Below are 72,089 nucleotides of genomic sequence, written 5' to 3'. Positions count from 1 at the left end.
AACATATGCTTCTGTCCTGTCTATGCCTGTTACAATGCACAGGAAAATAAATGCCACCTGAAACTTCTTGCACAAGTCACAATGTCCATTGTGCATAAGATGAGAAAAACATGCTTGGTCCATAATTTACCTTTATATATGTGTGTATGTGCACACATGCATATTTACAAGTGTGCATGTATATATTTATATATACAATTATTGTTTACAGTATGACTGGTTGCACCTGTCCAGCTGCCTATAAATTTATTATAGGCAATTATGTATGCAATTGAATTCTAAAATGCCCTATAAATCGCGACCATCTGATATATATATAATAAATAAAAAGTGTGTAAGGACTGCATACACTTCAGATTTAAACACAAAATACCCCACTTTCCACCAGGATCAAAGGCAAGTGTTTAAAGAGGGCACAGGGGAAAGCTGAACTGCACCTCAGATTTTAAGTCCCTTTGGCCCAAAAGTTTATCTTTTCTCTTTTTTTATTATTTTTTTTTTTTTTAAGAAGAGATAGGTTGCTGGGAGGAAGCCCTGCCTGTCACTTGGAGCTTGACACGGCATCTCTGGGGCAGGACTGTGGCTGAGCTGTTGAATCCTCAGCTTTTCCCCATCTCTAAAATGGGCACAGGGATAGCAGTGAGCTCCTGAGTGACAATCTGGGGGCCCTGGAGGTGTCCCAAGCCCCTTTTCTGCCACCCCTGCCTGGGAGGGCACAGGCTGGTGCAGTGGGGAGGGTGGCTGGACATGCTCCTGCACCCCAGCATGACCATCTCCATGAGGAGCATCAGCCACAACAATAAACACAAGCAGCTGCAGCGGCTGCGATAGAGGATGCCGCCAAAACCAGCAAGAATCCAACTTGCTCAGCCAACTCTTGTTTTCTCAGCAGAAAGAGATGGAATGGGGAAAGGCCAGGCTTGAGCCAGGACTGCTGATCGCGGGCTCGGGGGATGAGAGACGATGGGAGAGGGGTCCCAGCCACGGACTCCGGGGCAGCTTTGCATCTCTCCAGCCACAGCCTCCAGCTCCCCATCCCTCCCTCCCTCCACCCCCCGGCTCCAGCCCCTCTCCCCTTCGCCACTTTTGCTTTATTTACGAATATGTCGCTGGAATTCAAATGAGTTATCTATTCTGTGGCCGCCTCACTTTCCCACAGAGGGCCAGTGCCTGCCTGACGCAGGGTCCGGCCGAAACAGCGCCAGAAGAAAAGGAAAGAGCAAAAGAATTCTTTTCAGCTTTTTTTTTTTTTTTTTTTTTTTTTTTTTTTTTTTTTTCTTATCCCTCTCCCCACCCCAGCCCCGGCCCCCACCTTATTTTATTTTGTGTGTGTGTGCGTGTGTGCCACTGGCCGTGCCCCCCTCGCTCGCCTCCTCCCCGCTTTCATCCCCTTGGCCCTGCTTTAGCCCCCTTTATGTTACACGATAGCTCCAATGGAAGCCCAGGAGGGTCCTATAGGGAATGCATAGGATCCCTGGGAGAAAGAAAGCCCCCAACAAGCTATACACCAGATGTATAACGTTATATGGTCAAACTGGCAAACACAAAAGCGGAAAAACAAAAGAGGTGAATTAGGGAGAAGCATTCAAAGGCGTGTTTTGAAAACAGCCCAGCCAAGAGGCTGGATTCCCCCTCCTGAGACTAAATGTCTGAAAGAAAAGGTGCTGAAGAAAGAAAGGGAAGAGGGGGAGCAGGACAGAGTGGGGGAAGAAACCCATTTTTTCTAATTAGCTGAAGTCTAACAGGCCCTGAATTTTGCAACTAGTTTTGGTTTTGTTTTGGTTTTTTTCCTCCCTCTTTTTTTTTCTCCCTTGAAATCAAGCATGGGGGAGATGAGGTTCTGTAGCTTGTCAGAGTGAGGGGGGGCTTGTCAGAGGGGTGTTGTGCCAAAACCTGTGCTGGACCTCTCCCTTATCAAGGCTGCAATTAGTCCTTGGGCCTCCCCTCCCTCAGTGTTTCCAGCAGGCTCTGCCTTCCTTTATATCAGCCACTCTTTTCTACCTTCTCCCCCACACACAGATCCTTAAACTGGGAATATACTGGCCAGGAGCAATGAGAATGGAGGAATCTGCCCTTTTTAAAATCGGTTTTGTTTTGGTATTTTTCCTTTCCATTAGCCTTCACTGGACACCCAGCATGCCTGACCTTGCTGAGCAGCTCTGACCATTTGTCCCAGTCTGAGGTGAAAATTCATTCAAAGAAGAAAAAAAAAAGAAGAAAAGCGAAAAAGCATGGATTGGAGTTGCAGAGATTGCAGGATTCCAGAAGCAGAGTAAATGATTCCTGCTTCTACCACTTGATGCCCCAGTGCCAGGCAGGTGTCTGTGCTCAGAGCTTCTCTCCTGATCTATTTCTGCAAAGGAATCTCAGGAGAAACAAGGACTGAGTCTCTTTTCCTATTGGCTTCAAAGTTCAAGCAGCAGCATTTGCACCATGGCAAAGAGGGCATGGAGGGCACCCAGGAAAATTCCTCCCCTCCTGGCAGAGGCTGAGCATCACTATGGGCCAGACTTTCCTGCTTTAATTTCTTGACAGGGTGGGATGGCAGCAGCCTTGCAATTCTACCAATGAAGGCTGCCAGACAGTTCTCCCTATTTCTCTGCCCTCTCCCCTCCTCTTCCAGTGGCAAATGTAGGAGCACAATAAACTATTAAGATACCCAATATATAACATGGGCCTGGCAGAATTACCATACTGAAAATGTATGTTCGCAGTAGAACAATTCATATTTTAGCTCCTTCACCTGGTGATACATTTTTTTTAATATACTTGTGGCAATGGATAAAACAGATTCATTAGCTTTGATTAACCTTATTTAACTAGAGTTAAAAACCTGCTGCAGACAGCCCTGCTTCCAATGCAGCCTTTAGGATGCTTTATCATGTTTAAGACCCAATTACTGTTGTACCAAATAAGAATAAACCATCACAATAAAATGTGGCACACACAGCCCTGTTAAAGCTCATGGCAAATAATCATTAATTTATAACATCAACTTCCCCATTTCTATAGTTTTATTGATGGCTACAGTTAATTCAAGTTGAAAACAATGTAACTTGACACTGATCAGACCAACTAGTTTTCTGGTTTTATTGACTTTTGCCTTTTCTTTTCCTTTTTTTTTTTCTTTTTTTTGCTTTGTGTTTGGAGTCTCAAATGGCTACTTCTTAATAAACCCTCATAAAAACCAGGCAGAGAACAGCAAGGCATAGATGAAAAGGCTTTGGGGGAGATTTTCAAAGGCACAAAAGGTGCCTAACTCCCATTGACTTTCAATTACTGATTCATTTTTATTACGAATTTTGAGGAATTAGGAGGGAAAGTTGAGTTTTATGCAGTTATTTGTTTGTGCCAGCCATGAACTAGCAGTTTTAAAGAAAAATGATGCTTTAAATCAGTAATTGCTTAGAAACTTTTTTTTTGTTCGTTCATCTGCAACCTATTTGCTTTTCTGCCTTTCAGAGAGCTCTTTGATCTTACTAAAAGTCCAGAAGGAATACAGAACATAAATACACTTGTTACTGCAGCTTTTTCATTTTCGCCTCGGACCTGATCCTGCACTCACTTTAAACAGATGATTAACTTCATAAATGTTCGGTTGGGCTTACTCATCAGGCTAAAACTGCCTATCTGCTTAATTTCTTTTGCAGGATCAAATTCTGTGCTAATTGAAAGAGCTTCCATGTGTTTATTTTACATTTCCTTGCATTTTGGCATCACTGGATCTGGAAAGCAGCTGCAGAACGCAACGTGTTAATTTTGGACAGGGTTTGACTGAAGTGGGAATAATAAACAGTGAGATGCTGCAGCTTTCAGGCAAAGCAGAGTAACAACAATTAAAAAAAAAAAAAAAGAGGGGGAGAATGATGCTAAGGAGACAAATCTCCAGTCAGTTAGCTAACAAGTGTGGTTTAACATTTGGCATAGCTGAAGCCAGGCCACCAGGACTGAGAGCTGCTGTTCAGGAGTGGAAAATGTTTGTGTGTGCAGGGCAGCCTCTCTGGTCTGCCTTTTCAACTTCGTTTTATCTTTTGAGTTACACAGCCCTCTTTCTATAACAAGCTAAAGATGGGACTCTGGTCAAGCTATAGATTTGTTCAGAAAATGAAGTGCAAATTGTCAGCAATGCAAAACAACAAGGAAATAAACCAAATCCCTATGGTTACTAATTTGGAAAGTTTGGGTAAGAGGCATGATCTAAATCCACTCAACCCTTTGCTAGAATGTCATGCCCAATGAAATTTGCTGCTGACACAAGTCAAGATTATTCTTTCCAGGCTGATCTTCTGGCATTCTGCTCAGTGGATTTTACTCCACATCAGGGTCGATGCCAGGTCTTCAGGGCTGATTCTATGGACCAACTCATTTTTTTTTTTTCAGCACTTCTTTTTGTTTTGTTTTGTTTCTTTTCTCATAGTTCCCATGGTTCATGGCAGTGGCAGAACTCCTTCCAACTTTATATACTGTTTTTTTCCATAGGATTGGGCTCTCCAATTGTGTGACCTGAAATAAAGCAGTTGAATTAAACAAAACTCTCTTAGCTCTGTTCCTGGTGCAAACTGGCGTACCTTCAGGATTAAGTGAAAACTTAAATAAAAATCTTTGTATTTTTACACTGGAAACCCAGGCAAGAAATTCCAGTGTTTGCAGTGGAACTATTCCCTCATGGGTTAAATGCCTCTGTGGGTTTGTAGAATAGAACTCAAATCTTTTGAGAAGAACTGAGAGATGCAGAAGAGGGTATGTGCTGAATACATGCAAGAGCTAGGTCCTGCTCTCATGGAGTAGAAGAGAGCTTTGCTACCTCTTTTCCTGGAGCAACTGCAGAACAGATATTATCTATATGTTATGCTTAGGGCTGGAAATGCTTGCAAAGAATGCCAGATACTAGGCTGCAGCTAAAACATCTTCAAAAGAACCCAGATTTAATATTTCATCAGAAGAACAGAGAGGGAGATTTGCTAAACATCAAACATATATTAATACAAATGCCTCCTGAAAGGAAGTCAGTTATGAAAATCAGTGAATACAAATGTTCCAATTGACATTACTGGTGCATGTTTGTGGGTTTTTTGTTTACACTGCCACATCATGAAAAATAAAATACACCCAAACTGTGCATATTGATAAGGATGCGCTTTCATCTCTGAGTCGGGTGACATGTGAAAACTGTTTCAGCTTCATTCTTGTACCTGATACTTGCACCAAGAAACCCTGAAGAAAAATGCTGCTTCTGTACCAGTTGGGTGCATTTTCCTTTAGTCTGGTACATGCATGGAGGAAACAGCTTTAGGGGAGTGACTGTGTCTGATCCTGCCTTAGACTAGAGCTTGCTTCCACACATTGTGGGGAAAGGGATGAAGAAAAAGGATGGCTCAGAATTAAAACTGTTAAACTGAAAGTTAATTCTTTGAGCTGCCATTTGCTTCCTTGTAACCCTGCTAAGGTCATCTGAGCTCAAAGGGATCAGTGGAAGTTAGTTACAATCGAGTAGCTTAAAGTCCTTGGCTGCATGAATAGGTATTTTGAGGGTTTTTCCCAGACTGCATGGATGATGACATTTCTGTCTCTTTGGACAGTGGATGTTAAAGTTTGTTTGAAGAAGCAGCCCTGCAGGAGCAGTGGGATCCTTCTCTCTCAGATCATGTCTCTCTGAAATGGTGATGGTCATCCACAAGGGCAGCTTTGGCTCAGCTTGTGACCGGCTTGCATCATATGGATGTGAATCAAACCTGAGTGAGCCACTGATTTACCTGTCTTTCTATTTCTACAGAATTTAATTATGTTTTTTAGAAGGGAAAGGAGGAACATATCATTCCTACTGTCCATTTATCATTATTAATAATAATACTTCTATTTTCCCTGCTCCAGTGGAAGTTGTCCCTGCCCATGGCAGAGGAATTGGAGCGAGGCAATCTTTAAGGGCCCTTCCAACCCAAACCATTCTGTTTCTGTGATTATGTTATAAAAAGGAATGAAATACCACTGTTATGCCATCAGCCAGTATTTTGAGCCATACTATCAGAAGCCAAACTGCTGAGTTTCATTAGAATCTGAAGGAGTCAAACTGACATTCGAACCTACTAGATGTGGACTCATCAAGCTCTTTTCACAGAAATGTCATTATGACCATGATGGTCAACAATAAGAATAAAGTCTGTATGTCCAGTATTGGTCCAAATGTGGTACCCTTGCAATGAGCCAAATTGTATATTTTTTTGATCAGGAAAGAGCTGCATTTATTATTTGGGAGTTTGAACTGAAAATGTGGATTTATCCTTTATGGTATCAGTGGGAAACTGTTCTGTGGGATCCATGCTGGAGGGAGTTTGAGTTGTTGCCCTATTACTTAAGTCATACTTCAAATGAATTGGAAAGGACAAAAAGAAAAAGAAAAGACAAAAATGTAAGACAATGCTCCCCCCAGAAAAAAAAAAAAAAAAAAAAAGAAAGAAAAAGAAAAAGAAATTGAAACCTTTGGAGCTGTGTAAGAATAATAGGAAATTTATACTCAATTAAGCCACTCAAGCAGAGCTGTTAATTAACCTTATCAGAAAGGACATTCCATTTTTATAGACCTGAGGCTATCATCAAGCACTGGACTTTTTAAGTGGATGAAAAAAGGTGCAATACATTGATTTTAATGTGCAAAAGCATATTAAAAAAAAAAAAAAACCCAGACAACTTAGTACAGATCCAATCCAGCTTGTAAGAAATTCCAGTATTAAAAGGAAAGAAATAGTAGGAAAAAATGTGATGAGCGGAAACAGTTTTTCTACAGCTGCTAAAAAATGTCATGGATCTGAAAAAAACCCCAAATGGTGTTGCCATGACCTGGAAGAAATCTATGACTGCATTTTGAAGGTCAAAATTCTGTTGGAGATTCAGCTGGACTAAATAATATGTAAATATTATATTATACATGCAGAAAGAAAAAAAAAATTGTGAAGTCTGCTACGTCCTGTCCCCTAACATGAGAAATAAAGGTTGAAAATATGAACAAGAAAATGGGAAAATTTACTAGTAATTAATACAGAAATGTGATCATCCTAAAAGGGCAGCAAAAATGCCACCTGCTAAACTAGAAACTATTGAGACATAAGAAAGAAGAAAAACCCCCGACACCATAAATCACATGAAACACATCAAAACATTGAAGCATTATAAGGGGGTGATAATGACCTCTTCTAATACGAATTATGAAGGACCAGTGAAAGTAGAACACATAAAATACCGAGAGAATTGGTGGCTCTACTCTCCTGGAAGCCAGCTGAGCTCCCAGGGATGTACACCTGCAGAAATGAGAGCACAGTCCTGGGGTTTATTAATCTGCAAAACAGGTTAATTCTATCTTACAATCACTATTTTATCAGCTGGTATTTGTCCTTATACTTCACTATATATATATATATATGTGTGTGTGTGTGTGCATACATGTATATATATATATACATACATATATACACACACACACACATACATATTTATATATATGCATCCCCATTAAAACACACATAGAAACTTAAATTGTAATGGGAATTAGGAGGATTTTTTTTTTAATGAGAAATTTCTCATTATGAGATTCCTCTAATGTTCAAGGAATATATTCATTCTTGGAAAATGAAGAAGATACTTAAGTTGAAGTGTTTAAGTGTTTTGCTTAAATGTCTAGCAATGGTTCTTCTGAAAATTTTATGCCCTTAAATTACACAGTTCAGTCAGACTTTCTTGCATAGTAGTGGACTAACTCAAACTCATTTTATTCAGGGCAATATTTCCCAAACAGAGCAGTATTGGAGATAATCTTCCTTTAAGGCAATTTGTGATGAAAAGAGGAGCTCCCATTCCACATCAGAGTGAAATGGAGATTGTTGGAGAAGCTCGTGGATGGACTCAGCAGGACCAGAGCACTGGTCAGAGCTGGGATGTGACAGAGCCTATTCCTGCCTAACAAACATTGCAGGGAAAGGAATGGCTGCTGCATCATGTAGGATAAACCAAATTTGCTTAAGAACTTCCTCTGGCAATGCCATCATGGGAAGTTTTTTAGGCTAAGTTACACTTTTTTTATATTTCAACAGAAAATTCAATGAATTTTCCTGGCTGAAGTTCATCAACTTAAGTATGCTGGAAATCAGAAATAAAACTGCTGGTCCATCCCATATTGACAGAATAGACTGATCCTTACCCTGTATTTTACCAATGAGTTGGCCATTTTAGTGTTGAATAAAATTTTCCAGTGGGGAAATCCATCCTATCAACTTTCATTTCTGGAAACATTTGCCTATTCCTCACTCTCCGCTATCCTTTTTATCAGTCTTTGTTCATTTAATATTAAAATAATTAGTTTAAATGCACATTTTCCTAAAGCTAAGAAAAAAGAAAAGGGCAGAAAACATATTGTTCAAATTCAAATTTTGCACTGGGGTGTATTACATTGATAGGTAACATGCAGCACTTGATTCCAGCAGTTTCTAACAATGCCACTAACTCTGTTTTGTCACCTGAACAGATCCACCAGATACAATGTGCAGATATATGCAGATTTACAATATGCAGATATAATAAACGATAGTGCCTGGGGAAAGGTGAATTTCCTTTACATTAAAGTACAGTGGGGACTTTCAGAGTTTTATAGTAGGTGATTAAGTCACACCTTTACCTCTAGATCTTCTACTTTCTATGAGCCATTAACAGCTGGAAATGAAAAATACAGAACAAACTTGTAGGGAAAATATTGCAATCCCTATATAAGCTTGTAAATACTGGTATTGCAGACTGCAGGTGGGTATGTGTGTTTTATAATTCCAGAAAGAGACAGGTAGGGGAGCTCTTATAAATATGTTATTAAGCAGTAAAGCACACTAAATGTAGAAAAAATATGTTTCGTTCCATGAAGAGAACAAAAATTAATTTCAGAATCCTTCCTTTTCTGTGGAAGTAGGCTTGAATTATCCAGTGTACATCAAGTGGGGCAAGGAGTTTTCAGTGCATGGCTAATTAAGGTCCAGGGACCCTGATGCTAGAAGCAAGTTCAGGGCATATTTCATAAATTATTTTGGCTGAGAAAAACTGGGAGAGAGGGAATTAAGAATGTCAAAGTAGTTTTGTATATCTAGAGTTGGCATATTTAAATCTCTGTCCATTTTTCCCATGCTTATGGGGAAAAAGGCCATGCATATGTATGTGTGGGGAGACAGATGAGGAAAAAAGCTGAGAAAGTTTATCTAAGTCCTTTTCCATCTACTCTCCTTTCTGCTCTCCCTTCCTAAAATGCTTCTGATCAATGATTCAGGTTTATCTGAATAACGTTTTCCTGTTTTTCTGAGCCAGAATGGAATTTGCCTGGAATTTTCAGGTTTTCCACCCAGTGAAAAGACATGTAATTCACATACACATATGTTCCTCATGCAAGACTATTTTGCTTGCTGTTTCTTTGAATACAAAGGAATGACAATTATGGGACATGAAGCTCTGGCCATAACCCTGGGTATCTTCAGATTGGCTTGCTGGCTTTGCACAACCAAGGAAAGACCTCACCTCTTGCAGGGCAGGTGAAGGATCGTGGTGCCCTGTTTCCCTCTCCCAGAAATCACCACAAAGGTACCACTGTGCACAGAACATTCTCCTCTGATCCCAGTTAATCCAGGGACAGCACCACAAACCAGCCAGCAGCACAACTTCCATCAGCTTGCTGCCCCAGCAGCCTCTTCTACCTCTGTCACTAATTTATCCCAAAAAAGCTGCACGGAAGGGAACATCTTTTTGTGGTTTTGCACACTGATATGAAGAGAGAGAGGGGCATCAATTTAGATCAGAACAGTTTACTGCTTTTCCATAACGCAAATCAATCCTAAAGGATGGAGGCCTTAAATAGCCTGTACCAAACCTTCTACGAGTAATTCAGATAACTTTTTAAACAAATCCATTCTACATTCTTTTGTGAACAAAACAGAACTACTGTGCTAACCTCATCCCATAATTTCTAAGCCCCAGAAGCCCTCCAAAAAAAAATGTATCAGCAATTAGTTTTGAATTAAACAGAAAGTGATGGAACAAATGCACAAGTATTCACCTTTGTAACACGGCCACATTGCAGAGATATAAGAGCACAGCTGTTCTCGCCTAAAAAGGAGAATTCCAGAAAAAGAGAGGCTGGGAAAGAAGTCAACAATGGGCCCTGGAACTGAACATCATGCTCAGATTAATTTAGAAACCACTAAACATTTTGCCAAAAGAAAAAAAGACAAAAAGTAAAAGAAAAAAAAAAATTAGGCAATAATATGTGTGACTTAAATCCAGCACTGGAAGCAGAAGTTCAGGCTTCCACTCCTGACACACCTTAGCTCAGGCCAGTTGTACAAGCAGAAATAAGGCTGGTATATTATTTAGTGGAAAATGAAGCTGATCCAGAAAAATAAATACTCCAGGGGTAGGTTTTGGATTCCAGATTTGCCTAATAGCACAATATCTAAAAATAATAGGAATCCAGGAGGTTTGAGGGGAGAGAACAGGGCTGGCTAGAAAGGAAAGAATCCAGAGTGAAAGGAAGGAATTCATCTGCTTCATATTAATTTGTATTAATTTACATTTAATAGCATAACCACCTGTATTGAAAGAATGAATGTGAAATACTTTCAGTGATTGCCCCGTGTAACTTAATACTGCAGGATATGGAATTGGACATGGTGTAGGGCTTGAAGAGAGCTGGGAGTGGAAGGGTGAGGAGCAAAACCACCCAGGTGATGTCCACTGACACCGTGAGTCTGCTGTGCCCAGGGCATTCCTGCTGCCTTGGCTGTCAGGAGGTAAAGCCTCATTCACATCAGGCTGAGGAGCCAGCCCTGCCTTTGGTATTTAAATGGCAATCCTGGGGCTGGCCAACTGTAAAAACAAACCAAGCAGTGGCATTCAATTTGGGCTCCAATAATAATTTGGCAATGTCAACCTTTTCAGAGGTCTCCCAGCTTGTATTTTTTTGCTGTTATTGTAAGAGATGCTTGGTTTTACTCACTGAAAAAAAAAAAAAAAACCAACCAAAAACCAAAAAAAAAAAAAACCTCCCAAAAAGCAAAAAAGCCAGCTCATTTACCCTTCCAGTTTGCTACACCAGGTTCTAACACCTGTGTGTGTGTGAGGCAGCAGCTTCAGAAGAGACCCACATGTCTGGTGTGGGGAAACACCAGGTTTGGGAAGCTGCTGCATGTCACGGGGTTTCGTTTAACGCCTTCCCGGTCTAGGACTCTTCATCCAAAAATCATACTAGGAGGTGCTGGGCAGCTCCTGCAAGGAGCTGAGCAGTTTTCTGCTTACCATGAATTTGTTGAATCAAAGTCCTGTGGCAGCCTCAAGTGCCTTGGTGAGCGCAGAATTAGTAAAGTGCTCTGACCAGTTGGTCGTGGAGCTGCAAGGCCACTGCACAGTCAAACCAGCGCTCTCTGAGCCATAACTGGCCTGGCAACGAGTCACTGGTGTGTCCCTGTGATTTTTCACGTCTCCAGTTACCTGGTGCAGTGCATTATTAGCGGGTTCCCAACAGATGGTGCTAATGAGACTATTAAGTAGCCTAACCCAGTATGCAAATGAGGCTGCGAAAAGGGCTGCTGGGACCTGTCCTTTCCTTCTTCCTAGACTGCATGAAAAGGGAACTTTATTAAAAATTATTGCCACAAACAGCTTCCACAGGCTGAGAGATTCATACAGGTTTTAAACCACAATTAAGGAAAGCAATTTGTACCCGAAATTGAGGCGGGCTGGCAACAGAGGGGTCTGGGCGTGGGGAATTAACTAATACAGGTGGGCCAATCTTGAATCCCTGCTAGTGGTATTTAACAAAGCTGTGTCCAAAAGCCCTTTCAAAGGCTGCAAGAAAGTCGTCTTTGTGTGGCTGATTGAATGCAACCTCCTTTCACACACCGCGGTTTCATGTAACACACCAAATACAATGTTTAAGTAAAGTTCTGTTATGTTATACAGTCCAACAAATAAAAGGATGTTTAAAGTTAAGGCTGACATTCCATCCTTAACTTTTTGTACCTTTGTGTTACATCACACCTCAAACATAACATTGATTTAGGGCCCCTGCCCTGGCTCTATCAAGACATGGGGAGATTAATTACGTTAAATACATTATTCTGACCTTTGCGTTAACTACCCATTCCTTTGTCGGTTTAATAATTTCAACCTTTAGGTAATGTCAGCTCTTAGCATGCTCTGTTAGTCTTTTTTTTTTTCTTTTTCTATAAGTAGGAACATCCCCAAACATTAGAAACAGCTGATTTTCCATACGCTCAAGGTCATATTTTGCTTTTATTTTTTTTCTAAATTAGGCATTACAGATCAGCTTTTCCTGACTAGGCATACACACAAACACATCACACATCACAAATGTGCAGATTTAACTTAGAATATAACTTCTGAATGAGTTTTTTCTTATATTTCTGGGATAGTGAAAGGTACCCATAACTGCATACACAAAACCAGGCCTTCCATTGTGCTTACCCAGGAATGCATGGCCCTATTCTCTCTCAGCTAGATAACATTATTGAATAACAGTGCATTTGAGTTATTATTATCATTATTGATTTAAGCACTTTTATTTCCGAATTCAGAAAGCTCTGATAGAGCACTTTCACCCAGTGCACAATATAGAGCCAAAGCATGTGTTACTGGAGAGAAAGTGAGAAAAGGAAAAAAAAAAATCCCCAAAAGGTTTTATTTACTTGGCACCACAACTAACCCAGAATATCTTCCATTGCATTTGGTTTTTTCCTAGATGAATTTTCCAAAATTGTGCAACTTTAGAGCATAAACAAGGCCACTTCTTCTCCATAGAATTCCTGATAGTCTAAGAGCTCCACCACTAAGAGCATGTGTCCACTATCTTGTGTCAGATAGTGATAGCTAGAAACTACAAAAATGCCTAAATTCACCTGTAAAAACAGGTTATCATGTCATTAGTTACTTTTAGGCTTTTTTTTAGGACTGCGCCTTTTCCTGAGGTGAATCATCAGCCTGATCTATGCAGCCATTTCAGTATTAGTTACTATTGGCTGTAAACTTGGGCTCGGAGCAGGGCATTGGTGGAGCTTGGAGTAGGTAGAAACTGGAATAAGAAAAAGCAAAATAAATGCTTTCCTTCTATCAGCATCTCACATATGCCTGGCCAGATTTGTGAAGGTGGCTTCTTCCTGAGGGCAGACTCAGCCTTTTCCCAGATGACCTTCATATTTCTTAAGATAAAGCAGAGCCAATTTTTTCCTTCTTGTTGGAACAGCTGTTGTGGCTGCTTTTGAAGGGACACAGAATCAGCTTCACCTATGATGAATAGAAGTGCTGGGCCCTTTAATGTAGAAAATTTAATTTGAGAGGTTGGACACTTGATCAAGGAACTACGACAGGAGGCTCTTGTAAGACCTAAAGGACTTAAATACTTTAGGAATAGTCCATATCAGATCTAGTATTGACCTCCTCAGTGGCTGTGAACCTGTCACAGGTTTGCACTGTGTGTGAAAGGGGCAAACTGCACTTACTGGTCTCCAAGGGCAAGTGGTGAGGTCTTGAAGACTTTAGAGCTTGCCCTGAAACTTGTTTTGCTGCTGACAGTGGGGTGTACATCTTCCTGGTGAGGAAAACCGAGCTGTGGTTGTTGCAAATATTTCAGCAGTTGACTCCTTATATTTACAGAATGTATTGGTGGTTTTTTTTTGACACTGCATATCTTTTTAAAATATATTCCCTTTGGCTTTCCACTCTTTTCTCCCTAAAATCAGCAGGATGACTTCACTGACATGGGAGCCAAATATAGTTCCCTGTGATGGTATCTTGTAGCAGTCATTGGTGTGAATGATGGTGAATCAGGCAACAAGAGCAGCTTCAACTACGTGCACAGTTCCTTCTTCCTGCCCTTCTTTGGAGGTCTCTGTTTTTGAAGGGGGATTTCTACTCTCAGAATCAATTCCTGGTTGAGCCATTTCATCTCAACACAAGCTGAATGCCAGACATTTCCAGCACTTATTTTAGGTCCTGATCCTCTGCTGAGGGAACCCAGTTAAGCTCACAGCATAACATGACTCTGTGAATGGTTCTTGCTACATAAAGTAAAAAGGACGATTCATAAATTACTTTGCACGTGACAAATCTCATTGGGACTTGACACTGCGCAGTATAAAAGGTGTCAAATGCGTTTGGATTGCATCAGTCTGCTCACCACAGACCAGAATTTGCACTGCAAATGCACTGTGCTGCCATATACTGCAACGCTGAAGGAAGGATAAAAATAAGCGACAGAATAAAGGGACACATGATTTCCACTGCTGGCAAGGTGACATCTGCCATCCTGGCTGACACACCAGTGATTAAACTCCAGACTTCCAGAACTGCTGTTGCTGTAGCTTGAACTGGAGTCAAGCCCACATAGCTGGGCTGTAACCGTCATGGTCTTAATGTATTGGACATGCCTCGTGACCCCTGATGCACAGACACGCACGCGGGGCTGGGATTGTCCCCAGATGCCTGTTAGGACTCCCCAGCCTGGAATTACAGATGCTGAAAGGTAGCTATTAAGTCCAAAGGATGTAAAATAAATTTCAAATTAGCACGTAGTTTGGCTATTGGTTTAAACATCACAACGCTGCTTCCCTGAAAGCAACAGTTTGAGGAAATGTCATGGGCAAGCAGGACCAAGAGTTTCACATTTCCAGTTTTTCTTGGGAAGCAACAGAGCTATTCTCTCCAGTAGCAAGCAAATGTTCTAATACGCTTTCTTATATATTTTTACATTTGTATTGACTATAGATTGGGTTAGGTCGAGATTATATGAAAATATATATTACTTGCAGAGGAAAGTTACTTTTTTTCAAAACAGCACAGTTTCCAGTGATTTTGGGGAGAAAGATTTGATTTATTGAAGCCTACACCAAATCCATCTGTGCTGATATGTCCTCTACATAAAGTCCCAAGCTCACTGGTCCATTTTTCCCTATAACAAAGAAGCCAGCATCACAAATTTGGTCAACTTTTATTTGTGTCACTTCAACCCTTTTCTTGGAGGCAAGACAACAGGAAGCCACAAGAGGATCAAGGTAATCATCTCCCTGATGAAATATAAAGCACAGAGGTACAAAAGCAAGCCAGGTTTCTGGAATCCAGCACAGGGCTTAGCTGTGACTCCCAAGCCTGAGCCCATCAGGCCAGGAAGGGGAGTGAAACTCTTTACAAGAATCAAAAACTGGAAACAAATCTTACTGTATCTGCCTTCAGTGCCCTGTTAATGGGAAATGGGCAGTGGGGAAGAAACTGCTCCCCATTCTCCAGCAGTTCAACATGCATGCTCCAAGTGCAACTGTCTGAAAGAAGAGAGCAAAATATCTTTGCTGATGCCAGGACAGAAACAACAGGGGAAACGCTGGAACCGGCAGCTCTGTCAGGGCTTAGCTGTACACAGGAGAGGAGCTGCAGTGGCTGCTGGAAAAGGGAAGGGGGGGCATGGGCAGGGGAAGGGATCAGGACTACAACTTCAAGTCCCTCTGGGGATTTCCTTAGTGGATTGCACAGTCGTTTGTAAAAAATCAACTGTGACTGTTACACTCTCACTTTCTTCTTATTGCTTTATTCCACATGCAGCCCAACAGGTTTTTCCACTGATACACAGATTTTGAGCTGTTTTGTTTGGACTTTCCAGTGGAGGGGCTTCAGTTGACACAAAGGGCTTATCAATAACATTGAACCCCTTTTGACAGCTGTTTTTGCTTCCCGTGTCTCCTGTTAGGGAGGAAAAGGGGCTGCAGGCTTGAATAGCTTGAATAGCAGCCAGTACCTTCCATGGGTAGCACACTTCAGGCAAATCTAGAATTACCTCCCTCCTGGCTTCAATTCCCCCATGGGCTGAGGCCCCCTCACTCAGCACCAACAGAATAAGCCTTCAGTTGATTGCTTTGGTAAATCCATCATTTTTGCATCCTAATAATTAGCCCAACAGATGTTGCAAAGCTGGAAACATGAATGTTTCCCTTTCAGTGAAAGGATCACTTCTCTAAATGAGTAATGTCCATTTTAACTCTCCCCTGATATGCATAAATACACACGCAGCCAGTGTGACTTTAGGCATGAAAAATCAGTAATGGTATATGATTCTCAAATCTAGTAGAACTGATAAAAATCAAGGTTGCCGTCAGCCGAGTAAATTGAGAGCTCCAAGTGAATTTGGTGGTTGGTCTGGGAAAAGGGGGTTTTTGTGCTGGTGAGTTGCTCCCTCTCGTGGAAAACCAGCATCCCAAAGCCATCCAGCACGGCAGAAAGCGGTGCCGTTTCTTGGATGACTCTGCTTGAGGCACAGTGTGAAACCCAGAGACTCTCTCACACACACACACTCACAAGCCCGACCCTGCAAGCACAGAAAGCATTCCTGCTCTCTGGGTTTTGTGCCAGGAACCTTGGCTTGCTGAGCAGAAATCTTTAGGAGTGAAAAGCGCCTGCCCTCCCAGAGCCTCACCATTATTGCCTGATGTAGCCTCATTAGTTTGTTTATTTCAAAATCCTTGTACAGCACTGATCTGGGGGTCTTGGAAAGGCAGAGACATCTGAAGCTCAGAAACAGGACTGGCTCCCTTTTTTCCTGCCTACTTTTGCTTTGTTGTGTCCTTTGGCTTTCTCCAGGACAAAATTAAGCCTGCTTTGGGAATGCCTGATTATTGAGGAATTATTACTATGCTATTAACAGAGTAGCTATTATTACTAAACTATTGAATGAATAGCTTTCCTCTTCCCTCTTTCAATTTTAAGGTTCTCCCTATTTCTGCAGCTCAGATAATCCAAACCCTTATCCATTCTCCCAGCTGCAAGAATAAGCCAACTTCCCTGTCATCCCATGGGTATGATTCCCCTTCACCCCCCCAGGATAATCACATGTTCTGGACTAGTATTTTTTTATTGCTTTTATCGAGAGATTTTATTACAAAGGAAAATACGTCCTGTATTTCTTAGACTGGAAGGATATAGACTTGGCAGTTAGAAACCACCATAGCAATTTTTAGCACACTGGTGTGGTTTACATGGATTAATCTGCAGTAACTCTTTGGAACGCTCTTCAACTGCTCCAAAGCTGCCTCAGTCCAAACAGTTTATAAGCTAAATAACGAAAGTCTTGTAAATATTTATTTAACGAGACATATTTTGAATAACTGACATGTATAGAGCCTTCCTAGAGAGTGTGTTATCACCATCAATTTTCATGGTCTGATACAATAACAACTACCAGTGTAAACCGTGGCAGGGAAGATATTGACAGTCCGAGGCCGCTGTTAGCAGCAGAGTAATAACGGGGCAAAGAGACTGCACCGAGCTGCAAAAGCAGGATTCAAATTGGGTTTGCTTCCACTTGGCAAATCACTGGGAGGAAAAACCTATGTGAGTTATCTGTTATTAGAGATTGACTGTAAATATGCTGTAGTTACCATGCTATTGCAGTGCAATTATCCAGAGGTTATTCCTTTTTAATAACTACCTACCAGGCAGAGAAAGAAACACGATTTATTGAGCTTCATTTCCTTCTTTGGCCTTCTAAATTCTGAACAGTGTTTTCATGCCGCAGTGATGGGTGCTGTTTTGCCACCTGTATAGACTAAATTAATCTGTGGAAACAGCAGGTTAATTGCCTAAACATATTGCTTATATTTAACCCTATTGTTTCATATTAAATATGTGTATTTTTAGTAGCCAGATAAAGTTATTTATGCTGCAAATGGCTCTCAGTTACGAGTTCATGAACCCTCTGATTAATATGAATTAGAAATGATAACATAGTAAATGTGTAAATGGTCTTGAAAGAGAAACCCTGTTTGTTACTCTCATAATTATTATACACAGTTTCAAGCCTTTAATTCAGCTCTTTTATACCAAAAAATGGCATCTCATCCACTGGTATCAAAACCAGCTCGGATTCTGGGCATATTTCACAATCATTTTTCCCCTCTATGTGTCTATAGTGATGATGGATGGCGTGGACTGACTGTCCTTAGAAGTGAATGTATTTATTTGTCCACAGGATACGGATAGCACACGAAATTGCAGTGGTAGTGCAAAACCTCCCCCACACATCACCCTCTGTCAGTGTGGCTCAGCTTTGACAAAAAGGGACACAGCGAGCCATGGGGAAATTGTGTTTAATTCCAAAGTCACACAGAGAGTCAGTGGCAGGCTGACAATGAGGACTTCCAGCCCCTCATCGACATTCCTGCGCCGTAAACACGGGGCACCAGCCCCACTCTGATGGCACAGGGGGAGCTGGGCTCAGCTCAGGAGATGCTCTGCAAAAAAAAAAAAAGGCCTCCCTTGCATTCAGCTAAAATGCTGCTAGTGGGATGTGATTAATCTAACTTCAGACCCTAGAATAGCTACTATTAAACCCAGGGGATGTCTTTATTGAAAAAATAAATAAATCTGGATTTAAGGGGTGGGGGGTTGAAAACAAGAAACACATGTGGGATGATTTTAGGCCTAGTTTCTTTAAAAAAAAAAGGGCGTTTTGTGCTGTTGCTGCCATGGCATAAGGAGTCAGGTTTGTAACCAGCCCTGAGCATCCCACTTTGTTGTGCCCACTCAGGCCAAATGTCCCTTCAGCACAAGGGTCATCACCATCCCTGACAACTGACTGTGCATTTTGATCAGTCTCTGCTCAGTAGCTGGGTGGTTTGAATGCTGCTCCTGGCCTCTCAGATCAAAGAGAGCTTGGCATGAGCACTTCTGCCATGCTGAGGAGTCCCTGGAATCCTGTGGATATTGCAGGATGGCTGTTGGAGATGGGTGGATGTTGGCTGGTTACGGTTCTGCACATTGCCTAAAATGAGAAACTTATAAGGAAAGTGTTTGCTGGGGTTACCCTTCAGGTAACCTCTAGCAGCATAATAGTGTCACAGGATACAGTGATTTGCCACTTTCTGGAATCCCAGTCCTGGATCTAAAACAAGTTATTATTTTGAGACTAAAAAACCTTGCGTTTTACTGGTGCATGTAAATACTTTATCGATCAAGCTGGCAAAAGGCATGTACACTAAGATTTGATTTATCTGAGACAGCTTTTCCCAGCTAGATACAGGTATTAGGTAAGCCAGCCTCCATCTCTTAAAACTGTCATCAATACAACAATACAATTTTTCTGGTTCTGGTGTGATCAATACAATTGTTCCTGATTCCAATGTTGTCATAAATCCCCAATAAACACACTGTGCCTTTGAATAAAGTTTGGTACTGTTATAGTTCCAGGACAGCTGAGTTATAATTAGACTTTTTCTTCCTATTTTTATCTTACAGACCTTTCATAGAATTGTAGGCAGATTTGGGTTGGAAGGAGCCTTAAAGATCATCTAATTTCAACCCCCATGCCATGGGCAGAGACACTTTCCACTTTGATTACTTCATCACTGAAAGCTCATACCTTTATGCATTTCTTGTAGTGTCCTTGCTGATTTGAATAGAGAAGCTGCCAAAATATAGTTTTTCAAGTTCTTCTACAGAGGTGTGATTTCCTCAGTCAGATTCACGCGATATCCTATCCTAAACAAATAAAATAATATCACACATATGATTACACTGCAGTGCATGCAGTGGGGAAGTAATGCATTTTTTTTTCATACCTTATGTGTGATGAGGATATTTAGTGCACAGGCTGCAGAGAAGGATTTCTATAATTGCTCCACAACCCACTGACTCACCAGTCCTGTGACCCTGAGCAAATCCCTCAGTCTCTCTGGCTCTGACCTTCTTCTCCTGTAAGTTTTATCTCCTTCAGAGAAGCTTTGTCAAGATAATTTATGTTTCAAAGCATGTGGAAATCCTTGGCCAGGATATACTATTAGAGTGCACGCAGACAATAATGGACATGAGTGTCCCAGGCTATGACTCTCTGGGTTGTCACTTCATGTCTGGTCACTTCCTTGTGCTGGCTTGTGAGGCCTCACTCTCTGGGTGCATCCCTGCAGAAATATCTTAATTCTGCTTAAGAACACTGCCCAAGGAAGTTGAAACCAGCTGTGGGTGTAATGCTGCTGGAGAACACTGGTATTCACACAGAAATTGTATCTACACTGACCTGTCACAGGATTCAAGGTGAGGTTTTTTCAAACCAGATCCTGACATCTACTCTCTGACACGGCCAGATTTGGTGAACTTTTCGAAGTTTTCAGTGCACCCCTACCTTGGCTTCCCACATCTTCAGCATAGGCAAGTGCCCCAAAGGCTCAGCAGGTTTGTGCAGGAAATGGAGGCCTGCAGTGTTTGTGTTTATGAGCTGTAATTTTGTTTAAGAAATTCCATTTATTGTCCAGACTGAGAGAACTGAAGAACAAGCCAGGTGATGTGCCCACTCATTTCTGGAAAATGACAAGAATATAGGTAATTTGGATAGGTATTGGTCAGTTTTTAAGCTCCTGAATTCACCTCTCTGCACACACAATCTTCAGAGGCTTCACCATCACAGGCTTAGACGAGGGCCTCAAAGCTTTTGAACTTTGTTTATTCTTGGCCAAATCTTGGGTCTCTTTGAGAAAGGCAGAGAGTCTTAGCTTTAGGAACACTCAAGGACATCTTGGAGGAACAGAGCTATTCTTGTGTTTAGGTGCAGCAGGGTTTGCTTGCATTTAGGCAGGTGAACCCTGTAAAGTTTGGTGTTGGCCACTGTGCCCTGTGTGGTTGGAAAATGTGCCAGCTACAGATGCAGGTGGCCCAAAGAGGGAAAAGGAGAACATGAACACTAAGTGATTGATCTGTGACTCAGCATCTCTTTCTCCTTCCCACTAGATCCACACTTTTACCCTGGGACCCTTGGGGAGAGCATGAATAGTGAGATAAAGTGGGGATACACTTTGAAATGAGGCACTCAAGCAAGCTGCTCCATCCTTGTAACCTAAATTGATGTGGTTTAGGTATGGATGAGTATAGTAGAGATCTGTGCATGTTAGAAAGGCTGTGCTGGAAACAATGTAAGTGCTTGGGGATTATGCACCTTCCCCAGAAGTTCTTCATTAAATGAAAGGATTCCTGGAGTATCTTGACATTAATACAAGAATACTCAGGACTGGCTTCCCAAAATGAATTTTCTTCTCTTGCACTCCCCATCATAAGCGACCAAGGCAGGTGACATGGGAATTAAGAGGGATCTTCCACCTTATGGGAAAAGCAATTGACAAACCTGCCTGAAAAAAACAACAAATCATAGATTAAATTATCATTTGTAAAGGAAAGGAAAGGAAGGGAACCTGCAGTCTTGAAGCATCCCAGAAATCTAAACAGAGGCCGCCTCACCATCCAGACTCATTCCATTTTAGTGTGCTATTTCCCAAGTTGTTGCGTGAATGATCCCAGTGTCTTTGCCTTTACAACCTTGCCTGATAGGCCATTCCACACATTTATTATCCTCGATGTGAAAAAGTGCTTCCTAACGTCTGTTCTAAATCTGTTTTAATTTCCATTTATGCTCCATTGTCCTATAATCTGTTTGGAGCTGAAAATAGAACCAAGGTATGATCTTCTTACAACCCCTGGCAATAAATTTTATTAGTATTTTTTTCCAAATTTCACAACCTTGCAGTAAATAAGAAAGCTTTATGGGGAAAAATAACCTCTATCCTCCTCCACTCTCCTCTCCATCCACAAACCCCATGACCTTTCTAAACTTTGACCAGTATCATTGTTTTCTTTCACCCCTCCCTTTTGACTTAATATTGCATTGGTTACAGGAGTAAACCAATTATAAGAGTATTAAAAATAGAAGCGGTTTGCTTGCTGGCAATGTATATCTTTTACCAATGGCTGATGAAAAAAAAAATTCTCCCAGCTGCTCTGTAAAGCTCTCTCAATGCAGCTTGGAACATCTGGTTTGTTTTGTGTGCAGTCTTTTACACGAGGCATTTGCAATTCTTTAGTCAAATTGGATTTTTAGTTCACTTTCCGGTAGAAAGGTTGATATGTTTGTCATTAATAAGCAAGGTAAAAGTAATATGTATGTAATTAGAATTCAGTCATCAGAACCAGGATGACAGGGTCCCCTAAAAGACATTTTCATTCACTTCAATCTGCAATCAGGGGATGAAGTTTCCTCAATGAGTTAATGCCATTTGGTCCTGGTGGACTATAACATTGCTCCAGCAAGGCATATTTATTTGCATGATTGGCAATTAGAATTTATTGATTTCAAAAAAGGAAATCCTTCCCTGGGTACTTGTGTTTCACTCCCTTGGCTGACATTGGACAGGAAAAGCTGTCAAGATATGGATACCACATCTGGGTTGGAGGAGGAGAACATAATTATTTCTATTTCTCAACAGTAATTTCTCAGGATCAAGGGCACTGATGGACTCTGGAGAGGGTTCACGCCAATATTCCTTGGCAGGAAATGAGATGGTTGATGACTATAATAACGAGACCTTTTTGATAATCTCAGTGGAGGATGCAATGTAGGCTCACACCCAAACTAGTCTCTACTAGATCTGTCTGGTCTTACTTGGGTTTAGGTTTCAGCTGGAATTTTATATGAAATCAGAAATCAGCCTGAAAGTGGACTGGCTCCTAGAGTGGCCCTTAGCATGCAATTTCATTGCCACAGATAGTTTAGAAGGCGTTTGTCATTGTTGCCTAAATCCAAAACCAGAATAAGAAAAATGCCTCCTCTCAAATCATGGCAAGGACCAGATAAGCTCCTTCCACAGGAATTCCAAAGGTGGAAAGCTTAGAAATTATAGAATTAATAAGAAAAAAATATAGTGAAGTTATAAATAAAAGGTGAAAATGGAGAGGCCAAAGGAGGTACAACTTTTGAAATATTAATTTCCACTCTTCCCCTTTTCCGTTGGATGCAGTATATTGCAGATAATAGTCAAGAATAGATGTAAGCTCTTGTCTGATACTTCTAAGGAAAATGACAGCCCACAGAGAGTTGAAATATGCTTCATTCTCCACCCTCAACTTGACCAAGAGCCTGAAAGGACTTACAGCTCTGCCCTTTTTACCCATGCCCCCATTTTCCCTCAATATTGTTGCCAAATATGCAGTTGAAATTAATAGCACTGCTTCACCTGCCACATGTCAAATTTAATTTTACTTTAAATCAGTCTTAATTATTCTAGCGAAGTTTATAGTTTTAATGGAAAGACATTGCTTGCTTAAACTATAACATATATTATAAAGGGCCAAGAGAGATTTAAAGTCACATTGTCTTTCCAAAGTGGACATTTTTAACTAGATAATAAACTAGATAATATCACATCTCATGCCTTCTAAGAAGGTTAAGAAGGTCAACTTTAGGAACAACAGCTGTTCAAGACACACTCAATGACCAAAAAAAAAACAAAAAAAAAACAAACAATCCCATACAAACTAAAGACAAAGCCCAATGTCCAGTGTGGATTTCTCCATTTGCACCAGTGTGGTACAGGCTGATCTTTGCCGTGAAATATTTTCGGGGAATGAAGAGAGAAGGGTAATTCCAGGAACGTGGTTCCCATTTGATAGGCTGACAAATCAGGTCAATGGCTAATACTGATCACTACGAAACGCTTCAGCTCTGAGGAAGATTTAATGGTGCTCACAGCGCTGTGGTTGCCTCCATCTCCCATTGGTGCCACTCACTTATGTGCAGGTGAAACATAAAACCAGGGGCTATTAAAGAGCCCACACTTTTTCCAGGAAGGAGGGTGTTAGGTCTGCATTAGATCCTGGCACTAATCCAGGGCCTGTAATCACACCTTGCCAACTGTACCGAAAATTTCCCCTATGAGTTCCTTTGGCAACACCCCATTTTACAGAGCTGAGTCTGTGCAGAGTGACAGCAGCCTTTCAGTCCAGCTGCATTTCAGTCATAGGAAAATCACCCCCTGGGCACAATTTATTAAGCACTTTGGAACATCTCTGGCAGTTTTGTTTAGTGGTTAGAACATGAGAAAGAGCGACAGTATTCAATATCTGATTGTTTGATGATTACAATTAAGTATTTAATTTTTTGTGTAATTTGCTTTACCTGCCTGTGAAATAAGTAAAATAGTAATGCTAAAAGTATATATAGTTTATAGCTATCATTTATGATTTGCATAAATATCCTTAAATTCTCTCCAATACCCTCTAAAGAAGGTTTATAGCTGAAGGTTTATACATGCATTGTTTCTTCTTTTTTCCTTTCTTTCTTTCTTTCTTCCTTCTGTGGGCTTCCACTCAGAAAACAGATGGTCTCTTCTCACTGACATTTTCTTACAGTTTTTAAATGATGCTGCAGTAGGGGAGAGCTGAAATGTTCAATCTAGAGCTGTTCAGTCTCAATCTAGGTTCATAATTACCAGTAGCTAAGTGAAGTTTAATAAGGGCAGCCCACCAACTTCTCTTTTTTTCCTGGCGCTTTCACAGCCAGGCCATAATGAATGTGCAGTTCATGGAGTTTCCCCTGACCGTGACTCCCTGGAATATTTAGTGTTTACCTTTTGTGATAATTAAAGGAAGGGAAATGAACCCTAAAGGAAGACGGAGCGACATCTAATATTCCTTAATATTCTCTTGTTTCTTTAAGTGATGGCTTTTGCCAAAGGAGGGCCTCCCTCTCTTATCATCAGCCAGGTCCTGACCCTGGGCCAGGGATCCTGGCTGTAACTTGACCCTGGGTCCAGGTGTGTGCCTGCAGGTCACAAGGCTGACAAAAAAATATCAGCCCATGCTGCAAACAACCATTCCTGAGCGCATTATTGCCTTTAACTCTTTCAGGATGTCTTGAGGCACAAGCACTGCAGTGACTGCCCTGTGCTGTGGGACCTGCTGCCGGCTCATCCCATAGCTCTGCAAACTTGTGGCATGCCAGGAAAACTGGGGTAACCGTACATGTGTTTAGGTGTGAGCCTACACAAACTGAACCGTTCATTTGTGTTTTATCTGGTTGAAAAAGGAGAGGGTTTGTGACCTGCAGAGCCATTTGCTTCCTTCCTCTGCTTTCACAAAGCTGTGGCTAAATCTCAGGGATTTTACAGGGATCGACTCTGGGATGGGTGAGCTGCTCCAGGTTTTTGCAGCAGGTCAGGCTCTGGAGAGTTTCAAGCACCATCTCAGGTGTGCCTTGGGAGAGGATTCAGCTTTAATGACCTCACTCAGTGCAGTGACTGCAGTGCTGGACAATTGGATGTGCAGTGTAAGTGGCCCTGAGGAAACTCCCAGATGCCCCTTACAGGATGGCAGGGCTGTTCTAAGCCTGGCCCAAAGTGTCTGCAGTCTAAGCATTTGGCTGCCCTAAATCCTCGATGATTTTGAGTATGGATCACTCACAGGTACTCCTTTCTCCAGCAAAAACCCCACAATAAATGTAATATATTCTTTTTATTTGCCTGCTGATTTTCCTTTCTCTTTTTTCCCCAGCCTTCAGCATGTCCCCAGGTCATCCCTGCAAGCCTTTGTCCTCAGCTGAAATGTCTGGAGACTTTTATGGGGGGTTCCTGTCATCACATGCATCCTGGTGCATGGGCTTTTAGGCAGACTCCTCAAACTATGAATTAAAAAGCACAGGAACTGACAGCCCTGTGAACTACCTGTGAAAAATCATACCTGGGTTTATGAAGCTATTATGTCTTCAAGGACATTCGGCTGCAATTCTCGAGGAGACAGTGTTACAGGAGGGGGGAAAAAAAGGCTTTTTCTACATCAGTATCTACTCTAGTCCTACAAAATGAATGCTACTAAGTAATAAGTAGTCTTCATTGTTATGAGCATAGAGAGTGATCCAAAATCTATTAAATATGAGAATTTCCAGTGATATCAGTGGTCTGTGGTTGGGGTCTTCAGATAGAAAATCTCACTGGTATCCCATTTGCATTGTAACAGTCTCATAACAATTTGTGCAGTAAAATCATTACCAAAAGCCATTAATAATATGAATACACCAGCAGTTCAGCTCTTTCCAAAGGGGCTTAGCCCCCCTTCGCTTCTAGAGTCATGCACAGTTAAAGAAATCAAACCTTTCCCTTTCCTTTTACTGATCATAGAAGTAAAAAAAATGAAAAAAAAAAAAAAAGAGAGCCAGGATTAAATGTTTTCTGTCTTCCTTCTCCCTTTTCCTTTTTGCTGCTGAAAAATAAAAATAAAAAATGGCCAAATCCATTTTAATGACACTTTATATAAACCATTTTTCCAGACTGAGATTGTGGACATCACTATGTTCCACCCCATCACAAACTTTTATGGCTGACTTATAAAGTCCCAGAGAAGGAGATGTATAAAATTCATGCAGACCATGGATACCAGAAAACATATTTGGGAGCTTAGGCAGGGGTTTCTGGGAGACTGCTAATATGTAATTGAGCAGTTACCCTCCAGTGTAGGAATATCAAAAGAAAGCAGATACCTGGTTGCCCAGGTAGAGCCCATTTCAAAAGTTAATTTTAAACAGATGGAATTTGGTGCGGTCGATTTATGGCCGCATTCTCTCACCAGCACAATCAACAAAACATATTTAACCAGAAAGATGCTTGAGAGTCATGGAGATTCAAGACATAAAGCCAGTTTATCTCCCATCTGCCTTGTGATATCTTCCTTCAAATTAAAATGATCATCCACACAACACACATTTGGAGTTTGCAAATCTAAATGTACTTTCACGACCACATGTACCCCCCTGCAAACTCAGAACACACCAATCAGTTGCACTTCCCAGCTGTAGTTCTTAGCAATGAACAAAAACACTACATAAGTCCATTAAAGTGTTAATATCAGTACTCTTTGTGCCAGTGCATCCTACTTTCTATGATTTAAATTGGTACAAGACCCTCATGGATTGGAAACACTGTATTATCCTTTTCATCCCATTTATCTCACAAAGTGAATTTATTAATTCTCTCCATACCAGGAAAATTCTCTATTTTTCACCTTTTTTTTTAACCACTATTGATTTCTTTCAGGAGTGTTAGGGATGATGCATTGGAAAGACTGGAAGACCAAAAGCTTTCATCTGCTACTCAGAACATCAGATAAACAAAGTCTCCAAGTTTGGAACAAAGATGATTGACTGGGAAATGATTTAATAATAACTTCTCCATGTGGAATTCTCTTTTAAAATGTATTGTATTCTGTGCATGCCTACAGGTGTGTGAGTATATAAAAATAATAGATCTGGCTGAAAACTTCTCTGCTTTGGCAGTTTTCAATCATTCTGGGTTTGTTTCCCAATAGAAAGGCATTCTTTTCACTGAAAACATGAACAGCAATGAATTTGTTTACATGTCAATGAAGCAAAAATCCTTCATGTGTTTTTTCTTCTCTCCTGCTTTACTCTTTTATTACCATGATTATTAGCTTAACCATTTGACATAGTGCCAGATCTTTAGCCCCTCACAGCACACCAAGGCAGGCCTTATCTGTACCATAAACCTCGTCAGCTGAAGTCATGGAGGACTTGGTCCTGGCCATGTGTGCTCTGATGGTTGTGTTTACATCAACATGGCAATGCCCCAGTCCTGTTTTGTGAAAGCAAATGAAGGATATTTATCCTAACAGCTCTTGTTAATACTGAGCTTGCAGACAGTGGTGGGCTGAGGTTCCCTTGCAGGTCTTTGGGTTGGGGACGATGGCACTGCTTGTCTGGGGATGCTCTATTGGTGGGAGAAGGCTCAGTGACTCCAGTGGTCCTTGGTCCAGCACTGCCTGACCTTTCCTCAGGCAGATCACCCACACAGAGCAGCACACGTGTATGGATGGGCTGCGGAACATCTGCTAGAAACGGAGCAGCAGCCTGATGAGCGAGGAGCTCTTCAGCAAGATGTGTTCCTTGCTCCTCTGGAGGTACCGAGGTGGGGCTGTGAAATTTGGCGATGTGTTGAGAGTCTTTTTTGTGCACTGTCACGCATGGTGTTTCCAACCAGCCTGCGAGCGCCAGGAACCGCTGAGAGCAGCCAACCTCTCCGCCCTTCTGCGCAGCTCAGTAACTGCAGGCTTCCTCTTGGCAGGCGTCTTCTGCACCCAAAATAATAAATAAATAAAAATAAAACCACTCTATAAGAGTCTGCCTGTCTCCCTCCCCTTTTATGAGAAAACAGAGTGGGGGGAAGAAAATGTTGCAGGTGGAGTAAGAAGAAAAGCAAAGAAAAATCTGCTCAGACAGAGAGACAAAACAAGCAACTGCTTAAGGGATTTGGCAGCAAATGAAACTGCCCCCTTCCCCCTCCCCGTTTGGAGCCTGGTTCAGCATGTACTGGTGGTGGATCACAGTACCAGCCACACTGAGATACAGGCAGACACTTCTGTCTCACCAGCTGCTCTGACAATCCATTTTCATAAAGGAATGGGAGGGGAAGCAAATCTGCAAGATGGAGCTCCCGGTCACCGTGTGAAAGCTTCTCCCCGCACCGCCCCGTGCTTCAGGTGTCGAGGCTGTCAGAGGAGTTTGACAAGAGCAGAGAGTGGCTTTCCCTGAACATAGAGCAACTGCAGCCAGGATGCCTTCTGAGGCTGCACGCATACGCTGCACACGATGCAATTTTGGAGATCCCTAATGAAAACCTGAAGTGTTGCATTATGATTGATGACTGGAACAGGCGCTCTTCCCACTGGGCAGTTAATGAGACAATCGCTCCATGTTTGCTTAGGACAACACCATCTTAAGAAAATCAGCTCTGGCTACTTTAGGCATTAATAACATGCTGTATATATATATTTTTTTTGTCTTTTCCCATGAGGTGTTAACCCTTTAAACTGGCCCTGGCTAAGGAAAAATCTGGACAGTTAAGTTCTGTCAACTTGTCTGCCTACTTATATAACAAACTATTGCGTGACACAATGCATTTTTATGCAATTGAAGTGATTCATCCAGCAAAGATACATTTCAATGGACAGGAATAAAAGATTCTTTACATTTCGTTTGTGTAAGTACCAAAGCTTGTGAGGCACTTTGGAGTCCATCTGGCTGAAATGTGCTATATATAAATGTAAGATTGTTATCACCAAAAACACATTCAGTATGGTGTTTCTCTCACATATTTTTTTGTTAATTTCAGTGAACCAGTTCTTTATAATGAATAATTTCCATTGGAAAGCTTTGTTTTCCCTGTAACATAAAGCTTTTTTGGTTTCAATCCCTTGTCTGGTTTTCATTAGCTTTGCAATGAATTAGCCAAGAGGGCTTTTCCTCTCAGTTAGGTTGGGAAAGTACCACTGGCATATGTCTGATTTTGTGGGAAAGTACCTTTCCCCCCTTTATTATTTAAATTATTAATTTTGTTTGTATTCCACTACAGATTCCTGCAATCCCAACAAACCACACTCCTACGTTTTCCGATGTGTTTCCCTTTGCTCCTGCATATCCCCTACATGCTAATCACCATGGGATTCTTATCTCTCTGAATGTAGTGTTTTATATGTTGTAACTATATAAATGTGTGTGTTTGGAGCTCTTAGAAAGCAAACAGTCATAAAGAGATTGGTTTGGAGCTTGTACCATAGGAAATGACCTGATTCCTAAATCCCAAGCAGGCTTTTAGGAGGAAAGCACCAAATATTCCCGTCAAGTTTTATGCCCTTGCTCAAGAAGTAACCAAATCCTTTCCCTTGTAATGTCAACTTCTTGCAAGGTCAGTTTTACTGGGTTTCACCAATAGAGTGAGGACATTTGGGTTGAATTTTTACCCCTTAATAGATTTGGACTCTCTTTTCACTGACATAGTCCACAGTGTTGGATCAGCAGAAACATATGAACAGTGTTACTCAACATCCTGTAATGGTCTGTGGCCCTGCAGGTGTATTTAGGAATGTGGTTTTATGGCTCTAAGGTGATCTCCATACTGATTCACCAAACTCTGCTTTATCTGCAGAACTGGAGCTTGTGTTAATCATAGAATGCCTGTCCCTACACACACCAGCAAAGCCAGATGAACACTTGCCTATCATTGTGTTTCCCAAAGAACTACATGTTTAAACAGGTCTCATCTTAGAGGGGAATCCCTTTAATCAAAAGACCTGGTAAAGAAATAAAAAAAAACTTATACAAATAAAATTACATAATGCGTTGTGCCACATTTTACTTGCATATGAAATGTTTTTATAAAACCCTTTATGACCTCCCCACTTGCGACTTCTGGGTCTTATTATTATTGACTTAATGGAGGATAGATCTTACTCTATCCCAGATGCAGCTGCTTATGAATTTGCCCTTTCATAAACTAAATACTTAATGTATATATGGGTGTGTGCTTTTTCTCCTTTTTTTTTTTTGCAGTAGGCAGAAATCACACACAATATGATGCAGTTACATCACTCCTCTGGGCACCTTGCTTTGCACATCATTGCTTCCAAAACTAGACACAACCCTCCCAGACAGCAGTGGCAAGTTATCAGACTTGGGAATAAAAATTTTCTGTGTGGAAAACACTGCTGGTGTAGAGCTGGAGCTGGACCCTGGCTAGAAAACGGGCTGTGTTCCTGCTTCAAACACTCCTACAGCTCTTAAACAGCCAGTGTCATAAAACCCAACGTGAATTATTGCCTTCCAGCCAGCTTAGTATTTTCATCTGCAAACTTTTATTACATTGTTCAGCACAGACACGAAATAGTGGGGAGATCACCCAGCTGCGCAATGCAACCCTCTTGTCCCCATCTCCACCAAAGCTGACCACACACTGACAGTGACCCCTGAGCATTCTGCCACTCCAAAGCCACAGGAATGCCACAGGTGGTGCATTGATGACAATGGACAGCTGCTTCCAGGGGGCTGTCAGAGCAATGTTTACCTGGACTTGCATCTATATTTATATTCTCAAGGACCTGGGGGCAAAGTGAGGGCACTGGGAGCACTACCATGATGTAATTGGTCTCTCAGTGCCTAGTTTGGAGATTTGCACCTGTATTTAACAACAGGTAAAGGAAATATTTTCTAGTACTTGCAAGCCTGGTGATGTCTTTGTACAAGACCAGATTTCAAATCAAAAGCATTGCTACAAATTAAGATACAGAAATTACCTTGAAGACAGTTTTCTGTGGCCTGTGTAGGAAAGCAGCAATAAAGACCTGAACAGAAGAAAAGATGTACATAGAAAGAATCACAAAGGAACAACAAAAATTAAAAAATTACCTGTGTTGGTTCAGAAAGATTTAACTTGAATTTTAAGCTTATCTGAGCCTATCATGTCTTTTTTCCTCCATCTCAGCCAAGGCCTGACACTGTGCAATATGCAGCACTCAGCTGAAAACTGAAGAGGATCTAGACCTATGAATTAGAGTTAAATTTAGCCAAAGCAAATATACAGGGTCCTCTTCCAGGTCTATCCTGGAGCCATTTTGCAGGGTCTGTTCTAATTACAGTTCTAATATGAAGCTGCAACTGGTTATTATATTAAATGAGGTATCTGAATTTCATAAAATTAAAGACCAGTTTTTTATTTTCATGTCGATGCATTGAAAGGCTAAATCAGAGAATCATAGAATGGTTTGGGTTAGAAAGGACTTTAAAGACCATCTTGTTCCAAGCCCTGCCATGGGCAGAGAGTCTTTCCACTACATAATTCCAAGCCCTGTCCAACCTGGCCTTGAACATTTCCAGGGATGGGGAATCCACAGTTTGTCTGGGCAGCCTGTGCCAGGCCCTCACCACCCTCACAGTAAAGAATTTCCCCCTTATATACAATCTAAATCTACCCTATTTCAGTTTCAAATATTTCAGGCCTTCACAACATTTCAAATGTATCTGATGTTCACGCACATTATCTGGCTACTTTCTCAATGTTTCAGTGAGAAGGGAATTAATGGATGAAATCTATTTTGCCATGTGTGGTAGTCCCTTTGGGCAACCATTTGTACGTTTCAATGTTGGTAAATGATGGAAAGTTCAGCATCCATGGGAAGGTCATTTGAAAGTCCCAGAAAACAATTTTATATGCAAGAAACAAAAACATGATCCATTTCCCATTTCAATGGGTATCTTTTCACTACTACAATGACCCATGAGTTTGGGGTTTGTAAAGCTTATTCTCTGCCATACAAAGGCCATTTTTAGTGCAGTTTGAAGGCTACAGGAAGGGTTAACCTCTCAGCTGCCCTCCCACGCTGTGTTTTGATCGGTGCCTCAAGCTACAGGACAGATATCTCTTTGTTTTTCGTCTTTAATATCCAATTCCCAATTCACTTGTGTAGATGATGGGACTCTACAAAACTCCCTTTGTCTGAAGTAAGAGATGCAGCACTTACTCCACAACTGACTTTTAATACTTGACTTTTTTCTTTCTACTTCAGAAAGCACCTGCTTGAGTAGCTTGATGACTAAAGAGCCTTTCAACCTCCCTGCCACCATTTTAAGATCTGATCTACTTCATAAGAGACTGAACACCATTGTGGCTGCTATTAGAGTTGCATACGTGAAAAGAAGTGGATGGTGTTGATGCAATTGTTAGTGGGTAAGTGGATGCCAGGAACCACTGCAATAGTTGACACAGCTATTGGGAAGTCTGAAACTTGAGGCTGAGACCATGGAGCATTATCCAAAGCCAGGCAAAGGTGGAATGTTCGTTCTTATAATTAATGGGCTCTGTATGGCATCGTGGAAGAGCCCAGAGATAGATTATCTTATCCTTATGTGTGTTTAATTTTAAAATTTATTTTTCCTTTCATGCCAGAGATAGTCCACAGGGGTTAAACGATGGCACAAAAGAAGACTGAACAGGCTGGAGACAAGGTTGCACCAGCTTTACAAAAACTGATGGTGAAGACACTGATTTAAAGCTATACCAAACATCATCAAAGAGAGGCATCAAATCAGCCTGGATGCTGTGGCATCCAAAGAGACTGAAATTTCCACTTATCTGAGGCTGCATTGAACATTGGACACACCTGAGGTGTTGCTATTCTCTCTTTTTATGACTCATATTCAGGAAAGACACAAACGGTGTCAATTCCAGACACTGCAGTTCAGACATTTGATGAAACAGAAACCAAGCATAGGGAATCGAACATTAATTTATAAGTTCAGAAGTGAAAATAAGGTCTTTGTTCTTCCTTCTTGTTCACAACATCTAAAACCTTGAAGAATAAACACTTCCATAGACAACTTGTTTATAACCTTAGGGTAGATTATGTTTATTCGTTGCATGTGTAAATCTCATGGTTATAGCAAGAAATAAAAAAGAAAAAAGAAATCAGAGTTGATTACAGCCAGTGGTGATGTGACTGTGAAACAATAGATGTATTGTGAGGGAAATCTCACAGCAGCCCAGAAACACACAGGAAGGAAAATTTTTTTAAAAGGGGGGAAAAAAGTAAGGAAAAAAAAAGGGAAAAGACAGACAAAGAGTCAGAGGGAATGAGCGATTTCTTATGCAAACATATTAACCATGTTGCCTGAAGTCTGCATTGCGTAACTGAGGAAAGAAATTTCTCAGTGCAAAATGCTCCGTGGTCATTTGGCCTTTTTTTGTTGGGTGGATGTTCTTTAGCAGGGAAAAAATGCATAAAGCAGTTCTTCCAGTAACCTCTGACTCTTTCTTGCCATGTCTCTCTCTTGCTTTCACTCTTGTTCTGTTTTTATTTATTCCCTGCAAATACAATGAAGAATAAAAATGTGGTAGGACCTGCTGGCGGCAACTATGGCCTCCGGATCCAAGCTGACAAAAATGTCAAGAAACTGACAGTAAAATATGCGAATAAAATCCCTGTGAACGAGAACAAAACTCAGGCTCACACCACCACTCTCTACATTGTGGCTTTTGAGAGCATTTCCATCAGTAGCTATGACTTTCTCTTTAAAAAATCCCGCACATATAATATACATTTATGGTACGTATTGTCTTCTAAAGTCTTTCATCAAAACCTCACAGGAGGGAAGCAGCGCACGGGAAGACGGGAAGCAAGAGACATGCAGGGCAGGGAGCTCAGGGAAGAGCTGGCATTCCATGGAGAGACAGAACTGCACGCTGAGCACCAGACATATGGATCCTGTATGAAGCTGCAAGACAGACAGACTTGTGCTGCTCCCTTCTGTGATCATAAGACGAGGGAAATGCAAAAGCAGTGTCTAGGAAAGGCAGCTCCAAGGAGCACTCAACCATCCACAAGCCTGTGTTCTTTATCCTACCTGATGGGGAACAGCTCTTTTCTTTGAGGACACGATCACCTTTGAGTGGGTCTTGGAGCAAGAATGGATTTAAAGGACTGGGATGGTTCAGTCTAGAGAAGAAGTGACCTAAATATGGCCTGAACATGGTCTTCCAATAGATAAGAACAATTGGAGAGAGACAAGCAATAAAGGGCTTATTTTTTTTTCACTAGACTTTGAAAAAGAAATAATAGGCTTGAATTGCTCTATCGAGGATTCAGGCTGGGGAAAAATGTTTGTTATCATTAAGATATTTCAAACACTAGAGCTAATTGCTGTGCAGATTCTAAGCTTTTTGGAAGAATCTGCACAAATACTTTTCTGGAGGATACAGGCCTAGTTATTCCTGGTTGACACAGGGTTAGACATCTTTTCAGTTCTCCTTTCTATGCTCTTGCTACGGAGAATCCAATAACTGGGCAGAAGGATTTTATATTTCTAATCATGGATGAAAGGAAGCTCTGGCCATGAAGAGCTGGAGAACTGGAAGGCCTGACTCCCACAAACTATCCCCATGACTTTTGAGGAGCTGACTCACCTTCTCCACACACAGACACACACACACATAAATGCGTGGGGACTGGCTCTTCTTGAGGAATGAGGGAGCTCAGGATGGAAACTCTCTCCTGTGCAGAGCACTGACATGAAATGTGTATGACACTTATGTTGTACTTAGAGCTGTTTTGAGACCTAAGGCAAAGTGAAGTGGTGTTAAGTCTTTAGCTGGAAATTTTCTTCAGGAGAAAATTTCACACTGCTATCTTGGAGATGTGCAAATATTCACTGAGGGGGTGTCACAGAAAGGTCTATAAATAATCAAATATGAGCCCCCACATGAATTATGCATGGGATACGTAGAGAAAACGTGAATGTCTTGCACTAGAAGAAATCAGATCAGTGCCACTGAAATCACATTGCTATTTCTATGAGGTATTAACTGAAAGCTAGAAGACCTCGTTTTTAAAACTGGCTACAACAGGTGCTTGCAGGTCTGTTCAGACAAAAATCATGGCTTTGTGGAGGAAAATATTAAGAAGTCTCAAAAATGTGTTAATTTATTATGAATAGAAAGCAGTTCAATGTTACTTTTTAAGAAAAACAGTCACAATACAACATTCATTAGCCCTGAAGTGAGGCAGGGGCTTGTCAGTCAATTAGATTTTTGACCCTAAACCATGTAGGCTCTTCTGTAAATTCTGTATCCTGCACCTGGAGGTGAGAGGTACAATATCAGCACACTGTTTTACTTATTATTCATTATATCGAACTGCATTGCTATTAGCAGTAATGATGCATTTGCTCTCGTGAAGAAAGAGCAAAAAGAACAGTTTTATTATAGAACATTTCACAAATAGACTTATCTGAGCAGAGTCCTATTTTGAAACAAAAATAATTAATTTATGAAAGTCCTTAAGTTGCACTTTATTTTCAGTTTGGTTCAAAGATGTCTTGTGAAGGCAAGACTTCTCTAAAAGTCTTTCCAAACAGCTGTTCCCTTCTCTAGTGATGGTACTTTTACATCTGATGTTAAATATTCCACTGCATAGTTATGCCTGCAGATTACATTTACTCTCTTCTCTGACTGCAAATTGTCAGAATGACTTATCCCACTGACCAGCAGGTAAATAGTCCAAAAGATGAAAATTCTTACTGATAAAATTAAGGACAATATTATTCCACTCTTCTCATCCCTGTTCAAAAATAAGACCTTTACTACAAATTCTTGGAGAAGGGTTAAAAGGTGAAAATGGTCAAATATATGGAGTGCCATGTTTACCATATTTCAATATCAACTAATCAGGACTAGTTATCACTCACTGACACCAGGGAAAATGTAGAATAATTCCATCAATGTCAATCCTATTACAACATCATAAAGTTGGCATAAGTTGGGAAAAAAACAGGGCCTACTGCACTGAGGTTCTTTCATCTCCTCTGCATGTTCCCTAATTTGTCATTACTAGAATAGTTGCTATAACTATCCTGGTGAAAATATAAAAGAGAGACTTGCATGACCCATAAACTCAATGAACCATTAAATAGGTGACAATAATCTTGATAGAAGTTTGGAATATTTAATTAGCACAAAAATGCACTTAGTGAGTGAGTTCAATTGCCATCATGGGTACTCCTCAAAATAATAGCCAAAGATTTTATGTGTCCATGAAATGCCTTAGAAGACATTTAAGAAAAGAAACAGACAATATTTCATGTATTAATTGAGGATCAGATACATCTGTAAGTGTCCAGTAATAAACATTTCCAAGGAAAGTTAACCTAGGTCTCCTGGAATCCCAAAGGTGACTTCATTACACATGAAGTCAAATAATTCATTGGCAAGTTTTCAGTAGCAGGAGCTTATAAAAACACAATTGAAGAGCAAATATTTTACCTTTTCAACAAGCCACAGTCTGCCTAATAGCATAAGATTTTGAGAAGAATAAAAGAAAAAAATTCATTGGTGATTATGCAGTACTTCCCATTTTAGGAATCTTCTTCCCACTTGAAACTGCCTAACAGAAGGTCTCTGTTCATACAAACTCAGTACTCCTTATAATTTTCAGTAGCAGGGAGCTGTTTATATACATATTTTCTTCCCATGTGGCATTGCCTCCTTCATTGGTTATGATTGTAAAGACTCATGTACCTCTAGATTAAGGAGTATAGAGTAGAAGCGTGTTTATAATAGCTCTCTCTTTGGCACTTGTGCCGCCACTCCTGAAATATCGCATCCAGATTTTGGCATCCACAGCTGAGGTTGTGTCTGCATTAAGAACTAGTTCACAGCAATCAGAGAGGATCTGTGCAGGATCTGTACAGTGAATAATGAATGCAGAGCACCCGATGTCCCCTCAACAGTTGGGGCTCTTTGGGGTTGGAGCACTGTTTTTTTTTTTATCCAAAAAGATACTTCCATTTGGGGACACCCAAGATAGCTGACAGTGAAAACCAAAGCACTATGAGTGAGGATAATCATGAAGTTTCCTTTGAAAATACTCTCCTGATCAGAACAAAACCAGGAGCATAGATGCACCCTGAAAGTGCTGAAAAAAATGAGGGGTGATGGTGGATTAGAAAATGGCCCATGAATAAACAGAGGATTGAAAAACATTTTTGAGACAGAGCCTCTGAAGGAGCTGCTGGAGACAAGATAAAGCATTGACTTGATCTCAGTCAAAAGTGAGTGGGTGTAAGTACTTTGTCAAGTACTGAATACTGCTACTTTGGCTGGAGAGTGAAGATAGACGAATTTAGACCAGAAACACGATACATGTATGTGTGTATATATATACACACACGTATATGGTATGAAAGTATATATGTCTATAGGCTTTTGCAATGAAGTTAAAATTTAAAGTGGAATAATCACTTTTATTCTGGTTATAGCTTTCATTGCCTATTACTAAATGAGGTTTTCAGATTAAAATAATCTCTCCCCCATTCCCCTTCCATGTTAACCCTAACTTATCCTCAGCTATTGGACTTGAAGCAAGGAAAGAATTCAAGGAAATTTTATGACCTCTGGCATGCAGGCTAGCAGAGGAGAGAACTGCAAAGGTCTTTTTGCTGTTAACTTCCATGAATCTGTCATTCAGAGGCTGCAGGCTGAAAGCTGATACCCCATACATTGCAGTGACCGTTCTAGGGCATCTCTACTAACAGATGTTTCTATTCTTGTCCAAACACCTTCCTTCGAAGTTCTGTTCTTGCTGTGACCTTCATTCCAGGACTTGTTATCTTTCTGGCAATGTTTCCAGAGGAGTTTCATGGACCAAAGCTGCTATAATAATTTGGATATAGGTCAGATAAAATATTCATAGATGTTTGCCTGCTTGTCAGTGCTAGAACACGGTTGAACTTCTTGATGATTTGTCACCTCTATTGTTGCAACAGATAAAACATCTGGGCAAAAATTTCTTACTTCCTCCATGTCCTTAAAACTGTCTGTATTGTAGAAACTCAAAGTAATTTCTGTCAAAGACATCCTTGCAAAGAGAGGCTTCTCACTGATCATTTACCTCAACTTATCATTTTAACGTGTTTTCTTGTTTCCTTTGGGCTGCCTATTGAGTGCTTTTTCTCTCCTTTTTGTCCTGTGCTTCCTGTCAGTGTGCAACAGTCATCCTGCAGCTTTGCCTGACATTTGGTGGTCCAGATGCTCATGTCACTGCCTGACCTGTAGGTGTTCTTATCTTTGGAAATAAATTAGATACCATGCTAATGCATACGTCATCTTCCCCATGGAGTTAGGGAAGTCTCTTCTCGTTGTGTCACAGTGAGCAGGAAAGGTCTGTGTCATGGGGCATCTCTTGTGTGACACAATGAGGTCCCCACCATGACCAGTGGGTAGCAAAGTGGCTTTCAAAGTGATTTCCATTTATTTATTTGACTCTGTTGAGGTTTGGACTACCGAGCATTCATGCTGATTCTTTTTGCTAGGGTATTCTCAAATTTTCATGAGTATTTGGATAAACTAGAAGAAGGATGAGAAAAAAATATTACTTGAACTTAGACCAATAAAATATTGCTAAGAGAAACAGCAGTTTCTTTTATTTAAGCCAGTGGCAGTCACATTGATGATCTATTCATCAGAACTTACTTTGGTTCAAGAGAATAGAAAATTCCTGACTGTATTGCCAAGAGGGCACAGCATAGCAGACCCAATGGTAGCTTTTCATCATAACTGTAACATTTTGGGGCTAAGTTCAGTTTCTTACAGTCGTGCTCTTCCACAAACCTTCAGAAGACATCTACACATCATGGATAAGCATTTTAGGAAAGAGGGGTTGAATGGGTAACCCTGAAGTGATCTTGAACTTCTATTAATGGCCATGGGATCTGGGGAAAAAAACTGCCACACTTTATTTTCAAACCAGGAACTGCAGCTGTGGGAACAAACAGCATGTAATAAACACTTGAATCAAAGTTTGTGGGAGTTTTGTTATTGACTTTGAAGTAAGCAAGTCTGAGGCCTTTACTATGGAAGCTGTGATTCTGTTTGTGGTTTTTTAATGGCTAAAATATCCCACGGTCAGCTTGAGACTAAGGATTTCATTTTTGGTCTTAAAAAGAAAGGCATGAAGAAGAATTCTATATTGTTTTTCCGTCTGGCTTTTATTTTGAAGGGCATTTCTTTAAAAAAAAAATAGTGCAACTTGTGTGAAGAGTGTTGTGTTTAGGAAAAAAAAAGTTCAAAAAATACCACGCATGATTGATCTCAAGGCTGCTTGCCGATCCAAAGACAACACAGCGCGGCAGTCAAATATACATTTTATGGGCTTTTGTCTGTTTTGCAATAACAGTGGAAAGCATTCTTTAATTAAAATTTAAAACCGTAACTGATTAATTTTCTGTGTAAACAATCCCTGTAAACATGGAAAGTCAGCATTTTAAGGGCAGAGCAGTATAAATTTTGCTTCCTCTCCCGGGTGCTCAAGGGGGAGATGGCAAGAAGGGAGGGGGAGCGCAGGAAGAGACCCAGGAGGGGGAAAAAGTTCAAGGCCTTGGTGTTCTGTACTCAGCGTACACCAGCTGCAGGATCTCGCCTGCTGCCCGTTTCTCTGCGCAGGAATGTTGGCATGGGCTCCCTGCTCTCGCTGGGCTATGATTTATTCTCCCTCAGATGCTCGAGGCTGATTTCCAGAGCACCCATTCCCCCCACGACATGACGCTGCAGAGCTGAGTCGTGCAGAGGGATGCCTGGCTCCTGGAAAATGCTCTTAGCAGATTGTCTGCAGATATTTCCACTTCTAATGGCATCAGCGGTCAAAAAAGTTTACTTGTAGCTCCTTTCTTGCCTCTCTTGGCTTTCACTGGAATTTTGTTATTATCTTCTGTTGGGCATTCATGGAAAGCTTGACAAATGTTCAAGTCTAGGTCCTCAGAATGTCTTTTTTTTGGGATTCAGGTAGCCACAACATAAGAACTTTGTTTAAGTTTCTAAAGTCCTGTGGGCAAATTCAACCTTATTGATCTCTGGGTGAGGAAAGCAGCAGTGGACAGCTGAAGTCTGGGTTCTTCCATTGGGACTGCAGGATAATGTGTTTATCCTTAGGGAAAAAATCTTGACACACAGCATGAGTGGAAAGGCTTCCATCAACAAAAGAAGTGCTAGATCTGACACTCAGGATCCACTTTACCACCCTCACAAAGTAAGATAATCCTTCATGCAGGCAGATTTTAGCCATATCTGTGTCCAGTGGCTTCAATGGGTCTCCTTTGGAGAAAGATACCACTCCAGGGTAAAAACTGGAGTAGTGAGACTATGTCAGTGTTTCAGCTTTTCCTTCATTACTTTTTACTTTAGAAAATAAAAAAAAGCCCCATAGCATAGGTGTCAATATTTGACCTGTTCTTTTCCTCAGCTGCTGTTAAATGGGAGAACTTTTGAAGCCGTGGTTCAAAAGGATCAAGTAAAAGCTCTGTGGGTGAAAAGAGTGGCAGCCCCTCTGTCTTTAGCAAAAGTGTCTTCACATCTATTGTAATACAAATGCCTAAAGAAATTAATATTGAGCTATCATAAATGCTCCTCCTGCTGCTACTCCTTTGCCTTTGGACTTGGAGGAATTTTATTGATGATTTTAGATTGTGTTGTTCTCGGAATAAAATTTTTAAAAAAAATTGAGATTCAAACCAAACACAGCTCTGATCTGAGTGGAAGGCTTTGATGGCACATGAGAGTTATTTCTTGTAATATGAGCCTTTGCCACCTTGGCCATCCCAGCTGCCTTGCCTTAGCTGAACATGCAACTGATTTTTCCTCACGCTTTCTTTAGTCTTTTTTGCTTTGCAAGAACCAAAATGCAATATTTCTCCCCAATAACACTCTTTCCTGCTTCTTCCCAAACAAGCATCCCCAAGAGACAAATTCCTCCGGAGGTCCGGCGCTGTGAAACATTCACAAGGATGTCTCCCACTGCTACAATCTTGGAGAGAATCCTGCCATCTCACACAGCCCCTGCAGCTATTTGGTGAAACGGATCCAGCTAAAGTTAATGGTAAAACATCTGCTGGAGTTTTACCCAGCAACTTTAATGGAGCCAGGATGTCAGCCACTGAATTTTGGCACTCTGCAGCAGACAAATATTGTGATCTGAGATTCTCAAGACAGCTGGCCTCCAACCTTCCTGTCTGCACACTAGAAACAATTTCAGAGTTTATCAGTTCTGTATCATAATCAGTTCACTCAGCCATAAAACCTGTTGGTCTCCTTACTTAACTATTTACCTACCTGCTTACCCACTAAAATGGCCATTAACTCTTATTCCAGCCAGTTATATTCTTACCAATATGTGTCTGGGCTTAAAGGAAGGACACTTCATGACCTCAAGTATTTTCCTCCAAATAATTTGTCCCTAGCATTTCTAAATCTTTTTTCCTTTACCACTGTTGAAAAAGGACCAAGTGAAGCTCAGGAGACATATGTAGAAATTACTTTTGTTAGCAGGGAATGTAGATTATACTGGAAGTGTTCTAACAGTTTAGCTAAGTGTGGACACTGATGTGTCAGAGTGCTCTACTGACAGCTTCTTTTCCTCATCTTCACACTCCTGGCACTCAGAAAAAAAAAAAAAAAAAAAAAAAAAAAAAAAGAAAGAAGAGCACACAGTCCAGCACAGTTTGGAAAATTTTGGAAAATCCAAGGCAGAAATGGTGTAGCTCCCAAGATTTGGCTCCTCCAGGCATTTACTGTAGCTGTTGCACAGGCTGTTTGTTGAGGAGGAGATGATTAAACAGGACACTCTATTCAGAGCTTGTGGTCACTTAGAAGATCTTGGAAGCATTCCTGGAGAAGGACACAGCCAACTGAAGCCCAAGCCTCGCCTTGCAAAGCCATCCCCATCGCACACAAAAGCGTAAGGAGCTGTTCCCATTCCATATTCAATTCAGCATAAGTACTCTTTTAAATGTTAGTGAAAGGGAATATCAGCCAGCCACAAAAAAGGACAATTACCTTATAGTTTTGAACTAAAGAGCCAATCTTTCTGCATTGAAATGAAACCTGAAAGGCACAAGCAAGGGGCTAAGGGGAGGAGGGACTGGGAAAAAGTGGGGGGACACAGGCGAGGGACGGGACTGAGATGAGAAAAAGACTTCAGAAGCTCCAGCGTTTGCTCAAGAGCCCTTATGCCTTTGAATGGTGCTATTTCTCTCATGCTACAGAGCCACAAAGTTGTTTCCACCCCCACCCCTCCTTCCCCTGGCAATGCGAACAAGATCATAAACGTCAGATGCAGTCTTGTCGCTTTAATGGTCTCATGGCTATGAATAAAAATGGCGCGGTAACAGATTTGTTAATTGACTTTATGTGCAACTGGCATACATTAGGCAGCTCCGTTAGCACCGCTCACAAAGCTGGATGTGTTGCTGCTCGCTCCCACCGCCATCGAATTAAACTTTTAACAGTTGAGAGACCAGAGGGTTAAGCCTAGGAGGCTGGAGTGATATTTTCACTGCCTTTGATGACACACTAAAATACAGAACGTCTCATTTTGCAGCAGAACATTGAGTCTGCGAAGCCGATGTACATGTGGTTACTATTTGCAGAATTTGGCATTTTCTATGAATAGCATAAAACAGGCAGTGGATCAGCTGTCATGTTTTGACAGGGTTGTCCTTTTTTTCCGAATGCCATTCTTTCTTTTTTTTTTTCTTTCTTTCTTTTTCCCTTCATTTTTTTTCCTCCCTTTTATGCCATAAATCCACATTTATTCCTTTTTTCCACAGTGGTCTATAAGCTGGTGAATATTACATTAAAAAGACAGTCTGACCATGCATCCAAAGGTACAAGAAACCTTCTATCATGACAGATTGTGAACTCCCGGATGAGAAGAGAAGGGAATAACATTTGTACATATGGACCAGTATATGGGATTTGATCAGACATCAAGATTTTAAATGCAGATTGCACAAATATCCATCAGGACTCGTGTACACCTGAAAATCATCATGCCATGAGGCAGGTTTGAGATGTGCCCTTGGGATTTGTGCTTGAATCCTGGCTCTTTGATCTTCATAGGGCAAATGGACTCAATTTTTCCTTTCCTCAAGATCAAGAATGCAAGACTAATTTTGAGACACTTATATCTGTCATGTCTTATAGCAAATATTTGAATATCCTGGTTTTGATGCATGATTTTCAAAATGATGAGATATTTTATCCCATGGTGCTATGGTATCTGTTAAGAGGAAAAACAAAAACCACCACAAATTTTTATCTCGAAAAGAAATTGATTTTGACACATTTATCCAGTGCCAAAAGTCTCAAGCTGACCCTTCTGACCCATGGATCCATGAAGGCATAGACAGAGAATTTAAATTTCTTAGCTTAGCGTATTTTGGAAGAGCGGACATGAAGAATGCATCGCTCAGGAAGAAGCTCACAGACCACAGCTCATCTCCTTGCTCCATGTAGGGGTGGCCAGGTCATGGTCTGTGCTCAGGCTTGGAGAGATCTTCACTTTCCAGCACTTTTTGTGTGCTGCCCATCCACAGAAGAGTGGGCAGGCTTTGCCAGCAGCCATGACATTTCAGGGGACAGGCCAGCCGGCGCTTCCGTGCGAGCAAGGGCTCCAGGAGAGCCAGGAAAGAAGTGGATCTAAACAACAGAGCTATTGCTCAGACTCTAAGCTCTCTCTCTCTCCCATCTGTTCACCCTCACCTCCTAGGCATCTCCTTCACCTTCACGCACCACAGAGGTTGGCTTGGCTCATTCTCTCCTGAACACGTTCATATTTTGGGATGCCAGACTCAGGCATTTAATACCGTTATTGGCACTCCACATCACATCCAGAGATGAAGATCCCTGTCTACTGATATTTCCTTCTTTCTTTATCACGTTCTTTAATTAGATTAAATTTTAGATTAAATTTCCCAGCATTCAGAAGCGAATAGGAAAATTACTCTTCTGTTTTGTTAGTCACTTAGCATACCAGTTTTTTTTTTTTCATGGATGAGGTGGTTAATATTCTACAAACAATGGATTGACCAGAATCGTCTGCCCTCAGCTCTGCTGCTTCTCTTAAAAATTTCTGCTAATAGTCTCTCACAGTGGTTCTAAGAAGCAAAATTATTAAAAGAGGTAGAAACGCCAAAATAAATAGTTTAATATGAAATCATATTTCTTTGTGGTAAATTTGAAAGCAAGATCCTTCCATACCAAGGCCAGAGGCACCTTTATTCTTGAAAACCATTGTGTGAAATGTCTGAAATTGGGAGGACTGTGCCTGTTAGAGGGGTTTCATTCAAACCCACCCTTTTGCCCACAGATTTTTGATGGTTCCTGGACACATTTTTTTCTCTTTTAAATTTTCTACATAGCCTTTCTTGACAAAAGCATATTTCAGGTCAGACATAGGCTGATCATGGAAGCTTTTAAACTCTCTTGCTGACCTGGAATTAGTAGATTCATGCAACTTTCCACCAAACCCAGTACACCATAAAATAAGTGTTTTACGCTACAGTGGTATTGCTGGCAATGCATAAAATAAATGTCCTGCATGTGCAACATCATAACTTCAGTCTAAAACACTATCTACAGATTTAATAGATGGATAGATATTGCTTTGGTTGTGAAGGGCCTAACACTGCAAGTTGTGTCTTTGGTTTTTTTAAATGCATTATTTGGCTGAACACATTTAATGACAGTTAACAGACAAGAGATCTACACAAATACACAAGCAAAATTCCACAGCCCCATGACATCCCACAGCTTTGTAACAGCAGAGGTCATAGAACTTACTTTTTATCACCCACTCATTCATTCATTCATTCATTCATCCGCCAAATCTCTCTTTAATTAATTTTTTGTCTCAGTATCTTGATCTTTGTGTCTTAACATTTTAATAATGAAAATTATTTTGTTTAAGCAACAAAAGGCAATGGGCCCTTGGCAATGGACAAGTGGAATATATAAGGAAATTGTATTCATTTCAGGTGAGCTGTACCAAAATGTTGTTTAGGGAAGCAGAGAAAATAAATTATTCACTAGGGAATAAAACTGGTGTAAGCCAAAGGGGACATACATGCTTTGATTCTGAGCATAACATTGCTTCTGGTTGAGGTATTACACCTGCAGAAATTAGTTTTATGAAAAAATTCAGCTGTTCACTGTTCTTTGTCAATGCACATACCTGAAGGTAGGATGTATGCACAAGCAGCAGGCAACTCAGCTGTCACACTTTCAATCATCACCCTCCTAGAGCAAGTTTCCCCCTTTCCAAGTCTGGCCAGCCCTTGCAGATACTCTATTTTACATAGCCACAAATTTATCAGCATAATTCCTTTCCAAGTGGAGCATTCAATATGTTACCAGGCCAAAATGTGTATCAGTGTTGACTCAGTAACACAACCTACAGTGGATCAAGGTAGTAAATTGAATAAATCTTTTATAACTCTCTCTTACTCAGCAGTTACACCAGTGCTCTGTGGGTCCATTGACCAGGAAACACAAATCACTGCATGGGGATGGTTTCCTTCCTTCTTTCCTCAATAGATGGAAAAAAATATTTGGGTAATTGTAATTTTGTAATTGGAATTGAGTACCTTTGGAAGAGGAAATGGTTCTTATTTCATTAAGCCTAAGTGTTGTGATGTTCTTTCCAGAATGAAATATTTGGAAGTTAGTGGCTTCTTTGAAAGTGTCATTGTTTTTTAAAATTTTCTCTTGCATTTTATAACATAATTTTGAGTGTACAGTTTTCAAATCTGAGAAGATAATACAATCTTTTCATTTTCTCAATAGCTTTCACTTGAAACTGAGTGTATTTTCCCATACTACCATAACAAAAAACCCCAAAATCTAACCGAAACCCAAACATGGCAAATATCCAACATTAAGGTTTTATTGAAGATCCATGAAAATAAATTTCAGATCCTTCAAAAAAAGAAAATTTGATTTTCCACTTTGCCACAAACCAATGTGTGCCATAAATCAAATGCTAGAAGCATACCTCTTTTCAGTCTTTGATCTTAGCATACAGCTCAGAGAAAGGCCAAACCATGAGAGCTTTTTTTTTCTACTACACTGAGCCTGCTTTGTTAGATGAAACTATGGGTTGGCTTCCTTCTTCAGCTGGAATTGGCCTTCCAAACATAGCTGGATAATTAGAATTAAATCAGAGGAACGCTGAAAGCTAACTGGGCGATGGGAAGAGGAGGTCCCCGTGTGTCCTCTATTTCATACAAATAAGAATTGGATTGTCGTTTTTATTATTCCAGCGAAGAAAAGACATTTACAAGAGGCTGGCTGTAGGGCAAGAGAGGGAGGGATTGCTCCTCATCCCACATGGAGATTCTCCTGCCCTGATCTGAATTTGGGTGGATTACGCCATGTCCCTTCCCTGCACGTTGAAATTGTGTTCTCAGTCCCCACTTGATATTACACGCAAAGATCATTGCCCTTTCCTGTCCACACACACACACACACACAAAAGGCATCTTTTTCATTATTATTTTCTTTCTTTTCTTTTCCTGCTTCAGCTGTGGGTCCAGCTGGGGAAGGAGTGGGAAAAGGCACGAGGTGGGAGGAGTGGGATGAAACGGAGGGAGAGGAAGGCAGCGTTTGTGCGTGGGGGGACGCGGCGTCCTCCGGGGAGGCAGTTCCTGTCAGGGAGATTACAATGGTTGTCATCTGTGTGATCAAAAAGGAGGGAAACACTGCAGAAGGGATGAGTCTCCACAGCTGTGAAGGGCTGTTAATAACATCACCACGCAGGCCCACACCACCCTTGCCAGCGCTGCTCTCCACGGGAGGAGAGCAGCAAAGTCCCTGCAGAAATTGGCACAAAGCAGCTGCCCCCAACCCAGGCACTGTGGGCACGGGGGCTGCCTGGGCCAAAACGCAGACATGAGACACATGCCACCCCCTCCCAGCAGCAAGGACTTTTATCCTCCTTACTTTTTGCTTCTGCATGGTAATTATTCTTTTTAACAACAGAATATTTGGGAAAGGAACAAGTATTGCTGCAGAAAGAGAAAAAAAAAAAAAAGTGTTTATGAATAATGGAACATTTCAAATCCATCTGGTTTCCGAGACATTTTTTAGTTTCTTGCTACAGCCAATTATATAGCATGCTTGAGTGATAACTGGTTTTATCCTCAGGCTCATTCTGCACACTAATTTCTACACTGATAGTTGCTACCAACCTCTGAGGTTAGTAGCCATATGGTAGTCCAATATGGCACTTAATACTACACTTGTTATACAGTAAGCAGTATTCCGGCAATCATAAATCCACATTGTAGTAGGCACTGTAAAAAAGCTGTGAGTCCTTTTTCTGAGTTTTGGCAGTGATGGCTATTTTTAATTTAATTTCAAGGACATTATAGAATCATTTGCGACTCTTTTTTGAATTTTTTTTTCCTTCTCTGTTTTATTGCTGATGAAAGTCAAATTGCTGGCACCAATCCTTCCTGTAAATGGCAAAGACAGTGGAGAGTGATAGTTCTTTTCCTAGCAGAGGATCTCCTGATACTGATGCTTCTGTCAAATTGATCCCATCCAGTAGGAATTGGAAAGCCTCCTCTAAATTGTGCTCTGTGTTGCTAAACAAGTGCCAGTCACTAGAAATAGCAAAGTGGCATTTTGTGGGCTATCCATCTTGCAAAATAATAACCACTCTTAGCATTAATTCAGAGATTTTATCACAATATCCTCATCTGACGAGCCATAGCACAGGCTTGTTAAGGCAAAGATGGTCATTATTGTACCTACCACACACATCAGAGGCGCAGGAAGATAAACAGAGGATAAATGTGAATCCTTTCCAAGCCAGGAAGGGAATGTAGGTGTCCTGGCTCCCACACCTCTACAAGCATTAAGTCAAAGAATTTCACAGGGGGGAAATACTCCCATGTAAATGCACAGGAAATTGCATCGAAAACAAATCCATCCTTTCATCAACCTATTCTCATTTCAGCACCATATTTCCTATGAGGTTGAAAAATCTGCTGCATGAGAGCATATGTTCCTTCAAAACTCATTTCAGATGTAACTTTTTTTAGGTTTCACCTCCTCTTCATGCTTTCTTTCCATAAATTGCTTTCCAGGGCTGTTGTTTTTTCCTATTTATTTGCTCAGCAATCATTAAGAGCTACCTGATTCAAAGAGGAGTCTTCATAAAGTGTGTTGGACAATATAAAAGATACTCTGGTGTAAGAAGTCAATTAATAATTTTCACCTCTGTTAAAAAAAAGGAAAAAAAACCCAAAAAAACCCCACCAAATACACAGAACAAAAAATAACAGTTGTCCTGTATTTACATTTCTTCCAAAAAGAAGTGCATTTACATTTTCCTCCCAAATCTATAAAGATTCTTTCTTTCCCCTGGTGCCTCTAACAATTAATCAGCAAATATAACTTCTAAGGAAGTTTTATGGTATATGGACTACAATCTATTGTGGAAGGAAGCTATTCAGCATGAAGCTGAGCTGGAGGAGCTAGAATAAATAGACTAAATTTTATCCCTGACAGACAAGCAGACTGAGGGATTCAGGGAAATTCATATGATGGTAAGGGCCAACCTGACCCAATGGCCTGCAAGAGGATGGAGAATTAGCTGCCTCTTATCCCAGATGAAGTCTGAAAATAGAGGACACTCAGGACAGCTATAAAGTGGACATGAGTTTTGATATAATAACACCATGTTATTTTAACTGCTAGCTGTAACCTCAGAGTCATTACAGGGCTCAGCAATGTAGGTACCAAGTTTAAACTGCACTAACAGAAGGAAAGGAACACTTAAAGCATAAAGAGAGCAGTGTCTTTGTGTTTGACTACCTGAGGCTTAAGAACCTGTTATCAGAAATCGTGAACATCTTTCACGTGATTTCATCCTGGAATGAAAAGCAGCAACTCACAGGATTTCCATAATTATTACATTTGATTTAACTCAGAGAGAAGACCTGTAATCAACCCCACTGATACCCTTGCTTTGCTTGTATGGCTGTTAGTACCACAGCCCCCTGTGTAATTTTCAATACCTCCTTTCATATCAGGTGTAGGAGGCACTCCACTATCAGCTTACAACAACCTGAATTTGTAAACAGCCTACCTGGTCCTTATCTCAGCATTGAAGTGTGCAAGTTATCTAACTGCAAAAGTCAGCACAGAGATATGTATTTTGCCTGTGAAAACAGATCTTGACCTTTGAATTCAAGTCACTCATTTCCAGAGCTACATGTGGAGAAGTGGGAAAAATCAGGGATGCAGTCCCTTGACTCAGTGAAGTTGCTGAACTCAAGAAAGATGTTGGGCAAACTGTAGGTCACCTTGAGACAGAAGGTTTTGTTCTTCTTATCTGACAGTATCGTCTCTGAACAAACTGATTTTAATTTTGTCTTTGCCTCTGCAATAAGGGGATTTTATCCTGGCTGGTTTGCTTGTGTTTCTCTGCCTTTATGTAAATGGGATTTCAGAAAAAGGAGGCCTGACTTTAATTTTTCATTAATTTTGTTTGTTTGTTTTTTCTTCAAGAGGTTTTTTTTTTTACCGTTTAGAGTATTTTTTCTTTTTTTTTTTCCCAAACAGGAAATTCCTCTCTGGGCTCATCTATTTGGATGTTTACCAACAAGCTTTTCCCTTAGTTAGCTTATTCCACCTACAAACTCAGTCAGTAAAAGGCAATCCTGAATAAGAATATGCATGCAAGTGGAAAGGAAACATGGGTATTTTACACCAAAAGAAGCTAAATTCTCTAGTATCTCTTTATTGTAGTACAATTTCATTTGTAAACAAGCTTAAGGAAGGCAGTGCCCTGTCTAGTGGAAGGTGTTCCTGACCTGGTTTGGGAGTTTGAATGAGATGATGTCTAAGGTCCCTTCCAAACCAAGCTGTTCTGGGATTCTATGAAAATCTAAAAGGGATTGTTTTATTTTTTTCTTTTAGGGAAGTGACATTTGGGACTTGGCAGCATTGTGGTTGTCTCAGCAGTTACCATCTTCTCTTACTAGCTGAAGGAGGGGGGGAAATGTGTATATTTTCAAAACTATCGTTTTTCTCTGGTTGTGTAGAACCACAGAATTATCTTTCTTTTTTTTCTTTACATGTAAATACCTCCAGTTGTGACTTCTTAGACCCATTTGTTAATGATCTATCAGTCAAGTAGCCCAAAATCTGAAGACAACTTGAATGGATGGGCAGTTGGAATATTCCCCAGGAAGCCAGGATCATCTTGCTAAGAAGAGCCTGTGCTGCGGATGACACAAGGAGGAAAGTCAAAAGAAGCACAAGGAGTCAGCGAATGCATTTGAAAATTAAAGGGATGAGGGAAAAAAATGAAAAAAATAAAAACACAATAGAGACAGAAAACAGTTTTCAGTATTCACCAGCTCTCCTCATCACTCCAGCCCAGGGCTTTGGAATAGACCCAGTGGAGGGCAGCCTCCTCTCCACATTTCTGACAGACGGGGCATGCTGCTCACCTTTCCTGCCATCTAGTTTGTGTTTTGACAATTCGGGATGGAAACTCCAGCAAATATATGCAGAGAGCGAAGATCCTCGGCTCCCCTTCTCCTCCTGAGGAAGTTAGCCAGGCATTGCAGAAATGTGATGCGTGAATAACACAGAGTCTAAGCAGAAAATGAGTACGTTTTAAACAAGTCCACTGGAAAAGAATTAGCAGTGAAACTGAAAAGAGCCATATGCCAATAAGGGGGAAAGTGACTCAAAGTGACACGCTGTAATAATATAATTGAGTTAGGATTAAATTGCAGAAGGATAAAAGCAAGGACAGAGCTAAAAAGGTAGAGGCTGAGACATGTGCTGCCTTGTTAAGAGGGAGATGGTCAACAGGAGGGGATTCTCTTGCCGTTTTCCTTTCATTTATAATTAGGCAGTGAAAGTACCAGGGGCACGTCAAGCCATTTGAGGGTTTAAATAAAACAGCATTCCCCTGAACCATCATGGCTCAGTTTCAGCATCCCCCCCATCCCCCAGGGCTCCTTGGAAGCAGTGGGAGTCTCCAGCTATCTCCTCCTGTGGGAAACCCTCCCTGGCAGACAGCATCCGGACCTTCTCCGTCTCCCACCCTCGATCTTTATTGTTAAGGGAAAGGGGGAGGTGGCAAGGGTGTGAGGCACCCTTAAGAAATCCCCTGTTTATTTAAGAGTTTTTGCAGGCAGGGGCATGGGGGAGGGCTTCTTTTTTCCTCCCCTGAATTCTCCTCTATTAATATATTCCATTTAAATTGCTCACGGCACCATGTACTAATTAGGACTAGAATGACAGTTTGAGGAGAACAACTGAACCCACTTGAACTCTTGGAGTTCAGAGTTCATGCACATATGGGAAAAACATCTTCCCATTTATTTCTGCAAATACTCTGCACGTATCATGGAAAATATAGCTGATATGTATGGAAAGAGCTGATCCTGATGGCTCCTGTAGACACTTCAGATTGCAGCCAAAGAGATTTGAAATGCTCATTTAAAGACAACACTCACTGAATTGGTTCTGTTGGTGATCACACATTGAGTTGCACTGATTTAAATGAAAGCGTTAATTTGATACCAGTTTAGATCCACCAGCACAAAAGCACAATGGAGTCCCAGGGCATGTTAAAGCAGGCTCATTCCAGTTCAGAACAAGTCAATGAAGAACAGTTTTCAGCTACACTAAGACAAGATTGCTACACAAAGCTACACAGAGCTACATGGAGCTGGGCAAAATGAGGATGTTTTTAAGTGCAGTCAGGGCCTTTGTGTTACTTAATCTCACACCAGACACCTCAGCACTTACCTTCAGTGGATAGCCGGTGGTTTTTGCAACATTCATGTAATAATAGCAATATTTAGTGATTGCAAGCATATATCTTACAGTATTTTAGCCAGGTGTGTCAATTGTAGCAGGCACACACATTGATTTAAGTTCCCAAAATCAATTTTCCTATTTTGATGGCTTTTATTTTGTCCATTTGAAACTACCCTTCAGGTGCTGACTTCGAACCACTCCCTTTCCCAGTATAGAGCATCCAAATATTGACTTGTTCCACCTTAATGAAATTGATTTTGACTTCTCACCTTTTATTATTTTGGCGGGAGGTTGTGTGCAGACCAAGTCTGTAATGAAACAGGATGATTTACTCAATACCACACAGCAAATCAGTGCCACAGCTGGAGATAAGAGCCGACTTCTACAGAGAACCACCACGCAAATTTGGACTACAAGTCTTGAAAATCAGCAGGCTTGGATTGTTTGATAACTCCGGTTTATGTGTTGGTTTCCTTCCAATCTGTTAAGGAGAGGTTTCTATAAGAGTAACTTGGCTGAAATGTCTATGTCTGTCCCTGATCTCTTACTGTTATTTTCACAGAGTCATAGAATGGCTTGGGTTGGAAGGAATCTTAAAGATAATTTCATTTCTTTCCCTTTCCCTTTCCCTTTCCCTTTCCCTTTCCCTTTCCCTTTCCCTTTCCCTTTCCCTTCCTTTTTCTTTCCTCCCTTGCCTATGGTGACCACATCTCTTTTGTACCACTAAATGTCACAAGAGGGAATCAGTTGCCATGTGGTTTATTTGCTCTTTTTCCCTCTGACATTCCCTCAGCCTGAGGAGTTTAGGAGTAATGCTGGTGGTTTGGTGGAAGCACATTGCAAGTCTTTGGAGACGCAAGCAATTCAAAACCAATCAATGCATCTATAAATCCTTGTAAAACTCAGATCCTGAATACCTGGTTACTCTTTCATTATGCGCTGACCCAACAAATGAGGCTGGGGTATTCCTAAGACACTCTTCATTTTTCACTCTGTGCTGTGCTCTGTGTTATTTCTCCATGGCATGCATAAAGGAAAAAAATGTGTCTTGTAAACATTGATCTACTTATTATTCTGCTTGTTTGGATAGCCTTAAAAATGGATATTTATCTACAGTTTAGGTGTCTTAAACACAGACTGGGTACCCAGACATAACACGAATGTGGTCGTACAGAGACCATCCGTGATGGCTGTTTTCAAAGCACTCATATCCCATATCCTAAACCCGATTTTTACCTCCTCCAGGAGCCAGCAGTTTAGAGTAACTCCTTTGGGAGCACAGATTTCTGCAAAGTCCACCATGAAAAGCTACCTTTCTCAGGTGTTAACGGTTGAGGCCAACTGTTCTGCTTTTTTCAAGGCTGGAAGTAGTAAACTGTAAGGATTTCAGGCAACATATATGTAATGACTGACAGCCGAAATATAGAGACATAAAGAAATGGGTGTCAGGGCTAATGCAGTTCTGCACATCTCCATCACACATTTCAGACATGGGCATTTTTCTTTTTCAGCCTCTGTGTTTTAAAACAAACCAGATTGGGGCCATTGCTGCCTGTAGATTATGGCCCTCGAAGTGATAAACATGCTGTTCCATTGCTATTTGCCCCATGAGATAAACATTTCTGATGGATTTTTCTGACAAAACTGAGAAACCTAATAATCGCAACGTCAGAAAAAAAGTGAAAACTGATTCAGTTTGATCCCCGAAGGACAGGAGAGAGAAAACAGCAATAGGAGATACAGTTCTGTAGGACTGAACTTGTCAAAGCTCTTTTAGACTGCTTTGAATAAGCACATCCGCTTGGTGTTATAAATAAAGGTTTCAGACGGCAATTTGCATGGATTAGGATTGTTAACGTTTATCAGTTGCTGGATTTTAAAGAACTCCCAACTTCTTGATAGGAGTAACTCTTTGTAGTGAAAGATTCATGGTGGGAGTGAAAAAAAAATCTGATGAATTTCAAGCTACAGATGAGAGAAAGCAAAGCCATCCAGATCTAAACTGAGATACCATTAGTGGTTCCCATAAATCAAATCATGTTTATAGCAGGGATACAGTTGAATTACCATCTGGACTTTTTAACCTCAACATTTATTTCCGAACCCTCCTGCAATATTGAAAGTAAACTTAACCCTTCCTTTCATCTTCAGGACTTTGACCTGGTGCCAGTTCTTATTTTGAAGGAATGATCTGATTTTTGATGGGGACAGAATGTCACACGTGGCATGAGGTTGGAAGGACTGGGAGTTTCTTGCAGAAGACAAAGTCGTAAAAGAAATAAAATATACTCGGTCTTAAATGAGATCAGCTGAATAGAGGGTCAGTGGGAATGAAGTCAGGGGGAGGATAAAGAAAGGAGAGTTCATTTTAATTCAGGTAGAGGACACAGATGGGGTCCAAGGACAGTGTAGCAAAACATGTAACAGTCAAAAGGAACTTCTATTCTCTCAGGATATGTGGGTTTACTGGGAGGTAGATGGGTGATGAAGAGCTGGATCCTGTTTTCATTGGTGTTAATAACAAAACTGTCATTGCCTGTAATAGAACATCCACCTACTTGTTTGCAAGTGAGAACTTTAACCCTTTACTGACAAAACAAATAAAGCTCATATCAAGCAAGTTTTAAAGTTTCAGGAAAAAAAACATCAAGCTTTCTGGGTTCAAGTTTTTTTGGTATGTGTGTGTTGGGGTTTTTTTCTGCTTTTTTTTTTTTTTTTTTTGCATTTTTTTTCCCCTTCCTTTCAGTCTACCTCTGAACTTCCTGATTCAGTCAAGGAGCTGCCAAAGTAGTTAGTAAAGGATATTGTTGTGCTATTTCCAGCTCAGGAAGTTGTAGACAGGTGGGGGTCAGTCTTTTTTCCCAGGTAAAAAGTGACAGGACAAAAGGAAACAGCCTCAAAGTGCATTGGGGGAGGTTTAGATTGGATATTAGGAAAACTTTCTTCACTGAAAGGGCAGCCGAGCATTGGAACAGGCTGTGCAGGGAAGTGGTGGACTCACCATTCCTGGAAGTACTCAAAAACTGTGTAGAGCTGAGTTCTTCCAGTAACAGGTAACAGGGATCTCCATAAGGGCAGCATGAGTGAAACCTCACTGTGTGTACGTAGGGCTGTGAGCCAAGAATTTGCACAAATATACACACATTTACCATACAGGGTGACTTGTGTAGGGCCTTTGACTGGCTGAAAGGCTGAGATTCAAGTAGGAAAATCATCCTGGGATTATGCCACGTGGCTGGGTGAGTCCCCTGCTGTCCTAGCCTTGGATATCAATCACGATTCTTTTCTTTGAGGGCAGTTTCCCTGAAGAAAATAAATGTCTTCCCACCTCCTCTCCAAAGCTGTTTTTGTAAATGTCTTCGGTGTCATATGTTTCAAAGTGAGCTGAACTTTTTTTATTCAGTCCTTGTTAGACACAACCTCATATTTCACACCCCAGCTGGTGCCAGGATCCTCTTGGTCTTCTGGCGACATTACTGCCATTTCCTATCTCTCCCCTTCCTGAATTTACCTAACCCAGAGCTCTGGCCTTTTGTTGAAATGATTTTCTGCCTTCCGGCCCTGCGTGCCGTGTGTCAGATTATGTGCAAAAGGTCTCAACCCACTTCCCCTGGGTTTAGACACAGGATGAGGAAATGAAGAAGAGTGAAGTTACTGATTTCGTTTTGGAGGTCAGGGTGGGTCTTCTCGGGGTAGAACTGGAGTCCAAAGAGCAAATGCTGCCATTTGTTATCCATATTTTGTCAAACAAACAAGAAACCCCAACAATTATTCATGCCGAGTCGGAAATACTTCTCAAAACAGCTGACAAAAGAGAACAGGAGGACAATAGGTGGATGGTGAGATTATATATATACACTTTATATATATAGCCCAGACACAGACATCCAGGTTTGTTGGAAACAGTCTGAAGACACGAGGAGCAGTCTGACAATCATCTCTGGACTGCTCAAGTGGGCAAGCTGCCTTGTCTGCTCAGTAACTCTCTGATAGCATTGTGCAGTCTGATTAACCCACACTGGAAACCTGTAACATCAAAAGGCTGTCTGAAACCCTGCCAGGAGAATGTTTCCCAGTACTGGGGAATCACAAAATTTGCCACGTAGAGGAGTGTACAGACTCCAAGCCAGCAGCCTGAGGCCATGCTGAAAGCAGAGGCAGGAGAAAACATCAGTGCCAGCCTTGCCCTCCTCTGCTGGGGAGAGGATGCACCCTCACCTGTGCTGCTGGGACAGGACCTGAGTGGCCTCCTCAGGGTGAGCTGGGTGCTGCTCAGAGCTGCTGAGGGCAGCCAGCTGATGATACAGGGTGAGCTGGGTGATGCTCAGAGCTGCTGAGGACAGCCAGCCCATGATACAGGGTGAGCTGGGTGATGCTCAGAGCTGCTGAGGACAGCCAGCCCATGATACAGGGTGAGCTGGGTGATGCTCAGAGCTGCTGAGGACAGCCAGCCCATGATACAGGGTGAGCTGGGTGATGCTCAGAGCTGCTGAGGACAGCCAGCCCATGCCTCAGGGTGAGCTGGGTGATGCTCAGAGCTGCTGAGGACAGCCAGCCCATGCCTCAGGGTGAGCTGGAGGATGCTCAGAGCTACTGAGGACAGCCAGCCCATGCCATGGAGGAAGAGCCGCAGTGCAACGAGACCAATGTGCATCTCCCTCTCCTGATAATTTTGGAAGCAGATCTTGGTTTCCTGGGTGAGCTCCACACTGAGCACATCCTCCTACCTTCCTCCCCATGCCACTGACTGGCAGTGTCGCGCTGTCACCGTGCCCCTTGCACAGATGTGGTGGCAGTCCAGGAACGCAGACCCCAACCTGCCTGCTCCAAGTCTGCCGGTTTCCTCACGGATCTGTGCAACAGCACTGGAGGGGGAGGAAAAACAAACAAAGAAGCAAACAGACGGAAAGGCAGAAATCCAAAAGCACTTCCTCTCCCTCCGCAGGTTGCTGGTTGTACCTAGAGCTCTGGCTGGTTTATGTATGCATTCAGAGTAAGTTCTCTGAGGAGTATCCTGCAGTCATTTCTCAGCGAGTGTGAACAAACTCATTAACAGCTCCTTTACTGGAATGATAAGTTGTTTCTTAATGAAGGGAAAAATAAATACCCTTGCTAACCCAGGCTCCATCACTAGAAGTCACACATCATTCTTAAAGACTCCTTATTTTCCACCAGAGACATTTGTGTACAGCCCTTAAACAAAATGAAAGAGCCTGTTTCTCTTTCTTAGATGCTCTTTTAGATGCTCAAACTGCACGGCATTTCTTAGATGCTTTCTAGAGTTTTATCCCAGATGTGAGCACCTTGTGCTCAAAAAGACAAAAAATAATGATCTCAAACACCACCCATTTTAAGAAAGCCAGGTTTGTAGCACTTAAAACATGGGACTGGGGCCCAAGAGATTTGGGATCTATTCCAAGCTCTGCCATTGACCTGCTATGTAGTTTTGCTTGTAAGGAACTCACTTAAGCTCATTGTGTTTCAATGTGCCCATTTGTGAAATGGAGATTATAATGCCAAGCTCACAAGGGGGCTGTAAAGGTTAATTAAATAGAGTTTTTAGGTGATTTCCCTTCTTTGGATGAATATCATGATAGATGTATTGTTTATTAATGAAATTAGTGCAAAAATCACAACTGAATTTTTGCAGTGAAAAATGCATGGTGGTTTTTTTTTGTGTGTGAAAAATGCCAATGTATAAATTTTTAAAAAATTGTTTTCAAGCTATATTGATTCAGTTTAAACTTCAAAAACCCAGGAATGTTTTGCAAATTTTTTTGGTCAATTTTGGCATGTAACTACATGATGATGCCTGTACTAGCAATTAGAACAGCTAGGGATCACGATGGGAAGGATTGTGAAAACAAACAGGAAAACAAAAAAAAACCCCACAACATTTGAATAATACTTCAGATGCTCATGTTCTTCACGGTATAAAAATGCAAGGGCATTCATGTCATCAGAATTTTTTAATACCTTTGTAAGACTTGATGCTAGCTGTTTTCAAATGTAGAAGTTTGTTTTCCCTTTCAACCAGACTAACATTTGTGATTCCATGTTTAGAAATTGCACAGAATTTTAGAAAATGAAATTATAATATACCCAGGAAAACAATAATAAAAGTAATAAATTAAACCTCACGTTTCTTATCCTTTCCTGTTATCAGTGTTCACTTCAACTGGAACTGAACAGCAATCAAGCAGTTTGATGGAATGATTTGATGCAGATCAGTCTCTGCAGGAGTGAATGGGATATGCTCTGCCCTCCTACCCTTCATCTATGTGGACTTGGGAACCCTTCTTAAGTCAACACACAGTCACATATTTTAAGACACTAAACCTGTCCCTCATGCAAGGCACTTAGTCACAATTTTTACTTTCATGTCAGTGGAAGGAATATGGTGGATAATTGTTATTTTTGTTACCCTTGGAGCTCTTGCCTCACCCGCATGAAGAACACCTCAAGAAACTTCAAAACAACAAGAGAAGAAAGTTAAGCCCAGCTCCTGTGAAACTTGCTTACACTGAAGCTTGAGTTTGGACTGAAGATTTAAATGCTCTCCTTCTCTCACTGGACAAGGTGACCTACCCCATAACCAGAGAAACTCCAAATGAAGAAGAGCTATTCAGTTATCCTGTCCACCTCCTCCCTTTGGCACAAGATTGAGGGTTACAGGGGTTCTGGCAGTGGGCTGTGCACAACCCATGACAGAGGCTGCACAAAATATGAATCATGTTGTACTTAAAAGGCCCAAATGAGTTTACTCTGGGCTCCTCCCCCTTCCTTGCAGCTTATGCGAAGGGGGTCCTGGAACTTAAACTGGTTGACAAAAAAGAGACTGAATCAATCCCTGAAAACAATAGATTTAACCCTGTGAGCTCCATTGCTCTACTCACTGCTAGTGCTTCTTGTGCCATTTTGGCCACTGAGAGATTCCCCCAGGACGCTCTTTTTAAATGAAACAAAACCTACCCACTGTGTAAATCTAACATCAGTTTGTGGTTTCCCTCGTTCAAACTTCTGGGATGGCTGAGCGAGTCTCAGATGTGAAATCAGCTCACTGCAGAATGGAGGGCTCTGTAACTAGAAAAGAAAACCTGCAACTACAAAGAAAAATCAGTGATTTTGATAGCATCAAGGGAAATAGCATCTTCATTTTCTGTTATTGTATGAAGAATCCTCCTCGACCTACTTCCAGAACTCTGTGTGGGCATACATGGAGATATTCCATTTGCCCATTAGATGTTGCTAGATTAAGATTTCACATATGATTTCTGAGTACTTTTGCCCCTTGTCCTTTAAAAGATGCAGAATTAAAATTTGCACACTGAACATTGTCTTCCTCTCTGTGCTTGAATGGCTTTTCTGGTCCTTGAGTTGCGCCAGTGACACTCAAGGACTTCAGCTGAGTGCTCAGCCGATCATCCTGGGGAGGAAAAAAATGAAGAAAATCCACAACCAAGAAATCTGATGCATTTTATTGAGTTCATATAAAGGATTCATAGAATGATTTGGGTTGGAAAGGGCCTGAAGGATCATTTAGTTCCAACCCCCTGCCATGGGCAGGGACACCTTCCACTAGACCAAGTTGCTCAATGCTCCATCAAACCTGACCTTGAATACTGGGTTGGGGCATCGCAACTCTCTGGGAAAACTGTGCTAGGGCCTCACCATCTTCACAGTAAAGATATGGAGAGTCACATGGAATTTAGCCTTTTGCACAGGTGACGCCAAAATTCTGGCTGCCTTTCACATATGCCAGGGCATGTTGGTACATGTAGGTATGTATTACTGTAATCACCTTCTGTGCTTCTAAAAAGAAGTTTACAGAGTTGCTGACATGATTTGCTCTGAGTCGAGATTTGCAGAGTGTCAGCTGGGAGAGCATATTCCTTTGGAAATGAAACAGTACAAAATAAATGCATTTGGTCATTTCGCTAAATTCTGAGATGTAAAGCAGGTTTCCCCAGCAAGAGCGAGAAGAAGCTGTGCTCACTCTGGCAGCAAAGACTGCAAAAAGTGGCAATCAGTCTTAGTGGGGTCTGAGCATGGTGCTTATTAATCTGAATTTACATTTCTTCTATGGAAACAGGGGGTTTCTAAAGTGACCTGAATTACTGTGAGCTGACAGTTGCTGTGCTCACAGACCTTCAACACACTGCGTGCAGGGAAGGAGTTTCCTTCCCACTCTTTGACATTCTCTGTTCAGAAGATTTTTTATTTTAACCCCAGTCCTAATTGCCCTTCAGTATCAAAATTAATTGTGTTTTCTGCTAAAAGGCCAGTGCAGTTTAAGGTTACTCCAGGGTCCCAGCAGCCGATGCATCTTCTGTAAATGGCTTGATTGCCGTCTGTGGAGAGGAGTGCTGGGAGAGATTTGCTTGACCGAGGCTATACATTACAGTCCAATTAGTGTGGAGATCACTACATGAGTCTTTAACTTTATCTAGGAGCTGTCGGAATCTCTAATGCTGGGAGCAGGGAGAGGAAGAAGGATGCAGAGCCCACCTGGGCAGCCACACGGAGCCCACGTCTCCTCCTGGCTGCCCTCTCACTGCCTTGCAGGCAGCAGAGGGAGCAGTTGGAGGATGGAAACACTCAGTGAGCTGCACTTCTCATCCTACAGGTACTCTTCTCCCTTTTTTCTCCCTTTATTTCTTTGCTGATATATTAGTGTATGGATTTGATTTTGATTCTTTTTTTTTTTTTTCCCCCCTCTTCTTGAGACAGCTCATCTGAGGTCTGGATTCATTTAATGTAACCTGAGGCAGTGGGCTGAAGTGGATGGGAATCTGCTAGCCCTGGGTCCTCTGGGCTGACAGAGAAAGAACAACACATCCAGATATTAAATTAAATTCCCACAATGATCTTTAGAGATGGTTTTCTCCCTGGCACTGTCCCTCTGTCCTACAGCCAGGTCTCCAAACTCAGGTGTTTCATTTAAGTATTTAAAAGTGAGCAAGAGTTAGACTTTTTATTGCTCTGTGCAAGAACTCAGGAGCTCCTGTTCTGCTCAGGGTGAAGTCAAGCGAAAAATATAAGTCAGTAGCAGAAAAGGCCAATTCTAACATTAAATGTTCTTTGCCGATCATAGAGTAGATCTAGAAGACAGGCAGTACTAGTTAATTCCTGTGAGCTGAAATTACTCCTGTTTGGATCTGCAAGGATGAGTGGAGATTCAAAAATAAAATAATAACTATGAATGGTCATCAGCTGAAACCATCTCAGTGTGGTTTTGAAGGGAATGGGGCCCCACAGTCCACATTAATCACACACTGCAAACACTGGCACACAAATATGATGAAAAATGGGTCCAAAATATTCTTATCCCAGCAATTTTGTTCATACAAGTTCAGTCTGCAAGTTAGATAATCTCAACCTATATGTTGTGCATGATTGTTACAAAAAACTCTAATGAAACACCAGCTTCTGCCTTATCAGATGCATACGGAACATCTGGAATTAATTTTTGGTTGGTCTGTGCCTCAAGTCATCAGGCCTCTTGTTTGCATATCTAGGCCTCATGATATCCAAAAAATCTTCTAAAAGTGGCTGGAACAACCAGTATTAAACAAGACTATTAAGGAGTGCTGTAAAAGTTTGAAAGCTAATGAAAAGGAGAATGCCAAGTCCCTGACATTTTTCACATCTCCACCCTTTATTTTTCAGCTAGCTTTAAAGCTTAATGTCTTATTTTCTGAGTCAGCCTCCAAACCAGGGAATGAAGAGGCAGCTGCAAAAGTGGGGAAAAAAAGTTGTTATTTGACACCATCTCACAGAAGTTCCAGAACAGTGAACTTTCTGTAACAGCTCCACTTCTCATTACAATCTCATTTGACACTGGAGCAATTATGACTAAAACAACAACACCAAAAAATGTCTACATGAGTATTTCAGCATTCGGGGGATTACAGAGCACCATAATATGTTAGACAGCACACGCCTCCTTTAATTTCTTTTTGTGCTGTGCTAAAGATATTAGCGTCAGTAACACAATGATGGTATCCGTCAAACTGCATCCCTGCTCCTCTCATTTCTGGGCGCTGCAGAAACACCTCCAGGACCTGGGACACAGCCACAGACCTCAGCCCTTCCCCTCAGCCCTGTTTCACCTGCTGGGTTCACATACTTAGGATTCCACTCACCACCAGCTCTCCTGCGCGGTTCACAACAGATCTTGTATCAGTGTGCAGCGGCGTGTTTGCGCAACCCAGAGATAAGGGAGTCTCTCTCTCTCAGAGGCATTTTAGATTAAATAAAGCTGGTAATGGGATGAGAGCTGAGTCTCTCATCCACTGTTCTAAAGGTTCTTGAAAATGACACTGGATTGAGGCTCCAGCTGGCTCAAGCAGAATAGCCATACTGAACAGCAGCTTTTTCCTGTGGTCAGCAAAGCTGTGGATTGCTCAAGGTAGAAGCAAATAACATTTACCTAATTAGAACTTTTTGACATTAAGCATTTAAGAAAAAACAATGTTCACATCATAATTATATAATAAGGTTTCTCACCACAAAATACAAGGGTATGAATTACAGGAAAAAAAAAACATTTGTGTGAGGGACAAAAATGAGGTGGATTTCTCACTTTTCAGATACATGCAAACTGTGGCTAAATTCTGTGGTATTCCAATTAACAGCAGGTAATTCCTACTATTTGTATTTCCCATCATTTACCCTCTATACAACTGTAAAAAGAAAATTAACTGCTATTAAAGACAAGCAAAGAAACTCTTTCACAGCAATATAAGATGTTATTTCTAAGGACCAAGTTTAGTAGTAATGTAAGGCTGTTAAAAAAAAAATCCCTTCTTGTATGGGCCTTTCAGACCTGACCACAAGTGAATTTCTTGCTCATTTTTGGAAAATCCTGAGCCAGCTAGTCTCTGATACAGGACGCTGAAAACTGAGGTCTTTAGTATGATCTCTAATATGTCATAAGAACATAAAAAATAATTACAAGTTGCTCTAATTTAATTTTTATTTGTGGCTGCAGCATTCCCAACCTCTCTGCCTTAACAAGGAGGTTGTGAGGCTTGCAAGGACTTCAAAGGAAAATTCTGCATGTCAGAAAGTTATGAAACAAAGGCAAAGTGGAAATATAAAGTCAAAATGAAACCCTCCATCTTTCTGTCAAACTGAAACAATAAATAATAATGGCATCTTGCATTTATATAGTGGTTTTCATCCAGAAAGCCTGAAAAGCTCTTTGGAAACTTTACAAACTACTGTGGAGGAATAGGAATGATTTCATACACTGACCTATTGAAGGCTCCCACTTCTGTAAACAGTTACAGTCTACAGCCACATTACATCTCAGTCTGGGACAGGTAGAGACTGATCTTGAGAGATATTGGATGGATCTGTAGTTAGTCAGAGTAAATCTTCAAAGTCCTGTGGGAATTTACACTGCTGACAGTTATTGTTTCTCATGATCAGGCACTTGGTAAAGAAATAAAATTACAGGTAGATGAAATAGCTGCTGATCCTAGTCTGTGAAATATGGCAATAGCAGCCAGAGCTTTACAATTAAAATCCCTGGTAATTCATCAATCGTGGGATGGTAAACATACTCATTTTAGGGAGTCCAATCCTCTGTCCAGCCATTCCTCATTGTTATCATACAGCTGACATCCTTCCTTTCTTATTTTAATCTCTGTGTGTATATAGAAAAGGTGTTTTAAGAGCTAGTTGAAAGCAAAACAAACCTCTCAGATTTACGTCTCTGCCACGTTCAATTGTCAGGCAAAGCATGGAAGAAAATAAACCCAAAGAATGAGTAATTAGTAAGCTCAGGAAACTTGATTAAGCTTTCCATTTCTATCATATGTTTCACTTAAAAAAAATCACACTAGAAACTCGAGAAGTCTGTTGGATATTAAGAGATGGCATAGATTTCCAGATCCTCAATGGAGGAAAATTCTTGCTGATTTTCATGGTCTTTTTGTTCCAAGAAGGATCACATAATTTTGGCTCTTGAATAATATTTCTATAACTAGGAGTCAGCTCAGGAATTCCCTGTATGTGAATGTATTTCTCTATCAGCTGGTGCAATGTGTTTCTGCACTGGAACACAACTCTGAAAGCATCCAGCCAGCACCTCCCAATGGTGGCAGCAAAAGGAAGAGGAATGAAACAGGAAAAACAGCTCCAGGAACAGCAGAGTAAGAAATTGCCTTCAGATTTGTGTGTCTTCATTTCACTGGCCTGTGGCAGGTAATTGTGAGGGGATTTCAAGTTGTGGGTGTGATTCCTGCCTAAGCTGGACCCCATGTCTTCATTAGATTTCAAAGAATATACTGGAATTTGACATTGTCCTGCTTTCCCAGTTTCTATTATCCTCCCCAATCAGCAGCCACAGGAATGTTTGGAAAGTTCCCCTGCTCCCTTTCCAACCCCATCTTTGTTGGTCTATTTGCCCTGTGGCCAAAATTTGTGATGCCCAGATGTCATCACACTGCCAAGGTGAGCAATGGAACCACAGCTCATGGTCTGCAGCCTTTTTTACCCCATGCTCCCCTGGCCGATGAGTTTGGGCAGATGGGGAAAAGGAGAAGGAACATGAACCACCCTAAGCAGTGACCAGAGCAATGATTAAACATAATAAAGCCCTAAGGATCAACCTCTCCTATCAACACCCGGCAGAAGAGCACATAAATACTGTGCAGCTCAAGAAGGAAATGTTGAACCAAAGGCAGTTCCCCAGACCTCATCTGAGAAATAGTTCTCTCCTCTCTGGAGAATTTAGCACCAAATGAAGGCGAGACAGGGACAGTGTGTCTGCATTTATTTAAACTGTTCTCTGTACCAAGTATTCTATAGGAATAGGAAATTGTGGAAAAAAAGTCTGGAGGCTTCTCAATATCCGTGGTTTTTTAGACTATTAGGAATGTATTTTTATGCCCTCTAAGTTTTTTCTCAAGTCAGAGTATTCTCTTGAGAGACTGGAAATTTCAGATCAGAGCTGTAAACTCAATCTCTGGATCAGTAATTCCCATTTATATCATGAAACACTCAAGAAAAAGCCTGATAGCTACATTTTGTTACAAACATGAGCTATTTAGGCATCCTGATTGACAACCTAAATTTTGCACATTAAATGATGGGATCTCTGGCTTCACAAAAGTATTCTTCCAGGCAGTAGAAACAGTGTTGAGTATTGTGGAAAAAAACCAAACCAACCTTTATGTTAAATCAGTTATTTCAAGGTTACATGCCATTAATTTGAATCTCATTGGTGGTTATTGGTCTTGCAGGTGGTTACTGGGGGAGCTTGGGTAATGCATTGCACAAAAGCTGGTTTGCTGGTGGAATATAGGTTGATATGTTCAAAGGCACTCAGGGTTGCCACAGGACAAACTTTTGTTAAAAGTAAGTGAACGTCAGATGCTTACTTCTTCACGCTTCTGAAAACCTCCTGCTGTTTTTGCTTCTTAAACATGAGAAGAAGGTTGTCCAGAGCAGCTATTACAGGCTACTTATATCAAATCCTTCATATTGCTGGTGACTGGGAGCCCCCAAGAGTTCTTGTCCCACATTTTGCCTGACAATTAAATAGGCCGAGATATAATTTGCGCCCCATATTCTCAGTGTTGAAGGCAGTAGGTTTCTTCATTTTTAGCCTAACTCTTCTGTCACCTTCACCAGTTTCACATTATTTATGTTAACTCCATGGCCTAGGGGTGGGAGGGAGAGGGGAATTATTCCTAATTTACTGAAAGTGAGAGAAGAATCAGTCACTTCTTTCTTTAAATTTCTGTGGAGGATTGTTAATCAAAGTTAAAACAAATCTGTGTTCCAACGCAGAGGTGGGCGAGGAAATGTGTGCCTAACACATATGCACTTTGGGGCTCCTGCAGAAGGAAACAGAGTTCTGGAAACTGTTGTGAGAAAAACATTAAAGACACCAGACTCGATGCTATGCCACAGACTGGAAAGGAGGCTTCAGACAATATCCAGCTATGTTTGAACCTACTTGAAGTGTTGAGTTTATTCTCCAACCTGCGACGCACGACGTAAATTATCTCCCTTTCTTATTTGCCTCACGTTTAAGAAGAGCCTGGCCTGGAGCAGGACAATGACTTAAAGTAAGAGCCAGGCAGAGAATACATCAGGAATTCGACCTGCAGGCCTATGAAATGCAGTGTCATCATAACCCAAAGGGCGTATCATTAGTCACTGAAGGAAGGAAGTGCAAGCATGCCCGGAGAAATCAATAGAAGGTCCTTGTCTAGTAACATGAAGAGAACAGCACCAATGTTTATGTCTTTGCCCTTCACATACTTTGCTCTTCCTTCCTCTCCAGTCATCTTTTCACTTTATCCAGAATTTCATTTTCCTGATTGCCAAGTACAAACGGACGAACGTGGTAACCGGGATTCAGGCTGCAATCCAGTCTTTTCTCAGAAAAAATATTTAAAAAAATGTCCATCAGGCCCAGTGTTTCTGCATGGTGGTTATCTGATTTGGCTCCTGCTAACTAAAAACATATGCAACTGGTTATCTCCATCAACACAGTTTAATTCAGCTCTGGTCCGTATTAGTGTGTTTTTCTGCAACTGATGTCTCTTAGTGCCATGGGTGAACTGTTACTGTTAAAATCATGTTTAAATATGAAGATCAAACAAATGGTCCAAAGGTTTCTAGCATCTAAAGATTCATTAAGCAATACTAAAATACTTTGCCATGTTTTAGTCAAATCTAATAATTCTTCCCCAAAATATCAGGCTTTCAATAAATACTTAGCCATCTTTTAATTATATGTATTAACTCTTCTCTAAAATATTATGCTTCCAATAACTGAGGACCCAGAATAATTAGGTATTTTAGAGTTTTTATAGAATATTAGGTAGTAATTAAAAATTGTCAAGGTTCCTTTTAATTCCATAATCCTGCACTTGACCTGTTCTTTTTTATGCCTCAGATTTCCCATCCATAAAATGAGCAAAACAGTAGCAATGTGCATCCCAGGGAAGGTACAAAGCACCACTCATTACTGTCAGGAAAATGCTCTGAAATTATTCAGCTGTATTCATAGCAAAAACCCAACGAATTAACAAAATATGTTCAGGCAATGCACATTTGTCGGCTTCCATGAGAAAACTGTGAAGTGTTATGAATAATGTGGCTCGTTGGTGGCTGTTTGCTCTAACAATCCTGATTTGTACATTACATGAAGGCAGAGGAATCTTTTCATGCTCAGTTTGACCCTTCCTCACACTGCCCCTGATTTCTTTCTTTTCTGCCCCTTGACAGGAGTACAAAATGCACATCAAGGACAAAAATAACTTTTTAGACTAAGATAACATTTATATTATTAGAAGAGGTTAGGGTGTGCCTGAGAGGGCAGGAGGTAAATCTGCTGAACAGTCTAAAAGCTTTATTTATGGAAATGTCCTTTTTAAAAAGAGGGGAAAAGAGGAATATTACTAATAATGTTAAAAATTCTCCAAGATCTCAAATCAGCCAAGCTGTACATGAGCCTACACATGCATACACACTTCAGAACAAAACATTTTTTTTTAGTATACAGACCTCCGACCCTGGACCAGTTTCCCAGCTAGAGCAAGTCAGCTTCAGTATATGAAATTTGATGGAATTAACATCAGTTTACCCCAGCTGAGGGCTGTGACAGAGTCTCATTATTCCATAAGGAAAATCAGAAGTACCTTATACAATAATGAACAGAGTTGCCTCCTACAGGAAGAAGCAAAGTATCTTTTCTGACAAGTTTAAGAGCTTCTGACACATCTGTCTCTCTAGTCCTTTACCCAATGACCCACTCGCCAGGGGAAAACACTGAAATCAACCTTTGCAAGGTCAGCTCAACTCCTCAGCGCTTCCTGAAGGAAACCACACTCTGAAGGAAACCAAGAATCCTCTCAGCTGCTGTCAAGAAATTAAAAAAATACCCAAACACAACACCCTGAACCTTCTCGCATGATTTAGGAACCAACGTAGCTGTTTCCCCCCCTCCCCACCAGATTTTAATCAGTTGAGCACTTAACCTCAATCTGCTAACCAGCTTTGTGAGAATTCTCACAGTTTGTGTGACTTGGCCCCTCGGAGGAGAGAATGCAGGCTGCTCACTCCTATTCCCTGACGATTTCTGAGAATATGACTGCTGCCCTGTCAAAGCACAAATTGTATGAAAATGTAGAATTGGCTGCTGTTCCCTGTTTGGAGGATAAGAGTGCACTTTGCAGGGGCAAAGGCCAGACTGAGAGAACAACACAAGAAATCAAAACAAAAGCTCCCCCTGAACATATTTATAAAAGCCAGTCTTAGTCTGCTCCTCAGAGTCTGCTCCCACATCCAGGAGTGGATCTGGCACCCAAAGGGGCAGAAGACCTGAAATCCTGAATATTGGGATGGTCCCTCACCTGCATTTTTCCTCTCAAAGGAGACTGAATTTAAGATCAGGAAAGCTGAACTCCTTCCATATCTAAGGGGATTCAATTGCTGACAGCTGAAAAAGCCAAATTAATACATAAAAAAGACATCATTTAAGAAAGGTTTTTTTTTCTTCACATTTCATAGCCACATAAAAATATTATAGTAAAATATAACTTTTCTCTCACAACAAAGAGCTTGGGCTGTCTCCTTTAAATACACACTTCAAACACACTGGAAGCTTTGCACATTTGATATATAATTTTATTTGAATAATAATATTATTTTTTATCACAGATATGCCACCATGGCTTATTTTTAACATAGTGATGTCACCCTAACACTGAGATCAGTTTGCAGAACATCCTACTGAGCAGTAGAGGTGAACTTGCTACATAATAAATAGAAAAATTCAAACCCTCTAAAGCATATTATAGGAATGCAAAACAGAGATACTGTTTGACACCTGCAAGACAGCAACAATTTACTTTTATGAAAAAGAAAAAACTTATGTACCTTGCTTAGGAGAAGAATTTCTTTATTCTAGTGAATGCTAAATTTCTGGTGGATATATGGACTCTGTATACGTGTCCTTTCTGCAGCCAGCCAACCCTTTAATGACAACAATGCCATAAATCTTCTCATATTTGAAAAAAATCCTCATGGTGATTGGAAATACGGAGCAAAATATTCAACTAGAATAACACATATTGCCCACATACAAGGTATCTCACACTTTTACATGTCAGTTTTATTAATAATATGAATTTATTATGACATTTTAGGCATACTATAAAAACATTAGCATATGTTGGGTTTGCCCCAAAGTAATTGCAGCTGGAAAGACAAATAATGAATAAATTAACTGTTAAATCTGGTTGACCCCTGGATTTTTCAGTTTTTCAGCAAGTCCAAAAAACACAAATGTTTTATGGAGATGAAAATGTCTTTTAAGGATATATTTCCAGCATGTCAAAAGAAAACAAAACCATTTCAAATCAAATAATAAGTTTCTGTAGATAGACAGTGAACCAGGTTCCAGTTGTGGCTTTAGCATATTTTAGTGGTTTGAGTTGAAAAAAAAATATAAAAGAGAAAAAGAAACAGGAATATGCCATCTGTGAAAGATTAATATTGGAATAATCTACTAAATATTTGAGATGGGTTTTTAGGTATGAATGACTGAGCCTAGCAGGGACAAATTCTTCACATGTCTTTTTTTGGTCCTCCTTTACAGAGTTCCAGCTAAAATTTCTCCAAACCCTGCTATCAGTGTAAAAAAGGGGGAGAGCCCCATAGCCAAGTGATGAGGCTGTTTCGAGACTCACAGTCCAATGTTATTTTTTTTGGTTGGGGGCTCTTCTTTTTTTTTTTCTAATAAACTATCCCCCAAAGCCTATCTACCTAAAGAGTATTATCTGCTTAATTTCCTGCAGGCTTCGATGCAGAAGCAGGTCAGTTGGTTTAATTATCAGCTATGGAGACGTGAAGGAACTTGAAATTCAATTGAAATATATAACGGCTTTTTTTCCCCTGGATTCCTTTGCATTAGCAAAAATACCTGTTCAAAGCACAGATTGACTCAGCTGTGACTTAGAGAAAGATAAGATTGTGTGGCAGGAAAGTCATAATGCTATTATTGTCCACTGGACAGAGCATATTTGCACGGTGATTAGTGATGGCTAATACAGTGAAATGCCATACATGGGGAAGCCAGCAGGAATTTACCTCCTGACTATCAATTCTCTTTTTGGGTTTAAAATGTAGTCCTACTCCCTCTATCTATATCACGCTGTCCATTAAGTGCCAGGCAGACCCAGAAATGCCTTATGAATTTTGGAGTCCTAAATCCATATGACACTATTCAGCCAATGGACTCTCCCTCGCCGTGACAGAAAGGCACGCAACACTTCCTCCAGTGATTGGATCCCTTGCTTGGAGTTTTTTGGCAGAGAAGGGAAAAGCTTTTTCTTTTAGAATAGGCTTTTTCTGTGTCCTAGATAAAGTGTGAGGAAGGCTAAATAAGCAATAGTAGGTTGCCATGCCTTCCAAGTTCACGTCTTTTCTTTTTTCTCCCCCTTTTTTTCTTCTGTATAATTCTGGGAGTTAGTATTGGCAAGTCTTTATTCAGAGATAGGCATGTAGAGGGAGCATTCAGAAGGAAGGAAATCCAATTAATTTTGTTAGAAATCCAATAGTCTCCCAGTGAACACAGACTTCCACCACAAATCTGCAAGTTTATAGAGCCGTTAAGGTACTTGGAGCATCCACTCGGCTGAAAGACAGAGGCTGGGCTCAGTGTGGATAGAGTGATATCTGTAATATCCCATAGAAATCCATTGAGAACACTTAGGAAAGCACAATATCCTTTAAATGTAACCTTGATAATGAAAGGAAAGGGCTCCTGTTCCTAAATAAAAAAACAACAAGCCCCGACAGGTCAGAATTGATACCAGCACTTGCTGCTGCCTGAAACTCCTGCCGTGCACTGAATGCTGCAAAAGTGTCTATTATTTTTAACTGTTGGGTTATTGTCCATCTTTAAGGATGGGGAAATTTTAGGAGTGCAATTAATAATAATAATAAAAGAAAAAAAAAAATGTTAGTGCTCTGGCAGACCTCTAGATAAAATACCTAAGGGGCAGGGGTGAGCAGACAAAGGAAGCCAAAAGTAAAAATCAGGTATGGGAGGCTCATTTTGGGAGAGAGCAGCTCAGAAACCCCTGAACCAAGGGTTCTTTATATATAGCACCACATTGAGTGACAAAATGGTAGCTGTCATAATGTGCCAGTTAACATGTCCAATATGAGCCGATCGTTTAGCGTCCCCCGGGATTAGAAGACAGAAACATGACAAAGAACAAAGAACTCGGATCAATAATGCTTGGGGAAATAAGACAGAGAAGGTTATTTACTCTGCATTGATCCGTTGCTGCAGTCGCGTAAACTTGGCCTGTTTTTCTTTTGTTAACCTTTAAGCTTGAGTATACTCACAAGCAACTAGGGAGCCAACTAACAGGTGTAGATTAAGGATCGAAGGAGGTCATCGTACCTCTGTCACCACTAGGCACCCATGTAACAACATCCCTGAAGAAATTTAAACATCAATAGCTATAATAAGGGCAAATTTATCAAGCTTGGCCTACTTTTGCTGGGAGTCTGGCTGTGTCCAGTCAGTTTGCCCTTGCTAAAGCTCAATTGATTTGGACATTCTTTTACTAGAGTTGATTATCAATTGTGACACAACAAATTTGTTAGCTTCCAAAGCACTGGAGTTGTTGTTGCCATTGGAGCCTCTGAAGTGAAAACACCTGGCCACGCTCAAGTTTTACTCTTGCTGAGGAGAAATAAAAAACTGAGAAAGAAAAAAAAAAAAAGAAAGAAAAGAATAGACAAGGGGAAGAAGAGACAAGCAGAGAAGCCTTTTGGTGATCTCTCTGTACATGCTGGCTGCATTGGAGATACCTGTACTGTGCAGCTGGAACATCTGGATTGTCTTCTTTGGAAAATTAGGAGCATGAGGAAATATCAACTTGAAGGAAACTGTTTGCAGCAGGAAAAGTCCAGACAGCTGTTAGCTATTCATTTTTTATGTTTTATGATTTGTCACCTAAGTCATATGGAATCATTCCTGCTCCCTCTGTGGATGACAGACTCTTGAAACCCAGCGGTAATGAATCCCGTATGATGGGCAGCAGTATTCTTTAAGCATGACTATTCAAAAGAAATAATCATTCTTGCCGAACTCCATGGAACTTGTTAAATGTGAAAATCCATTCACTGATGCTCAGGGGCTGTAGTTAATTAGGCTAAGTGGATATTTTGTGTAGAAACATGATGGGATGGAATTTGTTTGTTTTAAAT

Source organism: Ammospiza caudacuta, chromosome 10, assembly GCF_027887145.1.
Source record: "Ammospiza caudacuta isolate bAmmCau1 chromosome 10, bAmmCau1.pri, whole genome shotgun sequence".
Taxonomy (NCBI): domain Eukaryota; kingdom Metazoa; phylum Chordata; class Aves; order Passeriformes; family Passerellidae; genus Ammospiza; species Ammospiza caudacuta.
This window is presented reverse-complemented; position numbering follows the sequence as displayed.